The sequence below is a fragment of the Phacochoerus africanus genome, chromosome 13, assembly GCF_016906955.1.
Source record: "Phacochoerus africanus isolate WHEZ1 chromosome 13, ROS_Pafr_v1, whole genome shotgun sequence".
Classification (NCBI taxonomy): domain Eukaryota; kingdom Metazoa; phylum Chordata; class Mammalia; order Artiodactyla; family Suidae; genus Phacochoerus; species Phacochoerus africanus.
The window spans coordinates 24,189,591-24,261,679 of NC_062556.1; the positions used below are offsets into that span (position 1 = coordinate 24,189,591).

The following is a 72,089-nucleotide window of genomic DNA, read 5'->3' on the forward strand; positions in this document are numbered from 1 at the left end:
ACTCCTCTTCATTTCTGCTCCCGGAATAATGGGGCAGACTCCTGAGTTGTCTCCCTGATCCGTTCCTCTTCTCTGATTCATCCTGCTCAGTATTTATTTATTTATTGTAAGATTTTTATTTTTTCTATCCTAGTTGATTTACAATGTTCCATCAATTTCTACTGTACAGCAAAGTGACTCAGTCATACACACACACACACACACACACACACACACACACACACATTCTTTTTTCACATTATCCTCTGTCATGTTCCATCACATCCTTCTCAGTATTGAAAATGGGTCCTCCTGTAACCAGACAGGTCCCTATGGGGCTTTCCTGGGACAGACTCCCCATGTCCTATTCCTGCCTCTTGTCTGTAGAAAAACTTCAGCCTCTTAGGCCTTCCCCAAGTGCCAAAGAGGAAATTTATATCAGAGAAGTGAGAAAACAGAAACGAAATAAAGCAGTCAAGCCAGACAAAGTAATAATAACAGTTTAGCCATTAAACAAGTCATGAACCTTTAGTTCCTTCTCAAAGGGATCTAGATCATATTCTGAGCCACATCCTTTGAGCTGTTTTGCAGATACTGAAGCCCCCACTGGGTAGAAGTTAACTGTATGCTGCCCATGAGCATGTGGACCCCAGAGCAGCTGGAACCAAAAGGTTGGTGATGCTGACTTGCTATTACTTCACCACCCACAGAAGAGTGTCCACAAGCTGATCACACACCCCACAACCCACCTCTCTCACCCTGTCTTTAAAAATCCTTGCCCGGAGGTCATCTGGGAGTTTGGGTCTTGTGAACATTAGCCACCTAGACTCCTTGTTTGGCACCTGCCATAAACGCACTTTTTCCTTCACCACAGCCTTGTGCCAGTAAATTAACTTGTTGAGCTTGGGCTAGCAGACTGAAGTTCAGTTCAATAGCATTCCTAACATATTCTCAGGCCAAGATCCTACTAAAAACATCTCAGTGATTCCCCATTGTCTTACTAAAGTTTATTAAGGTTTCTCTACAACTGGGATGTAATATCTTCCTAGACTTATTTCCCCCTACTTGTATATATGTATTCTGCACTTCAGCCACCTAATTGCTTATAATCATTAACCAATATTATTTCCACTAGCTCTCAGGTACTGAAAATATGAGAATATATAAATAAATAGCATAAGAACTATCTAATATGGCCCATCTCACCATGAGCTACTTAATCATAAAATTATAATTTTGAAGTATTATATAAAATATTTTTTAAAAAATTCTTTACTCATTTCAATTATGTGGGTTACCTTAAGAATTATGCTCAATTATAAAATGACTTCTTTGTGTATGCCTATGATATGGTGATTTATAATAAAAAATGTATATTTGGTCTTCAGCTTTTTTTCTGGCACAGAGCTCCTAAAACCCATTGGAATTTCCTATGATCAGAGCAATAAAAGTGTCTTTTTTATTTTGAAATTTTATTTTTATTTTTTTTTACAGAATAAAATACATATATTTAAACACAATTACATTCACACAGATTATTATATCATGGATCTTAAGAAAGAGATTAAGTGACTCCCTCTGGAGAAGTGGAATGGAAAATATGCTGAGACAAATAGGAAATTTATTCTATACTTTATCCCATTTTGTATGGCTTGCGTCTTTGCTATTTAGTATTATCTATTACATTTCAATTTTTCTTTAAACATTAGCACTGTATTAAAATTGTGTATATCATGCAACTAAAATTTATAAGGAAGAAAGCCTTATATACCATTAAATATTTTATATAGCATAATAAAAAGAATAAATTAACTGGTAAGAATAACAAAAATAATGCACCCTCTGAAAATAAGTAAAATATAAAATGCATAAATTGGTTAAAAAGCAGTGTAACTACATAAATATGTCCTCAGAATTTGTTACATCTTATTGATTCTTCAATATAGGCATTACACCATTCTAGGGGATGTGATAAACAAGACACATTATGGACCTTATGTTGTACCACAGAGAGAAATGGTTATTAGTGATACAGTTGTAGAACTGTATTATTTAATTGTACCGTTGCCTTATTTAATTATAATTATCATAAATTCTTTGATGGGGAGGAAATCAGAATCAGATGTAAGAAGACTTCAGCATTCCAAGAATGATGTCAAATGACCCCCTTCATGGTGGATTATGCACGTATTTACTATGAGATATAGTTCTTCTCCAGAGATTCCTTGTTTGTGTATCAATTGTAGATTTTTGGTTTGCAGTTATTCTGAAGTTTTGATGTGAGAGTCTATATGTACATGAGATTGTTTTAAGTTGTTGTTCTCTTAATTGCAAGTTCATCTCCAGTGTCCTGCATTTGTAGCCACCTCTTCTCACGATTTCTGATTTTGGTGGTATAATTGTGCATGGATGATTTCGTATCTTTACTGTGTTTATACCTTTACTGGGGAGCCTTGTCATTTGTGGCATTTTTTTTGTTTGCTGTTGCTGTCTTGTCTTTTCTGCCTAGAGAAGTTCCTTTAGTATCTGTTGTAAGGCTGGCTCAGTGTTGCCGAATTCTCTCAACTTTTGCTTATCTGTGAAGGTTTTGCTTTCCCCTTCAAATCTGAATGAGAACCTTGGTGGGTAAAGCAATCTTGGTTGGAGGTTTTTTCCTTTCATCACGTTAAGTATATCATGCATGCCACTCCCTTCTGGCCTGCAGAGTTTCTGCTGAAAAATCTGCCAATACCCTTATTGGGGTTCCCTTGTATGCTACTTGTTTCTTTTCCCCAGCCGCTTTCAAGATTTTCTCTTTGTCTTTAATTTTGGTTAGTTTGATTAGTATGTGTCTCAGTGTATTCCTCCTTGGGGTTTATTTTATATGGTACGGGTTGTGCTTCCTGGATTTGAGTGAGTGGTTCCTTTCCCATGTTAGGGAAGTTTTTGGCTATTATCTCTTGGAATATTTTTTCTGTCTCCTTCTCTCTCTCTTCTCCTTCTGGCACCCCTATAATACGGATGTTGGTGCGTTTCACGTTGTCCCAGAGTTCTCTGAGACTCCCTTCATTTGTTTTCAATCTTTTTTCTGTTTTCTGTTCTGCATCCGTAATTTCCACCTCGCTTATTTGTTCTTCTGCATCCTGTATTCTGCTGTTAGCTGCTTCTAGGGAATTTTTTATTTCAGTTATTGTATTTTGCATCTCTTCTTGTTTAAGTTTGATATCTTGTATCTCTTTGGTCAGTGTTTTCCTGTAAGTTATCCATCTTTGCCTCCAGTTTATTTCCAGTGTCTTGCATCATCTTCAGCATCAACAGTCTAAAGTCATTTTCCTGGAGGCTAAGAATCTCCTCCTCGCTTAGCTGATTTTCTGGGGTTTCTCCTTTCTCCCTCATCGGAGTTATAGTTCTCTGTCTTTTCATTTTTGTAGGTTTTTGGTGTTGGTGGCCTTTTACAGATACTAGAGTTGTAGCCTCTCTTACTTCTGGTATCTGTCTGCCCCCCTTGTGGCTGAAGTCAGTATGGGGGCTTGCTGTAGGCTTCCTGATGGGAGGGGCTGATGCCTGCCCACTGGTAGGTGGAGCCGATTCTGATCCCTCTGGTGGGTGGGCTTAGTCTCTGGGTGGGATTAGAGGCAGCTGTGTGCTTGAGGGGTCTTTAGGTAGCCTGTTTCCTGAGGGGCGGGGCTGTGATCCCAGCTGGGTTGTTGTTTGCCCTGGGGCTTCTCAGCAGCTGACTGACAGGTGGGGCCAGATTGTCCCAAAATGGCCACCTCTAGAGAAGCCACACTGCTGAATATTCCTGAGAGTTTTGCTTTCAATGTCCCTCCCTCACACCAAGCCACATTCACCCCTCTTTTCCCAGGATGTCCTCCAAGAACTGCAGTCAGGTTTGACCTAGATTCCTATGGAGACCTCACTCTGCCCTGGGACCCAGTGCACGTGAAGGTCTGTGTGTGCCTTTTAAGAATGGGGTCTCCGTTTCCCCCAGTCCTGTGGAGCTCCTGAGCACAAGCCCCACTGGCCTTCAATGCCAGATTCTCCAAGGGCTCTTTCTCCCAGTGCCAGATCCCCGCACGTGAGGGTTTGATGTGGGATTCAGAACTCTCATTCCTGTAGGTGAGTCTCTGTGAACCAGTTAGTTTTCAGTCTGTGGAGCTTCCCACCCGGGAGGTATGGGGTTGTTTATATCGTGAAATTGCCCCTCCTACCTCTTGATGTGGCCTCCTCTTTTTCTTCTGGAATAAAGGTGTCTTTGGTTATGTTAATTAGGTGATTTTTGGAAAGTCCCTAAGGAGCCTTTAGGGCCAACTTTGTGATTAGAGGGTTGGAACTTTCAGTTCCATGTGCCTGTGGTCCAGAGAGGGCAGGGAGAGGGGCTGAGTTCTATCACCGAAGGCCAGTGATTTAATCAGTCATGCCTACTTAATGAAACCTCTATAAAACCCCCAAAGGACAGGATTCAGAGAGCTGTCAGGTTGGTGAACACGTGGAGATTCAGGAGCAGAGGCGCTGGGAGAGGACATGGAAGCTCCCAAGCCCTTCTTGTATGCCTCACCCTATGCTTCTCTTCCATCAGGCTATTCCTGGATTATATCCTTTTATAATATACAGTCATCTAGTAAGTAAATATTATCCTGAGTTATGTGAGTTGCTCTAGCAAATTAATTGAACCCAGGGAAGGGTTCGTGGACACCTCTGATTTATAGCCAGTTCGTCAGGAGCACAGGTAGCCAACCTGGATGCTTTGCAGTTGGCATCTAAAGTGGGCACAATCTTGTAGGACTGAGTCCTTAACCTATGGAATTGGATGCTAACTCCAGGTAGATAGTGTCAGAATGGAGTTGAATTCCTGGGACACTCAGCTGGTATCTGAGCACTGCTTGATGTGGGGAAAAATCCTACACATTGGAACTAAGAGCAGAACCAGAATACCTTTCTTTTTTTATTTATTTTTTTTAAAATTTTTTGTAGAAAAGAGCCTGGGAGCTTGAACATTAATACCTGACTTTCTCTCCCAAAGTGAAAGGTCATTTAACTTATGTAAATTATGCATATGTTTTTTGATTTTAATTAACTCCTTATTTGGCTTCATGTGTTTCTTCTTAATACTTCCATCATTTCTGGTCATAACCAATTTGACATACTTCTTGGCTTTTTCAGCTCCCAAACCCTTCACTTAGGAAATGGAGCCCCATTTTACACCTAGTCCCTGACTTTTACACATAATCTGATTGATCAGCAGCCCCTCCCTCCTCCTCAGCCCCTCCTTTCCATCCAATCTTAGATATGCCTCAAACAGACCCCCTGACTTTCAGGACCTTAACCTCTGGTCTTTTCTTATTTACATAAATACACAATGCAACGCATACTATAATATTTTACTGAATTTAAATAAGGAATATGTTTACAATGGTGTGATTTTTCTTTCCCTATACAAAGCTGGGTTTCTGAATCAGCACTGTCTATGATGTCTTGTCAAGACGTTTAGATCATTCTTCTAAAGTCATTGGATTGTTTTTAAAGCAGGAAATTTCTTTCTCTAGAACCTTCTGTTTATAAACAGGCACTCATTTCCCCTCAGGTCTGTGCCGCTCTGTGAGCCAGGAGGATGCTTGGGAACTCATACCGTATAGCCTCTCAGAGTCTGGCTTGCTTACAGCTAGGTAATTGCCTCTCCCCTACACCTAAGCTGTGATTTTCAAAGCAACAGGGATTTCCCCTACTTCTGACCTGATGCAGTCCATTGTGTAACTGGCACAGTATGAAAGCCCTAATGTATAGAAAAATGAGGGACAATTCTCTGGAGGCAGACAAGGGATTGATTTCTAACATAGGGATTGATTACATTTCAGGCAACAGACTATAATTTAGGAGGAAAAGCAGAGTCAATGAAGCTAATATAATGGTTTCCTCTACAAGCACTGATGCAATTAGCAATTCATTTTAATTGAGAAGGTGCAAGAACTCTTGGACAGGTTCCTATAGCCTTTGTCACAAAATAGGAAATGGAAGGGAAAACCAAGTCAGGATTCATTTTGGTGGAAATGTAGTGTATATAGAGTAATAAAAGTCTAGGAAAAATAAATCATTTTAGTCGATTAAAGTACTATTATAACATGCCATTGGTTTGACTTGGTTTTGAGTAAGAATAATAAGCCGTTTATTTGCATGGTTATGGGAGGTTACTAAAGGGATACTTTCCCTGTCCCAAAAGTCTCCCTCATTTTGGAATCTACCCCTAAATTTTTGCTGAATTTGCCAAACAAATCCAGTTTATTAAAGTTAAAGCATTATCACTACTGAAGTAGCTCCTTATATGCAAAGGGCTATTATACTTTAGTAATCTTCTGTATCCACTGGGATGCTGTTGTTTAGATTTTGATTCTCTGGGTCCAAATAAGTTCCAAAAATTTGTGTTTTCCTTAAGCATCATCAGTGAATCTGGTATATGGATTGTACTTGGATTACTACTGCTTCAGATGTATAGATTATGTATGAACTAGATATTAGTGATTAAGTCTCTAGGCTTATCTTAAATCATTTTTTTCCTAAACAGCATGTTGGAGGATTGGAACACAAAATAGCCAAGTTTGTTATGGAACCAAATTTGGGTCTGCTCACCCATGTGCAATAAAGTTAATCTGCTGGCAAGGGGCTGTGGTGAAGGCAAGTGCAGTGTTGCATTGCAGGACTCCAAGCAAGGAGTCCAGGCACCTGGTGCTTAAAAGACCTGAACTCTCTGATGGCTTTTGGGGAAAGGTTTTTAAACGGCGAGGGAGGGCAGTTGTGGAGCAAATACTCCTCTGATTGCTTGGTGGTGAGGTAATCAGGAGTCAACATAATCAGCTTTCAGGTTCTGACTGGTCTGAGGTCTACATGCTTGTGGGCAGCATAACTTTTTCCACCTGGTGGGAGTTTCAGTATCTGCAAAATATCTCAAAGGATATGCCTCAAGGGCTACTATCTATAGCCCTTGAGGAAGAACTAAAGGTCTTTGACTTTGTTTAATGGCTAAACTATTATTATTTTGTCTTGCTTGACTGTTTTGTTTCTGTGGTTTTCTCACTTCTCTGATTAAATTTCCTCTTTGACACTTGGGGAAGGCCTAGGAGGCTTTTCTACAGATAAGAGGCAGACAGAGGGCATGGTGTTGGTGGGGTCTGTCCCAGGAAGGCCCCATAGGCTCCTTCTCAGTTTCAACTTCAAGGGTGGGTCATGGCAGGAAGAAAGTGTGCAGCATGGGACAGTTTTCCGAGAAGGTAGGCTTAGTCTGGTGTCTAGGCAAGGAGCCCTGATTGGGTGATCAGAAGTCATCATAAAGGTGTTTGCTGCATGTGACAGACGGCAGGGACAAGACGAAAGTACAGCAGTGAGGTGTCTAGGGAGAGACTATATGAGATTCACACTCGGGGTCATCCAAGAACCAATATTTCCTTCAATTTTGCATTCCAGGCACCTCACTCAACTCACCCTAGTCCTGGCTTTGGTAGACAGCTTCTTAAGTGACTCCCAATGATTCCCTGCCCCCTTCTGGTACACATGCCCTTGTGTAATCCCCAACACTTCGAGTGTGGGCTAGTGACTTGCTTCTGAATGGTAGAACATAGCAAAGATGTTGGGATGTCACTTCCAGGGTCAGGTTATAAATGACCTTGAATTTCACCTTACACACCCCCTCTCTCTTTTGTTTTCTCAGATGAAACTGTGACTCACTGAAATATATTGATATTTCTACCCTACTGAGGGGCCTGTGTGGCAGGAAACTTAGGGTGGCCTCCAGACAAACCCCTTGTAAGTAATTGAAGAACTGAGTCTAATTGTACCCAAGGAATTAGGTTCTGTCAGCAAACACAAGAGTGAGCTTAGAAGTAGATCCTCCCCAGTTGAATCTTCAGATGAGACCATAGATAGCCTCAGCTGCCACCTTGATTGCAGCTATTAGAGACCCTGAGCTAGAAGCCCTAGCTAAGTCATTCCCAAATTTCTGACCACACAAGCTGTGTGATAGTGAATATTAATAAGTCACTAAGTTTTGGAGTAATGTTTTGTGCAACAATAGGCAACTAATATAGTGCCTGAAGATTTTGGTGGTGGTGGTGGGTATTGATTGCTGAACCCAAAGGGCATTGCAAACAAGGAAAAATGAGAAGTTACTAAGGATACACTGACCTACATCATAGCTTTGCCCAGGGGTGGTCCTTTCTGCAGGGATTTCTTTCTCTTCTTCCTTATCTCTTCCAAACTTTTCCTCCCCTAACAATAAGCTGGAGAGTTGCCTTATCAGGGTTGACAGCTCAATTCTGAAACCTCTTCTATTAAATCTTCATGATTATTATCTTCATAATCCTCATGTCTGTCATGAAATTTCCTTCCCTGAAATTTGCCATGGTTCCCAGTAAGACTGTGACTGTAACTGATAGTGACAGTATCTTCCACTCATCTAAGTTCTCTGCCCAGCAGCCACAGTCACAAAATACAAAAATTAAATTGTCTGACCTCACAAGGATGTAGAGCACATAGAACTCATATACCCCTGGTGGGAATGCAAAATGGCGCCACCACTTTGGAAAGTGCTATGGCGGTATCTTACAAAGTAAAACCCAAATCTCCCACATGACCCCGTAATTATATGCCTTAGTAACTACTCAAGAGAAATAAAAACTTATGTGCACATAAATGCTTGCATTAAGCTGTTTATGGCAGCTTTATTTGTAACAGTTCAAAGCTTGAAACCATCCAAGTGTTCATCAGCTAGCGAATGGCTAGACAAATAATGGTGTGTTTCTTCAGTGGAATGCTATTTGCCAGTGAAAAAGAACAAACTACTGATACACACAAAACAATGAACCTCAAGAGCATCATACTTAGTGATAGAAGCAAGGTATAAAAGGCCGTATACTCTGATTCCAATTATGTAAAATTCTAGAAAAGGCAAAACTATAGTGATAGAAAGCAGATCAGTGATTATTATGGGCCAGAGTTTAGGGAAGGAATGTTTACAAAAGGACAGAAGGAAAGCTTTGGAGTGCTGGAAATGCTGTATATCATGGTTGTAGTGGTGCTTATGTGACTATATGCCTTTGTCAAGAATCATTGAACTTTAATTGAGTGCATTTACTACATATAAATTGTACCTCCATAAAATTGCTCAAAACAAGAAAAATGCTAAGTGGCCACATAAAGAATGAAAGTAATTCAAGTTCTTGTTCTTGTCTTTATGAGCACAGTGTAATCACTGTTCATTCAAAACCTATTGTTTAAATGCAAGGGTACATAGTTCCCCAGTGGTTGGAATGTGAGCTGATACGGTTTCAGAGTTCTCTGTATTACTTTCCATGCAGAATAAAATGATTATTAAAGGAAAAGCAATAAAAAATGTGCTACATTGAAGCTTGCATATATATTATTAAAACTGAGTCGTAACCTCAACAATTGTTTATTTCATCACTCATATTGTTTCGAATTGCTGACTTACGGTGATGATAGAGAGCAGATCAACTATTAGTCAGCTTTATTATTGTTTTAAAGTCCTTTAGAGGGAGTGCACCCCTAATGCTGGCACCTGGTTAGACTGCTTCTAGCCACTGTTCTTAATAAACTACTGCTGCTCCTCACTAGGAGCCTGCAGCTTCCTGGGACCCTAGAATAATATCACAGATTCATAGGCCAGTCTGCTTTGCAAAAGATTTCAACACTTCATTATTATTCAGCAAATATTATTGATTACCTAGCACAGCCCAGGTGTTCTAGGTACCAGTAGTTTCAGGTGAAGTGGTTATCTTGAGGACTTTAAATTCTGACGGTGTTCATTGACATTGCAAAAGAAAGCAATATAGTCACCAACAGGTCAAAGTAGTAGCAGGCTTTCCTAAAATTACAGTTTTCCCTTTTTTCCCCTTTAATCGTCTTTCTCAGCATCCTCCGAGCTGAGCACCTTTCTCCCAGCACCTTAACCAATCATATTTCCTCATAAGCTTTGGATGTGTGGGGCTCAAGAGGTAGGGCATTATCTTCTCAGAAGGGGGGTCCAACAAGTGGGACCTTCTGCACCACCTTCCATCTATTTGTCCTTCTTATGAGCCTGTAACATTCACCTGTTAGCTTTTAAAATCCTCTAGTGAAAACAAGGTGCTTCGAAATTTTTGATGTAGGGATGTAGCTTAGAATTATAAGTGGCCTCTTTGATGTTCTGCATCACTAGCTAAGGTTTACGCAGCAAATATCTATGCCTATCAAAAAAAAAAAAACTAAGATAAAAGTTCATGTAAGAAGTTCAAAGGGATAAAATTAAGCCCCATTGTGGAAACAATGGGAAGGTTAATACAGGCCAAGCTGAGTCAACAACAAACCTCTGTTCCTTAAGGGGACTACCCTAGAGCTCCCTGTAGTTTCATTTGATTTTTTTTTCTTCTTTTAAGCCTACCTAACAATTCTTAGAACCATAAAGCAACTTAGAGTACATAAATCAGGGCCCAGATTTACAGAAATTAAGAAACTTCTTTATGATTGAGTGAACAAACCCAGCAAGGGGAGCACTGGCCTTCCTAAGCTTTGCTGCTGCCAACCATGTCTCTTAAACTTCCCAAAGAAGAGTAGTCAGATCGCAGAACCAGTACAGGGAGTTTTCAGAATCTCATAATAACTTTTATTTCTTCTGTGCTAATAGTTGCAAAAACAAGATAATAATCATCAATAAGTTTGTTTTCTTCTGGTAATATTGCAGCATCTTCCTTTCAGATAGGCGTTAGCATATTTCTTACCAAGCAAGTTAATACTTCATCTCAACCAACTCCTTTTATAGGCTTGGCAAAGTCATTGACCAACCTGAACAAGGGAAGGGATTGACCATTTCGAAATTAGATGGAGAAAAGGCATTTAAAAATTTTGACTTCCTGTGAACACTGGTGACTTATTTTTAACACACAAAAAAATCACTAATATATATAACTGGAGTTTTTTTTTTTTTGGTTTTTTTTTTAGAGCTGTACCTGTGACATATGGAAGTTCCCAGGCCAGGGGTTGAATCAGAGCTGCAGCTGCCAGCCTACACCAGAGCCACAGCCATGCAGGATCTGAACCATGTCTGTGACCTACAGCACAGCTCATGGCAATGCTGGATCCTTAACCCACTGAGTGAGGCCAGGATCAAACCCGTGTCCTCATGGATACTAGTCAGGTTCATAACCTGATGAGCCACAACAGATAACTGTTAAATAAAATGAACATAATACTCTACCATTTGTGTGATGATCTGACTCTCTGTTATCTGGTTTTGTTTTTTTTTTTTTGCATATTTGTGTAGTCTGTGTGCTTTGCTTAAAATCATTAAGTCCATGGAGAGGTTAGACTCAAAATCTGTTCTTTGGGGCTATTTCTTGTTCTGCTGAGAATGTATCTTCAGCTGCCAGGGGAAGATGTGTACATGAATCCTCTTACCTGTGTCAAAGTCATTTACAGCTGTGTAGAATGAACCCAACTGTAGTAGGTTGATAAATCCAGGTTTCAAGAGGACACGAAGTGACTGTTTAGCAAGAACCAGAAGGTGTGGGGTCAGGTTGAATGCTCATGTTTGATGGGGAAGATGAGAGGAAGGAGGTCATGGAAAGGCAGAGTCCAGTAGCTGCTTAGGTGACATGATCCAGAAGCCCTGCCTTGCTCAGTGTTCCCGCTGTGTTGGTTTCTGTATTTTCAGTATGCAAAGAATGCTCACCCAGTGACAGAGGACTTGAACCCTCTGGTCACTTGTCCCCTTCCACCATTCTTGGGATTTCTCTGGGATGTTCTAATACAAAGGAAGCTTTTACCTTGAAAACTTCAAAAGTAATTTTATTCTATAGATTATGTGAAACGAAAGACTTGCTTACTCTTAGCGCCATTGCTCTTAAGCCTCGCTCTTTCACCTTGTTCTTGCTGGTGAAGTGTATGTGAATGGGAGAGATCATTTCTAGGAGTGGGGTTTGCATTGGAAGTTATTCTTTCATTCATTCATAGTCAGCAAATATGCACTAAGTACCCACTAGATGCCAGGGGAATATGGGCAAACCATTCACAGCTTGTGCAAAGTCTTGGTCTTGAGGGATCGGAGCCGCATGCTTTGGGCCCTGGGTGCAACAGCAACAGCAGACACGGGTAGTGCTGTGGGCCGTGTTCTTGTCATGCCCGAGGCCCTCTGGGGGATGGTTCTTTGAGGAGCTGCCTTGGCTGCAGCTCTCTTGGTTGAATCTCTAAGTACAGCAGCATAAGCCAAGGCTTCCTGTTGAGTGATATAGCCTGGAGGGAAGAAATGAGAGAATCTTCAAAGTCAATGCTTTTACAAAACAAATAAGCAAACAATTCTGCAAATAGTTACATAGGCACACAATTTCTTCTACTTTGCAGGGTAGAAACAATGATGTTTAGCACACTCAGGTCGCCTACTTTTTCAGAATATGAAGTATATTTTTCTTCCTTTGCATTTCTCATTTTATGAGTTAATAAATAGTTATTAATGATCATGACAAATTATTTGGAGAGGGACTTGACCCATAAGGTGTCTTCATATGAATTGCTTATCTTTATTTTACTTTTCTTTCTTTCTTTTTTTTTTTTTTTGTCTTTTTAGAGTTATACCCAAGGCATGGAGGTCCCCAGGCTAGGGGTCAAATTGGAGTTGTAGCTGCCAGCCTACACCACAGCCACAGCAACATGGGATCTGAGCCACTTTTGTGACCTGCACTACAGGTCACAGATCCTTAACCCACTGAGCGAGGCCTAGGATCGAACCCGCATCTACATGGCTACTAGTCGGGCTCCTTTAAACTGAGCCTCAGTGGGAACTCCCATGAATTGCTTATCTTTAGCATAAAAACTTTCTTCAGATAGAAACAGATATATTCAGTCTCTCTCGGCGTCTTTAAAATGTAGTCTGTAGACCATGCACTACAGGGTCATTTGGCTGAGGCCACATTAATAATGCTTTTCAAAAATGCAGATTTCTGGGAGTTTCTGTTTTGGCGCAGTGAAAATGAATCCAACTGGTATTTATGAGGATGCAGGTTCCATCGCTGGCCTCACTCAGTGGGTTAAGGATCTGGTGTTGCCATGAGCTGAGGTGTAGTTCTTGGACATAGCTCAGATCCCACATTGCTGTGGCTGTGGTATAGGCTGGCAGCTACAGCTCTCATTCGGCCCCTAGCATGAGGACTTCCATATGCCACCTGTGTGGCCCTAAAAAAAAAAAAGAAAAGAAAAAGAAAAAGAATGCAGATTTCTGAGTCTTTCCAAAGTACTGCTGAATCAGAAATGCAGAGAGTAAGCTTGGACATCTGTATTTTAAGAACCTAGACAGGTGGGTTTTATATGTACTACATTGCATACCTCTGTTTCTGGTTTCATTGGCCTCTATGCAATTTTACTCTATAAACAAAGTACCAGATGATGCTTCTCTAGCCTCTCAGACAGTCATGGGGACCAGGCTAAATCCTGGTTCTGACATTTAGTGGTTGCATGAGCCTGGCTGAGTGGTTTAACTTACTCGTGTCTCAATATTCTCTTCTGTAAAATATGGGTTATAAAAGCACCATGTAGAGGTGTTTGAGCTGTAAATAAGACAATACATGTGAAGCGCTTAGAGCAATGCCTGGCACATAGGAAGCCCTGATAAAACATTGCTATTGTTGTTCTTGTTCTTGACATTAAATCATTTGCAAAAACCAACTTTTCCTTTAGTGCACATACAGGAACAACCATAATAAGATAGATGTGCCATTGCCAAGTGAGTGGTTCTCAAAGGAAAGGCTCTTTTGGAGCCAGAAGAAGGGTGTAGTAAGAGGGAGCCAAGACTGAACACATCTCCTGGAAGAAAAGGGATTTGATAACAGTGTCGCCTTTCACGAGGTTGTTGCTTACAATCCTTCCAATAGGTTGTCTCTTATCATCTATGAAGGTTTTTCACAGTCATTCTTTCATCTGAGCTTTGTAAAATTCCAGAGGTTGGTAGAAGAAGAGAGGTGACACAGTGTGGGGGTAAAGATGAATGATCTCTGGGGGTGATGATCCCCGACCTTTACTACCTATGTGATCTGGGTCAAGTTCTAGAACCTCTCTGAGCTGCAGTTTCCCACACCTGTAAAGTGGGGAGAAAATGAGATATTCTATCAAACTGGTGGCACAATGCCCAAAATATGGCAAATACTCAAGAAACATAGCTATTATTGCTGTGAGGCAGACAAACCCTTGAGTTTGCACAACCAACAAGGGGCTGAGCTTTGGTTTGAGCCGGGACCATGTGCTTAAGTCCATTACCATTTCTACTAGATCAAGTTCTTATAAATCTCGGAGAATTGTTGACATTTTAAAACAATCCATACTCTGGTTTCTTTAAGCTCTCTTCATTTCCCCATAAAACCTTGCTTTTTCTTATTAGAGATAACCATTTTAAAATTGACCTGCCAACCATGTGGATAAAATAGCAGGCTGGCAGAGGCTCTTCTACTTGAATTATTTATCTGGAAACTTGACTTCCAGCTGCAGCATACGAGTCCCTTCCTGGGGTGCCTGATTCAGGTCAGGTAGTTAAGCTCACCCAGCAGCTGCTGTTGCAGAAGGCGGTGAATATAGCGGGTCTGCAGGGCCTCCCACTGGGGCCGGGGGCTGTAAATCCTCATGATGCTGTAAAAGTAGCGCTGCTGCCCTTGGGTCAGGTCCTGTCAGAGCAGAGCAGGTGATTCTGATGAGTCAGTGGCGTTCGATAGGATGAGAGTGGGATGTATTCAGAGCTGACTTCCACAGAAATAGGATGCTTCCCCCGCCCCCGCTCTAGATAGATAGATAGATAGATAGATAGATAGATAGATAGATAGATAGATAGATAGATGTAGCTATTTATCTACATATAGAGATATAAATGATAGATATATATGTAGATACCTAGATATCTAGGAGTTCCGTCGTGGCTCAGCGGAAATGAATCTGACTAGCATCCATGAGGACACAGGTTCAATCCCTGGCCTTGCTCAGTGGGTTAAGGATCCAGCATTGCCGAGACCTGTGGTGTAGGTCGCAGATGCAGCTCGGATCCTGCGTTGCTGTGACTGTGGTGTAGGCTGGCAGCTGTAGCTCCGATTCAACCCATAGCCTGGGAACTTCCATGTGACACTGGTGCAGCCCTAAGAAGCACAATAAATAAATGGATAAATAAATAAATAAATAACCACTGGACTAGAAGAAGAAGAAAGGCCGATTAGAGGGAGAAAGTGATAGGAATTTTCTCATGGGGCACAAAATGTCTGAATGTATTGGGAACCAGACTTTTATTTATTTATTTATTTTTTACTTTAAACAGAATATAGAGTCTGAGCTGGAAAAGCTTCTAGAGTTAGGCAGGGAGAGACCTCTCATGGCAGCCTTTTATGCTGTGTTAAGAGTTTAAAGAGTACCTTTTATATGAGGAACCATTGGTTTATTTTTTGTGAGTTTTTATGGCTACACCTGCGGCATGCAGAAGTTCCCAGGCCAGGGATCGAACCCATGCCACTGCAATAACCAGAGCCACTGCAGTGACAACACCAGATCCTTAATCCGCTGAGCTACAAGGGAATGCCACCATTGGACTTTGTTTAAGGCAGTGGTTCTCAACAGGAGTGATTTTGACCCTGATGGGACATTTGGCAATGTCTGGAGAAATGATTGTCACAAATGGTGGGAGGAAGGATGGATGCCACTGGTACTCAGGGGCAGAGGCCAGGGGTGCTGCTGGGCATACTACAGAGCAGGAGACGGCCTCCCAGTGCCCTTCAATAAAGAATCACTCAGCTCCAAATGCCTTTCTTTAAGGTGACCAGATCTATGTTTTTTATTTTATTTTATTTTATTTTTGTTTTTCAGTCTTTTTAGGGCCATACCCACAGCATGTGGAAGTTCTCAGGCTAGGGATCAAACTGGAGCTGCAGCTTCCAGCCCACACCACAGCCACAGTAGCCAGATCTAAGCCACGCCAGCTCACAGCAACGCTGGATCCCCAACCCACTGAGCCAGACCAGAGATCAAACCTGCATCCTCATGGTCACTAGTCGGGTTCGTTACCGCTGAGCCACAACAGGAACTCCAAGATCTTCATTTTTAGAAGGATTGCTGTGACCTTGCTGTGGAGAACGGGCTTAAGGGAAGACAGACTACCGGTAGGGAGACTACTTAGAAAGCTGTCATCTAGTGCTCAGGAAGAGCAAGAAGGGCTGAACTACCATTACTTTTATATACCTGATATATATTAAGTGCTTACTACATACAGGTGGGGGAAATGAGATTAGAAAAATCAAAATAAAGTTCACCATATAATAAGGACCCACTGTATAGCACAGGGAAATATACTAAATATCTTATTTTTATTTATTTATTTATTTTTGTCTTTTCTAGCACTGCACCTGCGGCATGTGGAAGTTCCCAGGCTAGGAGTCAAATTGGAGCTGTAGCTGCCAGCCTACACCACAGCTCACAGCAACGCCGGATCTTTAGCCCACTGACTGGGGCCAGGGATCAAACCTGCATCCTCGTGGGTATTAGTTGGGTTCATTACCACTGAGCCATGACAGGAACTCCTATACTAAATATTTTGTAATAATCTATAGTGGAAAATAATCTTAAAAAGTGTACATATGTATATATGCATAATTGCATCACCTTGCTGTACACTTGGAACTAATATAACATAAATAAACTACACTTCAATTAAAAAAAAGAGGAAAAAAATGAGGGTAGCTTTAGAGAAAAATTACATTCCAGTGGATATTAAGTTCTGGTGTATTTAATGGTCTTTGAGGTTTTTGTGTTTACTGCCTAAGACTCACTTCTTGGATGGCTCCTTGTTGCTGAGTTATATTATTGTAAAGTTTAATTGAATTATTAAAAGAACATTCTAAAAAAAGTTCACCTTAGGCTAGAAAATTTAAAATAATGACAGAATTTTCAAAACTAGTCGATAACCATGTAATAAAGGCTAAACTTAGCATAATTACATATAGAAGTTAAATTAATTTTATCTCCTAAACATTTTGTGTGGAATTGAAATCTGTGAGTCAGATTTTTTCTAATATCTGGAGACCTTAAATCTGTGTGTATATATATATATATATATGTACATTCTTTTATATATATGTGCATACGTATGTGTGTGTGTGTGTGTGTGTGTGTGTGTGTGTGTATGACTGGGTCACTTTGCCATACAGCAGAAAATGACAGAACAATGTAAATCAGCTATAGTAAAAAAAAATAAAAACCTAAGAAAACACCCTATTTCTTGCCTATCAAAAGAAAGAGAGAAAAAAAAGAAAATACCTCCATAAAGCAGCTGAGCCAAGTAGTTCACACTTTGAGACATCATTTCAGCTTTACAGTTTATGAATTAGATGTTTTAAAAGATAATATATTTGAAGAAGAGAAGAGATTCCTAATTAAGCTTTTTCAAATGATTGAGAACAATATAACATGAAAATTGCAAGCCATTTCAAGCTCCAAAGTGCAATAGAAATTTCCATTATATAAGATAAAGTCTTGAATGTTAGTTTTATTTTACAAGGGAAAAAAATGCCTAGTTCTTTTCCTTAGTAGGACTCTCGACTTCTTGAGAGAAGTAACAGATAACATTTAAAAAAATTGATGGGTAGTTGATTTACAATACTTCAGGTGTATAGCAAAGTGTTTCATTTTATTCTTTTTCAGATTCTTTTCCATAGTATGCTATTAAAAAATATTGACTATAGGTCTCTATGCTACACTGTAGGTCTTCATTTATTTTATATAGAGTAGTTCATATCTGTTAATCCCAAACACCTAATTTATTCTGCCATTTCCCATTCGGTAACCATAAATTTGTGTTCTATGGCTATGACTCTGTTTCTGTTTTATAAATAAGTTCATTTGTATCATTTTTTAGACTCCACATATAAGTGATATCATATGATAATTGTCATTCTCTTTCTGAGTACGATATTATCTAGCTCCATCCATGTTGCTGCAAATGATTATTTCATTCTTTTTTATGACTGAGTAATAATCCTCTGTGTGTGTGTGTGTGTGTGTGTGTGTACCACAACAGATAGCATTTTTTATATTCTTACCCTGTTTCTTAGTCTTTCTTGAGGGAACGAAAGAGCTCTTGAAGTGGGACGGGTATAAAAATAGATCATCCGAGTGCTCTTGCATTCTCTCATAGATGCCCCTGACCTGCACTGAGGGCCTGCGTTGGGTCCAGTATTCTCCCTAATGCTGGTAAACAAAGACCCAAGAGGTCCTTAACCTTTGAAGAAGAGACAGAGAAGGCCCCTGCACCTGTGAATAATACACTGTACCTTCAGCAATGAAGTGCCAGAGGCAGAGGGAGGGACTCGAATGCAAGGAATCTGTGGAACATTCTGAAGCTTTTGTTGTCTTTTCCGTTTTTCTCCCATCTTTATCCTGTATCTCCAAGGAACAACAAGATACAGCATAAAAAAATTCATTTTGGGAGTTCCCGTCGTGGCGCAGTGGTTAACGAATCCAACTAGGAACCATGAGGTTGCGGGTTCGGTCCCTGCCCTTGCTCAGTGGGTTAACGATCCGGCGTTGCCGTGAGCTGTGGTGTAGGTCGCAGACGCGGCTCGGATCCCGCGTTGCTGTGGCTCTGGCGTAGGCCGGTGGCTGCAGCTCTGATTGGACCCATAGCCTGGGAACCTCCATATGCCGCGGGAGCGGCCCAAGAAATAGCAATAACAACAACAACAACAACAACAAAAGACAAAAAAAAAAAATCATTTTGTTCAACCAATTTGGGGGAATGTATCTAAGTGAGTAAACAAATAAATCAACAAAGAGATAAAGATTATTTATTTCAAGGGATAAGACATTTTCTCACATTTCCAAGGTTTGGACCTCATCAGTCTGCTTAGCTCTCCACTTTTCCCTACTCTCATCCCTGAAATTAAAGAAATAATTCAGAGCCTGTTGTCTTTCTTCTTCACTCTGTGTTTGGAATGGATGGATTACAGAATCACACCAAGTCACAATAGTTATTTCTTGATAATTTTAATAGTAGTTATTATCTTATCTGACTCTAATTTTGGAAAAATTTAGAAATTAAAATAAGACCATCTACAATCTAACTTTCTATAACTATTGTTGGCATTTGATTGATTTGCTTTTATTTGTTTCTTTTCTGTGTGTAATTTACAAAAAAAAGAGATCATACTCCATGTGTTATGCACTTTCTGGCTCATTAAATAGCCTTTGAAGATAAGATTTTTTAGTGTCAGTGTATTATACCTTTACATAATTCTCCATTTCTTGCACATTTAGATTTGCAATGTTCTAGCCTTGTGCTATACAAGAAACTATTATACCAAGCCATGTTTCCAACCTGACAGAGATACAAAATGAAAGAGCCACCCCTGTCCAAGTCTCCTTTCCTTTCCCTAATTTAAGGTTTAGAATCTGAGGCATGTAGAAGAATTGAAACACTAACAATCAAAGAATAGGTATCTTGGAATAAGGTTGCCAAGGCAGAGTGGAAACCCCAAGCATTTTTTCCTCTGCTCACTTCTTTGCCTTTGTCAGCAATGCCTAGCCTACCTCCTGGGATTCTTGGATTAACTGAGATTGAATACAGAATGCTCTCACATTAGGCTACTTCTTTTTCTCTCTCTCCTCTACCCTATTTTATGCTTATGCACACATGCACACACAAGCACCACACATACTTGCACTTAAGAAGGATTCTCATGTGTGAGAAAACTGGTTCTCACTTCACAGAGCTCAGGCTCAGATCTTCTCTAAATAAGAGAAATTTATTAGCAAAAACATCAGTTAACATTTTTGTGTGTCTTGTTTCCATTGTATAAACTTATAAATTAAACCATAAATATTTTATTTAATACTGCTTTCCTCCAAAATGGCCTCCAGAAACCATACCTATCAAGATAGACTCTTTTAATATTCTCCATGATAGAAGGCTACACTCGATCCTGTACTCAAATCATCTCAATATTCCTCCTCCCATTTTCCAGATCTGTAGAGCAGAACATAAATATTCTTCAAAGCTGGGAAGATTTCTTCTCTCCGCAAATAGCATAAGAAATTGACTGACGAGCTTTCTTGGGACAACAATTCATGTGTGCTTTTCTTGGGCTATTTCTGAGGAAACCCATCTCAGAAACCTATTCAAGTGGGCTATACTTGATAAGGTTTGATTCAGATGCTTAAAGAATTCAGGGAGGAAAAAAATCTAAAAAATAATTTCTATCTGAAACAAAAAGATTTGCTTAAAAGAAACTTACCCTGAATTGTAATCTCCTCTTTTTAAAAAGCTAGTATTCATATTCACTGTAGTTTTCTTGCAAGGTCTCTTTTTTCATGTGGTGGTGGTGGTGGTAAAATGCAGTTTGTTGATAAACTGATCTCCAAGCAACAACATGTGATGAAACAGATACTGGGGGAAATTTGGCTGCATGCCTCTCCCTGCTTCTGGACAACATTCAGCTGCACAGTTTAATATTTTTTCTTCCAAATTTTGTATTTAATCAAATGTCAACTTCTAAATCTACTATATTTGCATTACATGCAGACACAGGAGAGGAAAGTGCACAGAGACAGAGGCCGAATATTAAAGGACAAGAAACCATCAGGGCAACAGGCCACTATCTGCGTATTTCTCATATTTATAGTCAATAACCTGTATCCCTGTTGCTTGAAACGATGGGGGAATAATTCCTAAGTAGAGAGTTAGGAGCATAAATGTGACTGTGATAACCTATGGAATTGTTCTCATATGTTAAGACAAGGTTTCTTTCTTAATTTTTGGAGGAGTATGATATTCTCTATATTTGTTCTCAGAGAGAGGCTGTGTGAAAATGAACTTACAGCACAGACTTCTTGTCCACCCTGACATCATCAGCATAAGCCTCGCATTTTAACCTGACTCATGAGAGCAATCTTATTCCTTCCTCTGGTTAGTATTATTACTACAGACTGCCTTTCTTTCTTGAGACTCTTCTCTCTGAAGGCCAGACTAGCTGCAAAAATGAAGAGTTCCTGGAGAAAATGGAAGAAGAAAAAAGAACGAAAATCACAAATTCAAAATTCTTGGGAGGCTTAGATGGAGAAAAATAGAGATAAAAGTGCTAAATTGTATAGCTTAAAAAAGAAAGAAGAGATTCAACACATACAAAAAGAATGCATTTTTTTTCTCAATAATGTAAATTCAGACCTTCTGGAGGAATAAACATGGCACAGCAAGAGTTTGTACGTGCCAGTGGATACCACAAAGCCTCTCACTGGATCTGAGAGGTTGGTGATTCTCTACTGAGAGATAAAGAACAGTTGTCTGCAGAGTTCATGGCATCAGCTGAGTCTCCCCTGAGTGTTTTTCCAGGATGTGATGAAGTGCCTTCTAGGGCACACCGCATCTGCTGACTTCCACACATGCTGATTCAGACCAGCATGCATCAGTTCCTGCCCAGCCGGGAAAACAGAAACAGATGTAGGCGTTTGACAGAGAGGAACCTGAATGTAAGGAATACAAACGTTTTGAAATGGGCTGCAGGAGCAAAACAGGAAAAGTTAGCTTATCCAAAGATCGGCAGTTACATTCAACTACCACCACACCTAGAGCCGGGGGGACGAAAAGGAAAGTGACTTCCCCCAGAGTCCATGAACACTGTGCCATTGAGACTGCCTCTCTTGTGACACTGCTACCTGAGCAGCACCTCAGGAGCCGGTACTTCTCTGCTCCTCTTGTTTCTGAGTTCTTTCCAAAACTCCATATTGCTGTTGGGATCACCACTGTCACTGCCCTTGCTTCCTCTGTTGCTGATGTGGTTGCTGATGCCGCCATTGTTATAGATGCAGGTAAAACCCATGGCTATGGCCCCTCCTTTCTCCCAGCCTTCCCACTGGATGATAGTTGGCCAGTGAGGGATTCTGCAAAATGTCTTTTTCAGTCTTCCCATTACTGTGGTAAAGAGAAGGGTATGTATGAAGCTGAGAGATAATGGACACCTCAACACATGGAAATGCCATTAACAGAATTCCCAGAGGTACCTCCGGGATCTATAAAGTCTGGCAGAAGGCTGAAGGACTTAAACGTACAGCCAGTGTTTGCCTAGTACCACTAAAGTCTGGAATTTTGTAAGAAAAGACAGAAGATAATTAACTAGCTCTATAAATGGTGTCAAAGAATGAATTATCAATTTTTGGACAATAAATTAGACTTTAGAATGAGGAAAAATATGTATCATGCATTTTGAACAAAGCAATTGTTTTCTGGATGACTAGCTAGACTTTTCAAAGAGAATTAAAACTGACAACAACAACAAAAAAGAATAGAAATGCCCATCATCTAATAACTGCAGAAAATAATCGTTTTGACTATTGGTAAAAATGCATATCATTTCACAGATAAAACATTGGTATAATACGGGACACAATGCTTGGGACTTCGGTACATCTGTACTCATTGCTCAGAACATGAGTGATAGAGCACATTTATAGAATAGTGGGGTAAATATGACCTCATGGGCATTACCAAGTGAGGCAAAGGAACTCTTGATTGGAATCCAAGATGAGATGATACCCTAATACAAAGAATCCTGCCTGCTAGAACAAGAGGCGGAATATCACTGTGTGTCTAAGTACTTCCCAGGAAAACCATGAACCCAAGAGGAAATTATCTGCTCCTATCCTCTGCTCCTGCTGCTTCTCCAGGATCCTCTTAGCTGCAGGGCTCTCCATGGAGATGACTCTCTCAGGCACAGCCATCCTTCTGCGGCTGCCCCAAGCCCTTGGGGCATCAGTGCACCACAGTGAAGTGAAGGAAGAGTCCTTTCCCCCACTCTGCGCTGCTGTTTGTCACTGGACTCCTGAGCGCTTCCACTCAGAGCTTTCAGGGTATGTGTTGGCACTCTCTCACCTAAAGCTGTATGGGCCACTGGGCTCAGTCTTTGTTTTGCGGGGTTGGGGGTTGGGGTTGGTTATTCCTCTATTATCTCATTTTTTACCTCCCATCTCTTTCTTGAAAACTGCAACTTCTCCAAGATCCTAAAACAAAAAGTCTTTACATAGACCAACCCCTTTAAGGGTCACTGGTCTCAAGAGTGAGAAAACTAAGGATCCCAGTTTGAGCTCTAAGAGCCACTTTGAGCGAGTGAAGACTACTTAGGATGCTTAGAGGCAGTGCTTAGCAGCAAAGAAAAAGTTGGGTGTGGTCATATATGTGCTAAGGATTTGGGGAAAACAGATTCAAAAAGTTGAGAAAGAAATCTAAAATGGTATATGACGCAAGAAGGAAATGTCCAGAGATTTAATTTTGGCTCAGTAATCCCACATAAACTCAATGAAGGAAAGAAGTAGGATTATCAGAAAGAACTAGAGTAGGTACCCTGAGTACTTGCAGACAATTCTACACTCAAAGCCAGGTTACTTTTTAAAATTGGAAGAATTTTCTGAAAAAGTAAATTGCTAGGGATTAGCACTGTTCCTCTGAAAACAGATCCTATGGCATAGCTGTTAAATAGCAGAGCCAGGACTCAAACCCATGGTTACCTGAAGTCTATGATCTCTCCCCTTGGATTCAGGAACCAAAGGGGAATTCAAGCAATAAATGTGCTGCTGTATTAAAAATTCCCTCCTACCCAGCTATTACCCACAGACAGAATTTATGCATCTTGATTTCTTTCTGTCCTTGGGGTGTGTTTCATTTCCATCTAGAATACTGCTTGGTTGAACAAAGGGAGGCTTTAGTTTCACAAAAACTATGGTCATAGTTCTGGAGCAGGTTATTAGTCTTATACCAACTCATTGACCTTCTAATAAGGCTCTTGGGAAGGCTTCATGCAAATAGGTACATAGCAGGCCAGCCCCATCAGCCTTCAATCCTGCCCAGGTATTTCCCAGTTCACAGAAGATAGGGGTCTGAAGTGGGCTCATTAAAAATACCATCTACCACTTGACAGCAGGTTAGTAGAACAACTTTTGAAAATTGAGGTTTAGGGAGTTCCTGTCGTGGCTCAGTGGTTAATGAATCCGACTAGGAACCATGAGGTTGAGGGTTCGATCCCTGGCCTTGCTCAGTAGGTTAAGGATCCGGTGTTGCCGTGAGCTGTGGTGTAGCTTGCAGACGTGGCTCGGATCCTGAGTTGCTGTGGCCCTGGTGTAGGCCAGTAGCTACAGTTCCAATTGGACCCCTAGCCTGGGAACCTCCATATGCCCTGGGAGCGGCCCCGGAAAAGACAAAAAAACAAACAAACAAAAAAAAGAATTTGAGGTTTAGTTGACATATTAGTTTCAGGTATATGAAATGATTTTGTATTTGTATGTATTGCAAAATATTATTTCAGTCTAGTTAATATCCATCTTTATAAACATTTAAAAGATCCATTCTAACAGATGTGTTTTGAAACAAAGTCATTTCTTTTTGTTGTTGCTGTTTATAGAGATATGGTCCTGGGACTTATAGATGTTGTAGATGTGATATTTCTGCAGTTGACAAAGTGCCATGTGAAATCCTCATGGACAGATAAATACAATTTGAAACTTGTTAAAAATTAATACTAAAGGTGCCAATTAAAGGATCAGTGACAACCTAGATAGCATTTTGGTGTCATGCCCTGATCTGTTCCAAAGTTTCACCAAGGTCTTGAATGAAGACATTGTAGGCAAGCTTATAAAGTTTTCAGGTGACTTTGAAGATCTGTTTCCAAATGACCGAAATCTAGGTGAGATAGAAAACACAGTGGATGACAGAATATGAAAAGACCTTGACAAGGTAAAGTGATGGACTGCATCTAGTAGGATGCAATGTAATAACAATTAAAATGGTGTTCTGCATCAGAGTTTCATTTCTAATTGGAAAAATGCACATGGGGTTTGGAGTTTAGCAGTAGTTTAGGCAAAGAGGAAGTAAAGCAGAACGAGGCTGCTAGAGGAATTCATGAGTGTGAAGGCTATATCAATAGAAGCATAGTTTCTAAAACAAGGGAGAAGCTAGGATTACCCTGGTGTGCTTTGTGCTACAGTGTTGTATTCGCATAAGGGACATAGATAGGCAAAGTGGAGGGTGTGGCTAAAATAGAGGTGCTGTGTCATAGGATGAACTGGCACCTGCATAAGAGCTATTGAATCTGGAAAAGACCTATGGCAGAAGGGAGTGGTGTGGACAGTCACGCCTCACAAAATATTGGAAGGGCTCACACCTTTTAAAAATCTTCAGGTTTTACAGAGATAGAATTGATATACATCACTGTATACATTGAAGGTGTACAGCATAATGGTTTGACTTACATATGTTGTGAAATGATTTTGCAACAAGTTTAGTTAGCATCCATCGTCTCAAATAAATACAATGAAAAGATAACGTAAAAAAAGGAAGCAATTTTTCTTGTGGTGAGAATTCTTAGGGTTTACTCTCTTAGCATCTTTCATGAACATCATACAGCATCGTGAACAGTAGCCATCACGCTGTGCTTTACATCCCTAGTACTCATTTACCTTGTAAACAGGAAGTTTGTACCTTTTGACCACCTTTCTCCAATCCCCTTACTCCCACCCCTCAGCTAGTAGTAACTCCAAATCTCTTTTCCCAGGAGTTTGGTTGGGATTTTTTTGTTGTATTTTTATTATGTTTTGTTTCCACATATAAGTGAGATTATACAGTATTTGTTTTTCTCTGACTTATTTCGCTTATCATAATACCCTCGAGGTCCATTCATGTTGTTGCAAATGGAAAGATTTCCTTGTTTATTTTGTTTTTTTTTTAATGGCTGAATAATATTCCATTGCCTATATCTCCACCATAACTTCTTTATCCATTCATCCATCCATGGACACTTAGGTAGTTTCCATGTCTTGACTCTTGTAAATAATGCTGCAATGAACTTGGAGGTGCAGATGTTTTTTTTGAGTTAATGTTTTCATTTCCTTTGGATGAATACCCGGAGTAGAATTACTGGGTCGTGTAGTAGGTCTGTTTTTAATTTTTTTGAGAATCCTACATACTGTTTTCCATGGTGGCTGGTAAGGAGACAGGCTCGTGAGAGCTCTTAAAAAAATGGCTGAATGAAAAAGTAACTTCTGCTACAATGGAATATTTCACTGTGGGGAGAGTAGGTGCCTGCTAAAAGTGAAGGCAGATTCTCTGTGGGAAATGAAGCTTTGTACCCATCAGGGTGGTTTTAGGGAACGTGCTTTCCTAGGGGGACATCCTAAATGCTTGGGCATCCAATTAATTAGCTGGGAATGCTGACTGCATGAGCCAGGAAATTCGCAAACAGCAACACAATATATAACACCTATTCACGAACCAGAAATAATCTAGGGAATTGTCAAATGTGTTAGTTTATGTTATAAAAACTAGAACTCTTAGAGTTAAGTATCACTTGGGATACATTCAGCTACAGGTGACAGAGATGCCCCACAAATCATGATGTAAACAAACAGGGATTTATTCTTGTCACTTTGCAAGAAGTGAAGCAAGATGGTTGGTAGTATTGGTTCAGGATTTCTGGGCTGGTGTTTGTGATTCTCTTGGCTTTCTCCTTGTGGGCATAAGCTGGCTACTTCAATCAAAAATCAAGATGTGGCACTGAGGGAGAAAATTTATCTCCATGCATCTTTTCATGTCTGAGAAGAAAACTATTTCTCAGAAGCTTCTCTGCTAATCTTGCCTAATATCACGTAAGGCAGCTATTATCAGTCAGCTGTTTTGATTACTGCTGAACAAACAAACACAGCATCCTCTCAGGGACACACAATAACACACACTTACTTCTTTCTCATCAGCCAGGGCAGCTGTACTGTGGCTCTCTCCTTCTCATGAGGAGGCCTGGGCTCTCCAGGGCCTACCTCCTTACGGCAGAAGCTCCTAAGACACAACCTTTGGCTTGGAATTGGCACATGCTTCCTCCTGCTGCATTTTAAGTTCAAAATCAATGGAGCAGGAAAGGATACTTTTCTTAAAGAGGTCACTGGAGGGAGTGAATATTTACCGAAAGGTAATACAGTCTGCCACAGAAGGTCTGGATTTAGGCCAACTCCTAACCAGGGGCTGGGTTGACCTTCCTGGCAGCCAAAAAATGTTTATTCAATCTTAAACAAATATGGAGGGTTGTTAGGCAGAAAGCAAAATGTAAATGACTTTAAGAGAGCTAAGGAACAGTGTCAGCTGTGTCTGCCACAAAAGGAGGATTTGATCCCCAAGGAATTTTTATAGTTCTATCCACATCTTAAACTATCAAAGCATTTATAGATAATGTGTTGAAACAGATAATTGTCTTTTTCTGCTTCACACCTCCAGGGACAGGGAAGAAGATGAAGAAGGAATCTATCATTTATTATGTGTCTAATATGTGCCAAAACCAGTGCTAGGGATTTAAGAGAGACTATTTTATTTATTTTTCATAATGCTTTGAGATAAATATTATTATTATAATAGTTTTGGGGAGGAAAAAAAATAAGGCTTTGAGAAGTAACTTGACAGTTTATATATATACCGCACAAGGTGGAGCCAGGATTTATGCCCAGGTTTGTCTGGCGCTGTGGCTATAAAACTTTCCTATTATATCATGTTGTCTTTCCTACATTTTGTTCACTTTGTGTAGAGCTATTTCTAGACTATTCTATATGGAGTCTCATAGAAGAAACTTAATTATCCTCAAACAAGATAGTTCTTTGTATGTGTGAAATCAATAATTCTGTCTCTCTAAGTCATTGCCTCTCCAGGTTAAAAAATAGTTCTTTCAATAATTCCTTTTATTGTATGTGTAAGCTCTGTAATAGTCCCATTTTTCAGAAGGCCCCTAGGTAGTCAGATGTTAAAAAATAACTCTTAACCAAAACAACCAGGAATCATGGCTGGCTGGCTAATCACAGAGAGACAGTTGAAATACAAAAAATGATACTTACATGTCTTAAACATGTATTCTTTTTTTGTGTGTGTCTTTTTAGGGCCACACCTAATGCATATGGAAGTTCCCAGGCTAGAGGTCAAATTGGAGCTGTAGCTGCCGACCTACACCACAGCTTATGGATCCTTAACCCACTGAATGAGGCCAGGGATTGAACCTGGGTCCTCATGGATACTAGTCAGGTTCACTTCCACTGAGCCACGACGGGAACTCCATAAACATATATTCTTAAATTTAAAGCATCTAAGTTCACTTTCTAACATATAGGTATGAGGTAGGGCCAAGGCCTTTTATTTTAATACAAGCAGTAGTTCTTGGCAGGGACACTAAAACTCTCTTTGTTTGTTATGAGGAGCCTTTAGAACTGAACAGCTCTTCAGTTGTCAAAAGGACTGGGGGCCACAGTAGCATTTAGTGGGTGTGGATAGTGAATATCTCAATGCTGTGCAGTCCTGCAAAAGGAAACGTCTCACCTAAAATGTCAATAAGACTCCCACTGAGAAGGTTTGGGTCATTTAGCTAACGGAATTTCAGGTTAACTCAAATAAAACAAGCTCCTAATGAATTATCTATGATGCCCAATCTTGTTTCTTTAAAATTAAGGGAGCTCTTAGAAGATACTTGTGAAGTAAATGGGACACAGAATCCTCATAGCTTTTAATTGTTTTTTCTTCTTACCTTTTGCAACTATCTTACTCATAGCTAACCTCCCAGCACATTTTTTTTCATGACTCATTCGTTAATTCTTTCTAAATGTTCAACTTAGTTTTTTAGAAACTATTCTTGTAACCAGTCTATGTAATATTTAATAAAAACACTTCAGTTACAATTAACAGGTTTGGGAAGTATACAGTAGAATGGAGAGCACCATTTGTTCATCAGGAGATGCCACAAAAATAAAATTGGTTTAGAGAACTTATGTTAAAATATGTCTTCTGGGGAGTTCCCGCTGCACCACAGTGGGTTAAAGATCTGGCATTGCCATAGCACCCTCAGGATTTAATTCCTGGCCTGGGGAACTTACATATGTCATGGGTGCAGCTGAAAAAGAGTTAAAAAAGATGTTTCCTGGAATTGCTCATAAAAGCCTAAGGAAAGTCCATCATAGCCCGAATCCACAGATGTAGTGGATCGGAATCTATTTTGTGGTTAAAAGCCCCATCAGGCCTAATGCTTATTTTCCTTCTTTCTCACTTTTACAGGGTCTTCTGCTTTTGTGTTCTTTGATCTTTTAACCCTTTATCACTTATGCGATATGCAACCCAAAGAAGAGTAGCTTAATGAGACACAGCTTTATTATTATTGTTATTATTTTCTTGGAGGTAATGAGAAGGAGCTTTTCATCCTTGCTTACCCTGCTCGTATTACTGCATGTGGGTCTAGTGATCCATTTCCACCGAAACAGCTCACCTTGGAGAAGCTGACCTGGAAATCCTTGATGACGTTGCCTTTTGTGTTTGTCCATCCATCTTCTTCCCTTCACTCTGTTCCTTAACCACTGGCTCAGTCGTCAAAACTGTGGCCTCCCAGCTCCATCTAATGTTGGAGATTTGACCAACTGCACATCATCTTCAGCCCTTCCAAACCCATGGGTAATATTACCTTCTCTAGTTTGGTGGTTTGTCCACAGTTGTGATCTGAGCTCCCTAGTTAGTTTAAGATCCAGTTAGAAACAGTCAAGCCCAGAGGTTAAAATCTCTGATGCTTGAATCAGAAAAACCTGTGTTTGCAGAACGGTTCCACAATATTCTATTTGTGTAACTTTGGGCAGGTTCCCTAACCTTTCAAAGTTGCGGCTTCTTCATTTGTAAGCAGGTTATTTCAATAGATTCCATCTACTAGTGTTGTTCTGAGCATTAAATGAGACAATGAAGCTTGAATGTCCAGTCTATGACCAACTTGCATAGTGTCATCTTTCAAGCATGAGTCTAGTTCCAAAAAAGATTTAACAGCTCAAAGTTATATGGCTAGTAAGTGGTCTTCCCAGGATTTCAACCCAGATTGGCTGGTTCCAGAGTTTACACCACTGACCACTCCGCTATGCTGACTCTTCATGGGTATTTCTGCCTTTGGGAGTTACTGCCCCAAACCTGTGTAACCTTGAGGGAACGTGGGAAAAAGACTGAGGCTCCCATGTTTGCATGAGGTCATTCTTCCTCCTTTCTTTCACCACCTACTGGTGCTCCCTTTTCACCTTTCCCATGCAAAAGATAAACTTGAAGCCTCTTCTCTCTCCTTTGCCACTCACGCCCCACCCCTCTTTCATCTCCTCCTCACTAGGAACTTCTCCAGTCACTCCCTGCCTCTAATTTAGCGTTAGCATCTGACAGGCATAAAGTGGCACATTTCGTGCTTGTGGCTAATTAGAGGCAGGCTCCACATGGGTTCTAAGTTCCTCCTAACTCTCGCTGCATTCTTCTGGACTATTTTGGTTGTCAGTGGCCATTCAAAACATTTCCCCCTGAATTAGACACCACGTGAATGACCAGAGCAGAATCTGACCAGCCTACTTATTCCCAATGATCCAGGTATAAGTATACTCCTCTCATATCTTCCTGGAGAGTGTTGGTTCCCTTAAAAGCCATGTCTGGATTAACCAAGTTGAATCATTACAAAATTTACAAGCAACTAAACTATTGAAGATAATTTTCCAAGGATGGTCACCTTCTTTCTGTAATGGTAAAATAGATATTTTGCTACTTTTAACCCTGCTAAATTTTCTTTCTTTCTTCCTTCCTTCCTTCCTTCCTTCCTTCCTTCCTTCCTTCCTTCCTTCCTTCCTTCCTTCCTTCTTTCTTTCTTTCTTTCTTTCTTTCTTTCTTTCTTTCTTTCTTTCTTTCTTTCTCTCTTTCTTTCTTTCTCTCTTTCTTTTTTTTTTCCTTTTTAGAATCATACCTGCGGCACATGGAGGTTCCTAGGCCAGGGGTTGAATCAGAGCTGCAGCTGCCAGCCTACACCACAGCTCACGGCAACACCAGATCGTTAACCTGCTGAGCGGGGCCAGGGATTGAACCTGCAACCTCATGGTTTCTAGTTGGATTTGTTTCCAGTGTGCCACAATGGGAACTCCTGCTACATTTTCTTATTAGTTTTACACTTGCAGTCAACCCTGTCAGAGTTATTGTGATTATGGATTATGTTAGCTTTTATATTAGGTACTTGCAAATGTTTGCATTATCTGACATTATCATGTGTGTGATATTGGTTCTTAGCAAAAATTTAGACTTTCACGGCAAACACCTAGTTCATGAGCATCTTGGAAAAGAAGATGGATGGAGAGGGTTAATAGGTTCAGACTTCTAGCTATAAATTAAGTCATGGATGTAATGTACAGCATGATAACTATCACTAATTGTATTGAATATTTAAAAGTTGGTAAATGAGTAGATCTTAAATGTTCTCATCACAAGAAAAAAATTTTTAATTATATGTGATGACAGATATTAACTAGACTTATTGTGGTAACCATTTAGCAATTTACACAATTATTGAATTAGTATGTTGTACACCTGAAACTAATATAATATCTCAGTTACACCTCAGTTTTTGAAAAAGTGGGTTTGGGCCATTATACATATTTAAGTTTGAGGACCTCTTCAGTCCTTTAGGTCACTCATTTTACCTTTGTAAATAAGAGTGCCCTCATCTATAAAATAATAACCATGTGAGAACTAAATTAGATAATATGTATAAAGTCCTGGCCACCTTGCCTGGACTATGTTAATTTCCCAATAAAAGGTGACTATATGGAGTTCCCTGGTGCCCTAGCAGTTAAGGATCTGGCATTGTTACTGCTATGGCTTGGGTTTGATCCCTGGCCTGGGAACTTCTGCATGCCATGGACACAACCAAAAAAAAAAAAAAGAGGGGGAAAAAAGGTAGCTCTGATTATTCTAAATTATGGCAAACATAAATATCAAAAGTGAACATCTAAGAATCTACCCCCCCAACTCACCCACCTCAGTCAGACTCTTAGGAGTTTGGACCAGCTAATTAAAAAAACATGGTGATCACTCAGAGCCAGCATGAGCCTACCGGGACCAGGTCATTCCATGCAGACCTTATTTCCTTTTCAGTAGGGTCATTACTCAGAGCGGAGCCATGCACAACTTGTGCTGTGATTTCCTCAGGGTCCTTGACAAAATCTCCGATTATGTTGCTGCGAATAAGAAGGTGAAGTGTGATCTTTAGGACAGTATGTCCCAGGGGAATTCATCGTTCAGTGGATGCTTGTATCCAAAACAAACAACTTTAGGTCAACCCGAGTGATGTCTCTAAAGGAAATGCTAACTCAGTACTGGGCCTTGTCTTGTTCAACCTTTGTATGAAGCATTTGCACCATACTCTGTGTGGATATTAAGTAGTCCATTCTTATTCCTATTTTAAAATTAGGATGCTTTGTTCATCTCTCCCATCTGCTCTTCAAGAGTACCGTTAGCCGTCCTGATGTTGATCAAATGTGCCTTTAGTACCTGGAACGCCAGTTAGCTGAGTCTGGAGATGTGAGCACACATAAGCGCGTGCTCTGAATTGCAATTCTTCCCTTTTTTTCTGAATGTTTCTGATTTTTTTTTTTTCTGAATTGCAATTCTCTCCTGTCCTATCCTTTCAAGTTACGATTTTCTTTTGCTTATTGGACAAGACAGAAGCAAAACAGGAGTTGAGTAATTTTGCTCTCTGTCATCTGTTAAATTGAACCCAACGTTCCCCAACCCTCTGAGCACTTATCTGATTCTTATTCTTATGGCCTTTCGCAGTTTAAAAATCCCTTTCTGTTGTTCTAACATTGTTTTCCCAGTTTTAGCTTATTCTGGAATTTTGCCTCTCCGACACCATTCTACAGGTCTGGACCATTTCTTTAACACCTGTAAGAAGCACACATTGTAATAGAGGAAGAAAGATAATAAATAGAATAACCAGGTGAATTATAAGTGTGGTGGAAAAATAAAAGAGAGCAGAGATTTGGAGTGCTGGGTAAGGAAGTGGGTTGCAGTTTTAAATAGAGTGGCGGAAAGACTCAGTGAACTAACACCCATTGAGCAAAGACTTGAAAGAGGTGAGTGGTGAGTTAACCTTTTGTGGTTTGTATTACTTCCACATCTCTTCTGCCCTTTTTTAGACATAGACTATTAAATTCTGAATCAGTTGCAGAAAAGAATATCAGATTTTACCCCTCCTATTTTCCATTAATATCTTCCCTTTTTCTTTTAGTCAGGGACTAAGATCTATAGACTGAAACTGTGTCTAGTTCTTAATTTCAGTGGTCAGACAATCCTTTCTTGCCACATAGTAGGCTCTTACCAAATATTTAATTGGTAACTGAATCAAGAAAGCAACAAAGGCCGCTACCTCCGAAGGTGGTAATTAGTAACTGGTTTTGAAGCCTCCAGGAATATAGTCTCTTGTATGGGATCCTTTGAAGAGGTACTTGCAGCCGAGACCTGCAAGCAGGGGAGGAACAAGAGGTAGTGGATTTTGTAGTTTGGGGCTGGTGCCCTCCCTCTGTGATGCCCCAAGAAATGCCTTTTGTTAGGTAGGCACAGAAATTCATTCCGTGAGCAGCCCCTGAACTTGGGAACTGTACGTTCAGACACTGATTCTGTGAGAATAGGAAGTGGGAAAATCACCCACGAGGTATTTTTCCATTTAGCTTTTTTTTAATCATCCAAGTGAGCTTAGCTGCCGTTCACCACAAAACAAACAGAGAGCAGTTTTTCCCAGGGTCCCACGTCTTGGGAGGGCCAAACGCAAAAGGCCCTTGCCAAGTGCCTGCAGTGAGTGTGCATTTCGTAAGGAAGGAAAACAGACACTCACAAACCATGGAATTCTGACGTACTGTGCAGGAAACCCATCTGGGACACGGCTTTTTTCTTTGGTTTGAAATATGCAAACTGTGGAAAGCAAATGCATTCTATATTCTGTGAACATGGATAATGAGCAAAAGAAACTTAGAAAATGGGTGATCATATAATTTATGGTACCAACTGGGAAAGTCTTAAGAGTGAAAAGGTCTCTCTTAATCATCACACTGGGAAAACAGGCACAAGCCAAGACTTTCTCAGACAAATCAGAATATATGGTGACCCTTTATGGGAAGAATAGTACTGTGAAAAAAAATGTACAGAGGAGTATCGGTTAAATTTAATATTTTCCCTCTACTGCCCATTTTACATACTTTTGATGAAGCTGTCTCAAATCATAGACTTTTAAGGCTCAAATTGGGCTTACAGATCATCTCTGCCCTTCTACTTAAAAGATGACCAAGGACCAGCAGCATCGGCATCATCTGCCACTGGTTAGAGATACAGACTCTCAGGCCTAAAACACAGAGCCTGTGTTTTAACAAGACCCCCGGGAAATTAACATGTGTATAAAACTTTAAGAAACACCAATTTAAGCCATTTAACAGATAGAGAAACTGAGGCTCAGGGAGATTAAAAAGTTTGCACAATTCCGCTTGTTATAATCCAGAGCATCCTCTTTTGTCTCCTGCCAGGCTAGTTTCCCGCCCCCACCGCCCCCCAACCACCTAGGATGCTTTGCTTCTCTTGTCTATGATGAGTGAAGAACCCCGAGGATGACAGAACAGACCTGAAATCCAGTCCTGCTTTCCCCTCAAATTCAGAGGAGTCACTGCATCCAGTTTCCTCATCAGTAAAATGAGGAAATTTGATGAAGTTGGCCACTAAATTGCTCTTCAAGTTCTAAAGTTCCACAATTCTGAGTTGCTGAGCATCTGAGAAACCTGAAGCTCCATGAAAAGAGTTGCAAAACATGGTATGGACAAGTGTTTTCCATGTATGCTTTTCAATAGGAAAGCATGCTGGGAGGTGCAATGGCAGAAACAACTGATGGGGTGGGAAGAGTACTTGGGGACGATGGAAAAATATGGGATGAGATGTTTTAAGACAAGGAAAAAGAATGTAAGGCAGCTTTAAACATATTCTGAGTAAATTTAGACCACGGCATACAAAATAGCTCCTAAGTTAACAAAAGTGTTCCTCAGTTGGAAGTGGCTTATATACTCACTGACTCTGAGACTTAGCCTTCTCAACCTGGGGCACCGATGGCTATCGTCAGTGTGATGGTTAATTTTAAGTGTCAACCTGGCTATGTTCTGGGGCTCAGTTGTTTGGTCAAACAGTAGTATAGATCATGCCATGAAAGTATTTTTCAAAAGTGATTAATATTTACAATCAGTTAACTTTTTTTTTTTTAGGGCCACACCCGATGCATATGGAGGTTCCCAGGCTAGGGGTCCAATCGGAGCTGCAGCTGCTGGCCTATACCACAGTGGTAGCAATGCCATATCCAAGCTGCATCTGTGACCTACATCACAGCTCACAGCAACACCGGATGCTTAACCCACTGATCAAGGCCAGGAATCGAACCTGCATCCTCATGGATCCTAGTTGGGTTTGTTAACTGCTGAGCCACAACGGGAACCCTGCAGTCAGTCAACTTTAAGGAAAGCACGTTATCCTCCATAATCTGGGTGGGTTCTTTCAATCAGGTGAAAGTCTTAAGAGCAAAGGCTGAGGTTTCTCAAAGAAGGGAGTTTGCCTCCAGTCTGCTAAATAGACACTCTTCCTGAATTCCAAGCTTGCTAGTCTGTCCTGTGGTCCCAACTGGGAAAGTCCTAAGAGTGAAAAGGTCTTTGAACCTTTTGAACTTTGAACTCAAGGATGCAACATCAACTCTTAGCTGAATTTCCACCCTGCTGAGCCTACCCTATCGATTTCAGAACTGCCAGTGCCCATAATTGTGTGAGCCTATTCCTTAAAATAGATCTGTCTGTATCTCTCTCTCTCTCTCTCTCTCTCTCTACACACACACACACACACACACACACACACACACACACATACACATACATACACCCTATCATCTTACTGGTTCTGTTTTTCTGGGGAACCCTGCCTAATACAAGCAGTGGTCATAGATTTCTCTCAGCTTTCATTTAACCAGAAGGTAATTAGAGTTTGGGTGATCTAATGATAAATGTGGGAAGTAGAAAAGTCTCTGTTCCCAAGTTCTACTTGAAGAAGACAGGGTTCATTTCTGACTCGCCCATTTATCCTCAATGCCTAAGACTGTGCCTGGCACAGAGAAAGGGGAGGAACTCAGTAAACGTTTGTGAATGAATTCACATGAGAGTAACACTTATCCGTGTCAAAAATCAGGTTTACATAATAAACAGTTTTCAACAACCTTGAGGAAAGTCATTTTCTGTAGATAGAGTCAAAGAGAAAAATCTAATGTATTCTTTTAGCAATTTGGGGATGTTTGAGGACTTGGGAGAGGGAAATGGACTACCCAAGTCCCCTCTCACTATCAATATACCACAGGGGTTAAGCATATAGGCTTTGGAGTTCCCCTTGTGGCTGGCAAGTTAGGAACCCAACATAGTGTCCACGAGGGTGCAGGTTTAATCCCTGGCCTCACTCAGAGGGTTAAGGATTCGGCATTGCTTCAAGCTGTGATGTAGGTTGTGGATATGACCTGGAGATGGTGTTGCAGTGGCTGTGGTATAAACCAGCTGCAGCTCCAATTTAGCCCGTGGCCTGGGAACTTCCACATTCTGTAGGTGCAGCTGTAAAAAGAAAAAAAATAAAAGAACATAGGCTTTGTTGCAAGAATGATTGGGGTTTAATCCCAGCTCTGCCATTTGGTATCTGTATGACCTTGGGAAAGTTGCTTAAACTCTCTTAACCTCAGTTTATACATATGAGAAATGGGCATAGAAAGATGCCTGCCTTAAAAGGTGTATGTGGATGTTAAGTGAATTAATTCTGATACTCAAAGTGGCACTGGTATCCAGTAAGCACAAAGGAAGAGTTAGTTAGCTGTGATCATTATAATTCTCTCCCAAGCAACTGTGCTAACTGCTGGATACAAAAATAAGAAAGACAAAATGGCAGCCTTTGAGGAGATCAATCAGACTAAATAATTAAACACAATATGAATATTCAAAAAAGGAATATGTAAATTGCTTGGGAACACAGAAGACAGCTAATTATCGAGACCAAGTAGCCCATGAGGGCTTTATGGGGGAAGTAAAATTTGAGCTAACCTTGAAAAACAAGTACAAAATGGTTGCAAACTATTGCTTTGGGAATGGATTAGCAATGAGATCCTGCTGTGTAGCACTGAGAACTCTGTCTAGCCACTTATGACGGCACATGATAATGAGAGAAAAAAGAATGTATACTTGTATGTGTAACTGGGTCACCATGCTGTATAGTAGAAAAGAAACTGTATTGAGGAAGTACCAATTTAAAAAAAGAGGAAAAAAAAGAATATCATATCTATCAAGCAGCTGTCATAAGCTATCACTTTGGAGACAGAATAAGAAAGACTTTGAAGGCAATGAAAAGCCGCCATACCAGAAATTATGGATTGGTTCCTGCAACCTAAAATCTGCAATGTTCCCTCCATGTTGGTTGGACCACTGGATAAAGACTTCTGTTTCTGCAGGAATATTCATTCTATTTCTTTAGAAATTAATTTGTATTAAAGTAACTTTGATAAACTCTTTACTTAGAAAAGAAAAAAAAATGAGTACATGTTCACAAGGCTTGGAGAAGTAGGAAGGGCATTTCTGGCGGAGGAGACAACATATGCAAAAGCCATCTGTTTAAAGTCATATAAAGTCATGGTTTAGGAAATGATGGATTCTGTCTTTAACCTAAGGCACATCTAAGAAGAAACACTCAGCAGGTAAATGGCAAGAGGGTCTGGAGTTCAGGAGAAGGAACAGCCTAGAGGAATAAATCTAGACGTCTTAGAGTCAGCAAACCTGTCACATCGGTTCTGGGCTCTGGGCAAGAAAAAGCATATGGATGAGAGAAATACAAAGGTCACTGAGGACCACGGTGTGTAAGGAAGGAGCTGGTGGTGGCCAGTGACATACTTGAAACCAAATCAGCCAGAGAGGTAGCCAGGAGCCCCAGAAGAGAATGCTGTCGCAGAAGCTGAGCAAGGAGGGCATTCCAAGAAGGAAGGCAGGCTCATCCTTTTTTTCTGCAACTATGAATTTGCCCTTCGTATAAATGGAATCATTGAAACATGTAGAGTTTTGTATCTGGCTTCTTTCACTTAGCATAATGTTTTCGAGGTTTATCTTTGTTGTAAGGGTGTATCAGTACTTCATTCTTTTTTTATCTCGAGGTGGGGTAATTTTCCATCGTGCGGATATTACCCGTTTTTTTATCCATTTGTCAGTTGATAGTCATTACCATTGTTTCCACTTTTGGGCTATTACGCACAATGCTGCTATGAATATTCATGTACACATTTTTCTGTGAACGTATGTTTTCAATTCTTTTGGGTCTAACAATTAGAGATTAGGAGATAATATAATCAAATAGTACATAACCATCAAAAAGAATGATATGGAGTTATATATGCTCATGCGGACAGAATTTAAATGAAAATACATGATATAGTACCATGTGTACTGAGCAAACACTTTTTGTAATTAAATCACTTACACTGATAAATATAAAAACAAAGAATGGGAGTTTCCATCATGGCTCAGCGGAAACGAACCTGACTAGGACCCATGGGGACGCAGGATTGATCCTTGGCCTTGCTCAGTGGGTTAAGGATCCTGCGTTGCTGTGGCTGTGGCATAGGCCAGCAGCTGTAGCTCCGATTGGACCCCTAGCCTGGGAACCTCCATATGCCGTGGGTTCGGCCCTAAAAAGACAAAAAAGACCAAAAACAAAAACAAAAACCGCACACACAAAGAAGGAAGGAATCCTAGGAGGAAAATAACTATTTCAAGTTCTTTCTTTCCCCCAAATATAAGCTCCAATGTACTGATGACTGTAGACATTCAAAAGAGGATATCCAAGTGCACATTTAAAAATAGCAAAAAAACATCCTCACCAATAACACGACTTAAACGTAATCTTATTTCACGTCTTTGGTGAGTTTTCCATGAATGTGTAATTAAGATAATTGTCAGTAACTATGTGAATTTAGTCAAAGTAGGAAGTAGACTGTTCTAGAACTTGTGTGGGCACAATTAAAAAAGTAAAAAAGGAAAACATCTGTGAATGCTCTTGAAGCGCTTCCAGTGCTTTAAGTCCTGGGATGCCACCCCCTAAAATTACCATAAATCTTAATTTTGTCCCTCTAGAGCCAGCTGTTTGCAGGGATGCTCTCTCATTTACCTGTTTTCCTTTTGTTTGGGGGAAATCTTTCCCAAATGATGCTCTAATCGATTACATTGATGGCCCCAAAGAGTCTTGTTTGCCACTGCTCACACCTTGGGGGTTCTCCCCGACTTGAACCTGGATTGGCCTGTCCCTCTCCATCACCAATACAGTGTGGCCACCGTGGAAGTGACACAATGCTGGTTTTGTGCCAAATTCTTAAGAAAACTTGACAGCATCTCCTTTTGTGGTCTTGAGATTCCTAAAACCACCATATAAGCAATATGGCCACCTTGCTGAACCCAGCCCAGTACTGAAACCTGAGCAAAAATGGGTTACTGTGTCTTTCTTTCTTGCTCTCTTTTTTCTCCCTTCCTTCCTTCCTTTCCTTTTTTCAGGTGAAATTCGTATGGTAGCTTTCTTCTTCTTCTTTAGTGTGTTTATGTTAATCCCACCCTCCCAATTTATCCCTTCCTGCTGCGGTTTCCCCTTTGATAACTGTAAGTTTGATTTTGAAATATGTGAGTTTGTTTCTGTTTTATAAATGAGTTCTTTTGTATCATTTTTATAAGACTCCACATATAAGTGATAGCATATGATATTTGTCCTTCTGACTTACTTCACTTAGTATGATAATCTCAAGGTCCATCCATGTTGCTGCAAAATGGCATTATTTTGTTTTTTTTATGGCTGAGTAATAGTCCATTGTACATATGTACTACATCTTCTTTACCTGATCCTCTGTTGAACGTTTAGATTGCCTCCATATCTTGGCTATTGTAAATAGTGCTGCAATGAACATTGGAGTGTGTGTATCTTTTTAAATTAGGGTTTTCTCCAGGTAGATGCTCACGAGTAGGATAGGTGGGTCAGGAGATCTAAATAGACTTTTCTCCAAAGAAGACAGACAGATGGCCGTGAAAAGATGCTCAACATCACTAATTATTAGAGAAATGAAAATCAAAACTACAGTGAGATAATCACCTCACACTGATCAGAATGGCCATCATCAAAAAGTCTACAAACAGGAGTTCCCGTTGTGGCTTAGTGGTTAACGAATCTGACTAGGAACCATGAGGTTGAGGGTTCGATCCCTGGCCTTGTTCAGTGGGTTAAGGAGCCGGTGTTGCCTTGAGCTGTGGTGTAGGTTGCAGATAAGGCTCAGATCCTGCATTGCTGTGGCTCTGGTGTAGGCCGGCGGCTACAGCTCCAATTAGACCCCTAACCTGGGAACTTCCACATGCTGAAGGTACAGCCCTAAAAAGGACAGAAAGACAAAATAAATAAACAAATGAATAAATAGGTACAACCACTATGGAAAACAGTATGGAGATTCCTAAAAAAACCCATAGTTTTTAACTATATTTAATATATCATGTATTATTAAAACATATAATAATATTAATATATTAAGTATATGTAAGTATGTAGTTAATATATTCAAACTACTCTATGACTGGTTACAGTGTTTTAAGCTGCAAAGTTTGGGGATGGTTTTCTCTGCAACAATAGAGAACCAAAACAGCTGATTGATTCCTTTTCCTGAGAGAGATGTAAGAAATCTCAATAGAATTTAAATAATCTTACCTCAAAAGTTAAGAACTAACTTCTTCATATTTCCATTTAGCCCTTTTATAATCAACTCTGAGACCATTAAAAGCCAAATGAGGCAATGAGCTTAAAGGAAATTTGTTTCCTTCAGTCCATGCATTTTAATCAAAGCAGTATCCCTTTCCATCAAAGCTGTAGATCTTTAAATTTTCTCTTCATCTGCTGTTTTCGTGTGTGTCCCTGCTGAGAAGTATACTCAAACACACGTTCCTTCCCTAGAAAATTCCTGTTCCTGTCTCTTCAGTTTTAATATTCTTGTAGAATCTTCTTCTCAGCATCTCCTCTCTCTTTTTACCGTCTGTGTCCCGTGAACCATCACAGTCCCCTCCAATACACTGCTTCTCAAAGTGTGGACCCTGGGCCAGCAGCAACAGCATCAACTGGGAATTTATTACAAATGCAAATTGCATCCTACACTTCAGACCTACTGAAGCTCAAGCTCTGGAGATGGGTTTTGCCGTCAGTTTTAACAAGCCCTCCAGGTGCTTTCTAAAGTTTGAAAACCACTGTCCCAGAATACAGGTCTACAAATTATTTCCATAAAGGGCCAGATAATAAATATTTTAGGCTTTGGGAGCCAAATGGTCTCTGTTGGAACTATTTAACTCTGCCATTGTAACATGAAAGCAGCCACAGACAATTGGTGAATGAATGAGTGTAGCTGAGTTCTAATAAAATATTACTAATATTTGAATGTCATATAATTCCAAGTATTACAAAATACTGTTATTCTTTTGATTTTTTTTTCCAGCTATTTAAGAACATGGAAATTATTCTTTTTTTTTTTTGTCTTTTTGCCTTTTCTTGGGCCGCTCCTGCGGCATATGGAGGTTCCCAGGCTAGGGGTCGAATCACAGCTATAGCCACTGGCCTACACCAGAGCCACAGCAGTGCAGGATCCGAGCCTCGTCTGTGAGCTACACCACAGCTCACGGCAACGCCGGATCGTTAACCCACTGAGCAAGGGCAGGGATCAAACCTGCAACCTCATGGTTCCCAGTCAGATTCGTTAACCACTGCGCCACCACGGGAACTCTTGGAAATTATTCTTATCTCAAGGGCTGCACAGAAGCGGGTGGTGGACTGAGTATGGTTCACAAGCTTTAGTTTGTAACCCCCTACCCTAGACAATCTCTGGTTTGCTCTTACTCAGGACAAAATGCTGTAACGTTTTGTTAAAGCATCCATCTGTAGTTCAGCAGTTTTTTGTTTTTCGTTTTTCCTGAGGCCCCCCACACATGGTCTTCCACACTCTCCCAGCCATTGACCTTCCCTGCAGCCACGTCTTAAGAAAATGGCTCAATTTGGGACATGAGGTCTCATTAAGAAGAGGTCAGCCTGTGGCCCTTTGGCCAGAGCTTTCCTTTGCCATCAGGAAGATGGGCCCAGCCTCAGGTCAGCCTTGATGGAAATGGATTCAAGCCACTCCACTCCACGACTGGCTGTCTAGTCTATGGTGAGCTGCGTGCCCCCACTCCCCCCCAATAAGCCAGAAGCGTGAAGTAGAGATCGCCTTTCCATGGTCCTCGTAAGCAGGGATGCTCCTGGACCAGGGTACATCCCTCCAGACACTCCCCTCTGGAGCCTTTTCCAGGGCTGGGTGCTCTCTGGGTCCCACTTCCGGGTGGTCCAGGGAAGGAGAAACGTGTATCTTGGCAGTGTTGGGAGAGAGGGAGAGAGAGTGAGCCCAGGGAATAGTGGGCTGGGAAGTTAGCAAGCGTTAGAGTCTTCTAATTTTGAAAGAAAAACTAACAAGGAACCTGGCTCCTCTCTGGAACGCCCACATCATTTCTCTCTTCCCTTCCCTTCCCCTCCCCTGGGAACGGAAGGCACAGATACCTTGGTGGCAGCCGATGTTTATTTTCTCATGCTGTACACAGCGCAAACCCTTGAAGCCATTAAGCAGCTTCCTCCATCTCTGCCACTGCTCTGAGAACTGCAGTGCTTCCAGGCTCTGGGGGTAAATGGCAAGCAGATGGAACTTTGCTTTGCTTTAGTACCGTTAAAAGAAGCAAAACATTCCAAGGCTTCTCGTTTCAGGCAAAGCTGAGGATTTTATTGTTCTCGCTGTTGTTGTGCCTGAAGTAAAGCAGAAAGGTGTTATATTGGTGAACTTCTTTTCATGCTTCAGAATCAGAACAGCATCTCTCTCCTGGAAAAGAGCAGCAGCAAAGTACATGTATCATTGTACTTAACCTTCTTCACATGGAACTTGGAAATCGCCCTTCGGCAGAGTTCAGGGGGCAGCGCAGCCCAGCAGAGGGTGGGTTCCTAACCAAGGGCTGAGTCACAGTGTGTGGGAAAAAACCAGGGATGGGCTGGTAGCATGGTTGGGACAGTTGTCATCATTAGCAGTTACCATGATCAGGGCCCTTGACACAAGAGATGATGCAATAGAGGAACCGAGAGATAAGTGACTTGCTCAAAGTCACCTAGTTAAGTGGCCAAAATTGATTGCAATTGGGGATGTATTTGGCTCCATGGTACCTCCCAGTACCGACCAGGAGGGCCCTTTTCCCAAGGCTAGCACTTCGAGGCGCTACCTGTCACGTATTATTCCAAGCACCTTCGTAATTAATCCTCATCATTATGTAGTCAACACCATTGTTATCCAAATTTATGTAAGAGGCAATTGAGATGCAGAAATCACTCCTCACACACAGGTAGCAAGTGGAGTTCCTGTGTCAGGTCCAGCTGCTCACCCCTAGAAAAGTCAATAGGAAAGAGACAGACAGACAGACACCTGGTTTAGGGTTAGTGACAGGACAAAGAGGCCTCCTGCAGAGAGCTCTTTCTTGCCGAAAGCTGTTTACCGTAGCTCAGGAATCAGAATCCAAACCCACTGGTTTTAGATCCTTGCTCTCAACTACCAACCAGGGCACCACAGGCTGTATGATCTTTGGCAAGTTAAGCCATATCTCTGAATCTCAGCTTTCTTATTTGTAACATGGAACTATTAGGGTTAGTAGTGACAAGGCCCCTAAAAGCTTACCTGCCTGGCAGGTAGCAGATGCTGTATTAAATGGAGGCTGCTATTTATGATTATAAATGTAGAGTCCATCCAGTCTAATGGGAGGGAAACATGGGCATTTTAATCTCTTTCAGTGATTTTTTTTTTCTTGCTAAAAAGATACATATAGAGTGCTGTCATGGCTCAGTGGTTAATGAACCCAACTAGTATCCATGAGGATGCAGGTTTGATCCCTGGCCTTGATCAGTGGGTTAAGTTTCTGGTGTTGCTGTGGCTATGGCGTAGGCTGGTAGCTGCAGCTCTGATTCAACCCTTAGCCTGGGAGCCTCCATATGCCATGGGTGCGGCCCTAAAAAGACCAAAAAAAAAAAAAAGATGCATGTGCATGACTTTATAAAATATTGCAGTATAAACCTGACAGTCTTGAAATTCCAGTAGTAAGAGATTAGCACTATTAACATTTTGATTGTCTCTTCTTTGCATCTTTTTTTCTATGCATGTGTATGCAATTCTTTTTTTAAAACTTGAGATTATATTATAGTGTATTATGCTACACTAAATTGTGTATTATAAACTTATTTCTACATCATTAAATATTTTTCTACAATGTCGTTTTAAAGAGTATATGTGTTTTTCCAAGCAGAGTTACACTGTAATTTTTAAAATTGCTTCTCTCTATTGTTGTGAATTCAGGTTGCTTTCAGTTTTTCACTCTTATGTAAGTAAAGCTTGAATAAAAATTCTTGTGTTAAGTGTCAGAACAGCCTTTCACATCATTTGAGATTTAAGGGTCACATTTGAGATTTACATTTGGTCCCTTTCTGGCCATGTACTTGTGTGACCTTGAACAAGTTACTCACCCTTTTTTGAGTTTCAGTTTTCTCATCAGTAAATGAGGATAACAGGAATAATAACTATCTCATGAAATGACTGAGAATTAAATTGAGAGATTTGGCATAGACCTTCCATCTGTCACTGCCAGGTCAAATGATATGCTTATTTTCAAGGCATAGGATAAAATTACTCTATTACCTTACAGAATGGTTGAGCTATTAATATCCTTGCCAGCCATGTAAGACAGGACCTATTTCCTTTGAAACTTGGCAGCATTAGGTATTAACATAAAACTTTGCAAACTTGATCAGCAAGAAGATATTTCAGTGTTGTTTTAATTTGCGTTTCTGATCATGTGGATTTTTAAATAAGTGGGTACCTATTGTGAGTCACGTGGTACCACTGACTGAGGAAAGAGGGAGCGGACAAGTGAACAGAAATACATGGAAGGGAGGAGGGCAAAGAGTTATGAGATATGCAGGCGATGGGGACAGACAGGATTTGGAGGAATAACACTCCATAAGCATATTAATTGTGCCTTCAGAGCCCCAATCTCAGACATGTAGGCAGCACTTTACATTGGGTCTTCTGGGAATTGAGGCAGCCCAATTTCCAAGCAAATCCAATGCTTGGAAACTAAGTCTCTTTAGGAGGATGGAGAGGAAAGATGAAACTTCTTCACAGACTTGTTTGCAATACACCTGCAAACACCTCTGAACCCTGTTCCTTACATGATGGGGAGATCACGCCTCTATGTCTGGCCCCCTCTGCTTCCCACTGACACAGTCACAGGTTGAAGGAGCTGTAGGACAAGACTGCTGTCAGCTGATGATGTGATTCCCCTGGAAGCCAGCCAACCTCTATGCATTAAGGAGCATTAGCTTCATCTGCGGGTTAGTCCTTGGCTCTTCTTTGTGGCTTTATTCCAGCTCAGAGGAAAATAAGTAAGCGAGATAAGGAATCGATGAATTCAGATTTCATGTTTCTATTTCACCAGACTTCTAGGGCAACTCACACACACCCACACATGAATAGTTGTAGAAGGAGTTTTCAATTTTGCCAAGTCCCTCTACTGATTTATTTCTCCCCTGAGGTCTTTTGTGATATACCTGTCGCCCCAACCTAAAACCAGGACTGCATTTATTCACACAGTCATGCTTGGCCCTATGCTTCGGTGGCTTCCCGTGTTGCTTTTAGGAGAATCACAATCTCTAACACAGCCTCTGTGACCCTAAGTCCTTGGGCTTCTCTTGAGCCGCATCTCACTCTTACTCCCCCTGGGCGTCTGCCACCTGGCCATGGTGCCTTTCGGTGTCGCAGAGCATCTCTGTGCCCTTCTGCTTCAGAGCCTCTGTATTTGCGTTTCCTGCAGTCTGGACCACGTTCCCCACCCACCATTGAATTCCTCTGACTTCTTCGGATCTCTACCCCAAAGCTACTTCCTCACAGGAGTCCCTGCTCACTTCCGTGACTAGCTCAGATCCTTTCCACGTTCAGCATTCTTCATGGAATCTGCCCTTCCTGGACTTTTTCACAATTCATAAATTAGTATGTACATAACTACTTAATTTAGTAGCCCATTAGACTCTAAGATACGGGAAGGAAGGGGCCATGGTTTTCTAACTATTATATTTCCTGCAGACATTCTGTATAGTAGATAATCAGTAATTTATTTATTAAAGTAATTTAATAAGACCAGTTAGCTTTAAGATGTTTCCACAGAAATGGAACATATCCCCTGTCTGTGTGCGTCTTCCTGGTTTTGTCATAGGATCAAGGAGGCCATTTATCTTCGGGGTTCCATGACAAGGAAGACCCTCCTCAGAGATTTCATCCTTTTATGCCAACTTCATAGGTTATCCTGGGCATAGTGTAGGGTAATATGGGAAATGTGCTTAATTAACTTATTTCTTCCCCAACCCCTCCTGCCCTTGGTCTACCATCAGCCCAAATGTATGCAGGATGCTTTCAGCATTACAGCAATGTGCCCTTCTTCTTGCTGTCTCCGGTCATTGGATCATTAAACAGAAGTCTCTTTCTTTGTCATGACATTGATGGTTTTCAGGAGAGCTGAATGCTCTTGAAGTTGTACTTACCTGATGTTTTCTTTCTTTCTTTTTTATTTTTAAATTTTACTGTATTTTTATTTATTTTTTTTTTAAAATCTTTTTTAGGGCCACACCCACAGCATATGGAGGTCCCAGGCTAGGGGTCGAATCAAAGCTGTAGCCACTGGCCTGCACCACAGCCACAGCAACTTGGGATCCGAGCTCCATCTGTGACCTACACTACAGCTCACGTAAATGCCAGATCCTTTAACCCACCCAGCGAGGCCGGAGATCGAACCTTCATCCTCATGGATGCTAGTCAGATTTGTTTCCACTGAGCCACCATGGGAACTCCTCTTTCTTTTTTAATTGAAATATATTTGGCAGATAACACTGTGTAAATTTAAGGTTAAAACATTAATTTGAGGAGTTCCCATGGTGGCTCAGTGGTTAACGAATCCGACTAGGAACCACGAGGTTTCAGGTTCAATCCCTGGCCTCGCTCAGTGGGCTAAGGATCCTGAGTTGCCGTGGCTCTGGCGTAGGCCGGCAGCTACAGCTCCAATTAAACCCCTAGCCTGGAACCTCCATATGCCACAGGGGCGACCCTAGAAATGGCAGAAAGACCAAAAATAAATAAATAAAAAACAAAACAAAACAAAAAAAACACATTAATTTGATACCTCTTATATGGCAATATGATTGCCATTATACCTTTAGCTAAAGAGCGTGTAGAAATTTCTGTACTATCTTTGCAACCCTTTAATAAATACAAAATTGCTACAATTTTTTTGAAAATGTGTTTCTTAAATATATACACTGGTAGGAACTGAATATACGTATGTGTAAGAACTGTGTGCTGTATTTCCTCTGTGCTTTGCATAGGATCCTTTTTTCCCATCCATCTATTCCTAATCTTGAAACTTAAATTTCTAGGTCCAGCTAAAGCTCCATGAGAATAAGTGTCCCCTTTATTGAGTAATTACTATGAAGCAAACACTGTGCTGAGCATATTATATAAGTTATTTAATTTCATCCTTAGTACATGATGGGATGGTATCATTTCCCCTATTTTATTTAGTTCAATTTACCCTATTTTTTTTTAAATGTGAGAATGGCAAAGTTTAGAGACTCTAAGTAACTCCATCAGTGGCATCTGGCTGGCTCTAAAGCTGCACAACTCCACCTCTCTGTGCTCTGTTGCCTGCATTTACCCAGGAAACATTTCTTGGTCATTTTCAGTCTCGCTGAGACTCTCTTTCTCCGAATTGCAAGATAGTTCTTTCTGGCTGTGACACTCAACCCCAGATTTTATTATTATGTTCTGTGCTAATTTGTTGGGGTTCCAGGCAGACTCTCCATGTCTCCTCAATTGTCATTGTGCAGCAGGAGAGTGATGGCTGCCATCTCTGAGCCCCCCAATACTGGGCTGAGGTTGGTCCACATCAGGCACTCTTTAGAATTGTGTCTACTCCCACTGTGGCCTGGAGTAGTGGGGAAAATGGAGCAGGAGTTCATTGCGGCTACAATCTACTTGAGAAGGAAGGTTGAGGAAACATCCTGGAACAAGTGAGGGGCCCAGTGAGACAACTAAGCCTTTGGAAGCGCTATGGTAGTTTTGCTCACATTTGCGCATGTCCCAAGCAGCCAAATAATCATAAAAGGAAGTACTGCATCCATGGAAAAGCATACACCTCTTTAAAAATAAAGAAAGTACATCTTATTAATGGGGTGGCATTCTGCACACTAGAAAAGCATATGCTGTCATGGTGGTGAGTGTTAAAATAACAAATCAGAGCCCAGGGCTAGCTCCCAAGCAGCTTGGTTTCTCCTTAATCACAAGTTGCTGTAGTTCTTTTGCTTTCTCTGTCGTGAACTTCTATCCTAATTGTCTCAGAAGCTCACAGCGAGGAGACTGTTCAGCCTGTGTTTACACGTAGTTACCAGACCCCGCCATATTGTCTTACGACCTGGTTCTCCTTCCACTTGCTTGTTGGGTTTTGTTTTATGTTGTGTTCTTAATTGCAGGTTCTACTGCTTAACTACTTTTTCTAGTCACAAAGTCTCCCTCTGCAAAGTCCTCTGGGTTGCTATAATCAGGTTAAGTTGCTCTGTCTTCCAGGCATTTTGAATGACACTCCCTCCTCCGAGTCCTTTTTCAGAAAAGTAGGTCAAAGTCATAAGGAATAGACTCCCCGTGTGGGGACTGTCTGACTCATCGTTAATCACTTCCTTGGGAACAATTGGGAGAATAAATTTCATGTGACTCCAGGCAGGTATCAAGCAGGATCCTCTGTTGAGTCCCATGAGGATATAGGTAATTTTACAGAACTGGAGAAAAAGTAAGTTTTCCATTTTTCGAAACTGAGACTTCCCCTTTCATTGTAAAATCTCAGTAGCATCCACCTTTATCATTTCAGTAAATCCTGGGAAATGATTCCAAAGAGTTTATTTGTATAGTTAGAGGTGAGTAAGAGGGCTTCGGTGTATTAGGGACATGAAGAGGTGTTCCCAGTCCAACATTGGCACAGACTTCTCAGACATAATTCCTCCCTGTGGGTTGGATTTATTAAACCAGAGGCCTACGGCTCAGGGAAAGGTAATGAGCCATGTGGACCTTTTAGTTCTAAACTGCTTTTACCTAATTGTGACCCAGCTTCGTAGGAGGAAAAATCATTTGGCTACAGCCCATAATAAAGAGATATTCACACTACCCAGAAAGTCTCCAGAGAATGACGCCAGACTTGACATGTATTTGTCACACATGGTGTTTGAGAGCTCTGGCAGAGATTTTGACTTGTAATCAGTCTAGAATCATCTTGGCAGACTGGCCAGTTGTCCTACATCTTTTAGGAGTCGTGAATTCAGAAACATACACTGCACTTGCCTTGGCACGTGGGATTTCAAACAGGGCTAAGCTGGATGTGCTGAAGTCCAGCTTCTCCAGGGCAGTATAGTTAGTAGCTGATGGAAATCAGCAGTCTAACTCTGCATATCTCCATCACAGACCAGGCCCCTAGACACTGAGCCACCCACAGGGACAGCTCCAAAGCAGCCAGCACAGCTACTGAACAAAAGAGGCTACGTGTGTTCTTGTGTGTGTTCTCATCGTGCAGAAATCTTGGTCTTTCCAGTCACCTCCTTGGAAAGACAACAGCATTCTCCAACTCTTCAAGAGTAAGCATGGGGTGCTGAATGCAGGAATGGGGCACCATAGACAAAACACTCCTATTTTATTGTACTTGAGAAGCCCGTTCCAAGAAGAAATTCTTAACAATTCAAATGTGATCCAAGCCAAAACCTAAGGATAACGGATGGGGGTGGGTGGGAAGAGGTGGGCCGATTCTTTCCCCAGCCTCTAATTTGGAAATGTTGCCTTACTTTCCATCTGTCCTTAGCTTCATTCATTTATTCATTCATACAGTCATTCAACAACCAAGACCCAGAGCCTGTGCTCAGTACTGGGGATAGGATGTGAACAAGTCATGAGATGCAGGCTGAAGAGGAGGTAGATCGATGTACCTTGTTATTGATTCAGCTTCCTCTTGAGAATTTCCTTTAAAATGACATGACTGAGGGTAGTTGCTGTTTGGGAAGAGTCTTATTTCTTTTCCTGTGGTTGATTTCTAGTTTCATGCCATTGTGGTCAGAGAAGATACTTGAAATAATTTCTATATTCTTAAATTTGTTGAGTTTAGTTTTGTGCCCCAGTATGAGGTCAATCCTTGAGGATGTTCCATGTGCACTTGAAAAGAACATATATTCTGATTTTTTTTTTTTTTTGGATGTAATGTCCTAAAAATGTCAACTAAGTCTGAGTTTTCTATTTTGTCATTTAGGATCTCTGTTGCCTTATTGATTTTCTGTCTAGAGGCTCTGTCCATTGATGTGAGTGGGATGTTAAAGTCTCCTACTATGATTGTATTCCCTTCAATTTCTCCTTTTATGTCTGTGAGTATTTGTTGTATGTATCTGGGAGCTCCTGTATTAGGGGCCTGTACACTGATGATTGTAATATTCTCTTCTTCTTCTTCTTTTTTTTTTCCTTTTTTTTCTGCTTTTTAGGGCCGCACCTGCAGCATATGGAAGTTCCCAGGGGTCAAATTGGAGCTACAGCTGCCAGCCTATACCACAGCCACAGCAATGCTAGATCCAAGCCACATCTGCCACCTATACTACAGCTCAAGCAATGCCAGATCCTTAACCCATTGAACAAGGCCAGGGATCAAACTTGCATCCTCATGGATCCTAGTCAGGTTTGTTAACTGCTGAGCCACGAAGGGAACTCCCATAATATCCTCTTCTTGAATGGGTCCTTTTATCATTAAATAGGGACCTTTCTTTGTCTTTCTTTACAGTCTTCATTTTAAAGTCTATTTTGTCTGATATGGGTATTGTAACTCCTGCTTTCCTGTCTTTTCCAAAGGGAAGAGTCTTGATAGAGATCTCTGTAGGGATAGTTCCCGGTATCAATGTGTGGAGGGGGTGTCATCTGATCATCTTTTCTTTTGGAAGGAATCCTGTGGGAATTCACAATAGCCCTCTGTGGCAGGTGATGGGTAAAGGGGTAGAAAGCAAGTTGGCAAGACTCTGGATGCTCTTTCAGATCAGACAATGAGATAACTTCCAGGTCAAAGGGGATTCATGTTGATGAAACGGGGGGAATGAAAAGGGTGACTATTTTATCTGTGTGCAGCCAAGATGAAGATGGCTGTGTTGGATGATGGATGCCCAGAGAGCTGGAGGAAAGCAAGGGTAGATGCTTGTGACTATAATCGAGTGTCTTAAAATTAGTATTCCATTAATAGTAATTGGTAATTTCATTATTTGGCTTGCTTGGTGAAGGTGATTTAACATAAGAAGAGACAGCCAGAAATGAGATTAAAGCCAAGGAATGACACTCTTGTGGCAAGTCCTCCTCAAAATGCCACACTGTGTGTCTACAAAGTCCCCACCCGAACTCATGGCAGAAGACAAGACTCCTGTTAACAATTTCTGCCCTAAGTGAGAGTGTGGGCTTGGGAAAATATGTACAATGATGTGGTTCTCTCCATTGTATTCTTTGGTTAAAATATTGACTTAAACTTTAACAGGAGCCACTGTTTGTTTTAGTGCGGTTGAGAAGGATGGAAAGTTACAGCCATTTCCTCTTACAAAAGGTTTCTGGAAGGTTACTGGTAATTGCTTACCTTTGTCTGGGGGGAATTTTTGAAGGGAGTCTGGGGAAGTGTAACCGAAGGAGCTGTGAGAGCTTTTTGCCTCCATGGGGGAGTTGTTCCATGTTCCTTTCCTACAACCCTTCACCCCATGACCATTCTAGGAACTATGGAATCCTCCCCCCACTTCCCTTCAAGAGTCACAGCCAGAGATACTGGCACCTTCTATGAGACAAGCTGATTTTGTGTGGTTTACAGATGCTGTAAGCAATTCTAGGATGTGATATGCTCTGAACCTCGTTTCTTTTCTTCATCTCTTACAAAAACACTTGACTGAGGTGAGATACCTGCCTGATCATGGTGACCTCCTTGGGCTCCTATCTCAGAGCTCACATCCAAACTTCACCACATGCAACTCACAGTTTCTGCCTTGACCACCCTCCCCCAGCAGGCCCACACAGAACCCACCACTACCCAGCCCCAGCTCTGAGGCAGCAGTCACCAGCGGCCATGTTTCTGGAGGTAAGCATCTTGGGACAGCTTTGACAGAGCTCTGGGCATCTTTCCTTTGGGAAATCCCTGGCTCTTCCTTCCCAGATGGGTGAGAATAGAGATTGAACAGGCTGAGAAAATGAACCTCATTCAGATTTTATTCTGGCCTCTGAAGGCTTTTTCTCTCCATAGGCTGAGTTTCTAGGACCAGCAAAAGCCACAAAGAGCAAAGCATGAGCAGCTCCTAGGGAGCAGTTTGGATGGAGCAACTGGGAACATCATGAAAAGCCTTTGCCTATCAAAAGAGCCAGGATGCTCTTCAGTTCCCAGTTTACATCATGCTGCATTAGCATCTTCCTCCAAGTCAGGCAAAATGGGATGTGACAGTGGAGTAGGCTGTCTTACTCCCCCCCTCCCCCACTCCACACTCAAGAAAATGTGATCCTTGCTGCATATATAAAGGGCAATTAGGTTCATAGGATTAGAAACTTTCAAGATGTAAGAGCCTTGGAGATGATTTACTCTGGTGGTTTTTTTCAAATGTTCTTTAGCTACGAACCCTTTATTCAGGGAAACCATCGTGGAAGCATGTTGCTAGAAACAGAAATGTGTTCTGGTGGAAGCAGGAATGGGGCAAATCCTGGACCCTATCCATTTAGACCTCAACACAAACTCTCTGGAGCTACATAAGCCAATATGGAAGCCACGCACCACATGGGACTATTTAAATTTAAATTAACATTAAATAAAATTTAAAATGCAGTTTCTCAGACATACTAGCCATATGTCAAGCACCCAGCAGCCTCTAGTGGCAAGTGGCTACGTACAGGACAGTGTGAATGTAGAACACTTCCTTTACAGCAGAAAGTTCTATTGAACCACACGACTCTAGGGTCTAGGAGATCCCTAAGGGGAGTCTGGAACTTCTAGGACTCTGGGAAACTCAGAGAAAACCTTGGTCTAAACTAACACCTGAGCAAGAAGAGTCCAAAGAGGTGGCGTGGTTTGCCAGCCACAGGGCTGGTTCTGGAACTAGAGCTCTGCTCCACACTCTGTGGCCACCCAAGGATTCATCACCACCTTGAGCCTTCCTCTGACATCTCTCCTGTTTAAAGAAAGGCAACCCAGGTCCTAGGCATCTCTGGCATTTGGAAAGGGACTTTATATTTCACACGTGTTCAGTCAACCTCAGGCACAGAAAGAGAGACATTTAAACTCACATCAGGCCCAAGCTGACGTGGAGGGAAATACTGTCAATTAGTGAGAGGCTAATTAATCTTTCTTTGCCATGGATCTAGAAAGTGTTGTTTTGTGTGGAGCTGTAGCTTGCTACGGAAACGATGCATGATTATCATGTTGATTTCTTGACTTTATTCAGAAGCTGGCCGTGGAGGGCAGATCTTGCCAGCTGCAGCTAAAAGAGAAAGGAATCAGAAAATAGAAAGATATTTTATTTAGTGAAGCATGGCATTTTGGATTCTCTACTTTTCATAGAATAGGTGTGTTTTATCCTGCATGGCGTTTTCCATTTCAGGTATTTCAAAGTGATTTTCTAATCACATCTTGTTATTTCTCAATCTAAATATTATTATTATTTTGATGATGGTGATGATGATTCTGCAATACACAGAGGCTCGGATGAGGGAACTGTTATTGGCGAGGCTCTTCAAGGGCAGAGCAAACTCCAGGACCTGGTAACTGGGTGTGGTTTTTCCAAGGTCTCAGAACTTGCTCAGTTCTGCTGCATGTCTGATAACTCCTTCCCTCCTGTTCAGATTACCCTGTGGCTGCCACTGAAATTCCCTAAAAGGGGCCAATCCAGAAATGTCATATCTGTATATCTATCCAGCCAGAAGTCTGGGTAGCCACCTGAGCAGCTCAAAGTTAAAGAATGTGAACTTAGAGTTACCGTCCTGGCTCAGTGGTTGGCAAATCCGACTAGGAACCATGAGGTTTCGGGTTCGACCCCTGGCCTTGCTCAGTGGGTTAAGGATCCAGTGTTACCGTGAGCTGTGCTGTAGGTTGCAGATGAGGCTCAGATCCCGCGTTGCTGTGGCTGTGGTGTAGGCTGGCAGCTACATCCCTGATTGGACCCCTAGCCTGGGAACCTCCATATGCTGCCGGTGCGGCCCTAGAAAAGACAAAAAGACAAAAAAAAATAATAATAATAATGTGAACCCAGTGTCAGGCACAATGCTAGGCACAAAGGTGGTTATATAAATGAAAAGCACAGTATCTAGTAATGGAAAGTAATGCTTAAGCTCACAGGTAGAGTATGGTATGACGTTTGTGGTAGAAACATTTGCAAGGAGTGATGGCAGCAGGGAGAAAATTAGCTCCCATCACTACATAAAAATTATTCTCTCTGAGTTATGCTGCTGAACTTCTGTATATGTTATTTATTTGGCTTCTTCACCTATCTAGATAAAATAATCTGGAGAATGAGTATAGAAAGAGGGAGAGAGGGGCTGAAACTTGGGGTCACACTAATGAGCAAAAAAGAGCAATAGCACTGAATTCTGGATTTTGGCAACGTGAAGATGAATGGTGACATGCCAAGAGTCATTTGAATGGAGTGAAGATAGATGCTTGATTGAAGTGGATTCAAAAGAAATTGGAAGTAACAAAATAGCAAAGGAAAATGTCAAAATGGAAAATTCACATGTACAATCCAATGTCTAGAAATATACACTACAGTTACACTTACATATGTGTAAAATAACTTGTACAGCAGTATCTCTTATAGCATCATTTACAACAACAAAGAGTAATAATCTAAATCTCCATTAACAAGAGGTTGGTTAAATCCATTGTGTTGCGTTTCTAAATGGAATAAAATGTGACTATTTTAAAAGAAGAACAAAGAGATTGGTAACTTTTTTAAAAAATTTATTTTGGAGAACAGTTTATCCATATCTAGTAAAGCTAAAAATGAAGGTGCTCTAGGAGTACCCTGATGGTGCAGCAGGTGAAGGGTCTGGTGTTATCTGTGCTGGGGTTTGGGTTGCTACTGTGGCTCGGGTTTGATCCTTGGGCTGAGAACTTACACATGCCATGGGCGTGGGCAAAAAAAAAAAAAAAATTGAAGGCACTCTCGATCCAGCAGCTACATGTCTTTCAAGGGCAAGGCTGAGGCTGTGGATGGTTTTGCACATTGCAGACAATGCCTTTCATTGGACATGCTGAAAGCTTGAGTTGTTGAAAAACAGTGGGACCTTGAGTGAGATGGATGGGAGGCTAGGCAATCATAAATGCTCTGAGGGCTCAGGGTTTGACGGGGGTGACTGAGGATACCATGTGAGCCGTGGTGAGGTTGGTGCTGCCACACCCTCAATGGAGGCAGAGAATCAGCTCTGGTTGTTCTAGTCCTTTGTCCGCTGTGTTAGGCCATGTGTGGTGAGCAGAGACCAACAAGGACAGGGAAGGCGAGGTCTCACCCCAAACATGCGATGTGCTGTGGTCCTCCTGCCGTCTTCCACAGCGATGCGAGTGAGGCCAGAGAAGAGCCAGCTTACCAGGAGGAAAGGACGCACTATCCAAGGCCCTGATTGTTGATCTGAGTATTCACACTCTTATCCTTCACGTAATGAGAGATTGGAAGGTTTTAAAAATGAGAATAGCCTATGTGCTGCTACATTTACAAGACGAAACCCCCAATCAGACTTAGGAAAGGATTGGCATTAAATGAACAGTTTCAAAAGAAAGGTGATTTTCATTTTGGTTTTTGTTTGTTGGGTGTTTTGTTTGTTTGTTTGTGTTACTGTTTTTATGATTATTGATCTGATTGACTCCTAAGACTCAGTCAAGGTGGTATTCTTCTTTAATGCATTAAGTACTAAACTCAGGGTGAGGGTACCAAATGCAAAATGCAGCCAAGACCCAAACTACCTAGAGAGCAACAAGGCGAGATTTGGTTTTCCACCCTCAGTAGTCATGGGGGCTTGCAGCTTAAAATACTCTCTGTAGAGCTAGATAATTGCCAATTCCTCCCACTGCATTTCTATTCTTGGAGTGGTCAGAATGAAAAAGATGGTATGCGGGAGTGAATGATGACCTTCAAAGATATCTGTATTCCGGTCCTCAAAAACTATGAATATTACCTTATATGGAAAAGGGGACTTTGCAGATGTAATTAAAGATACGGAGGCAGGGAGATTATCTTGGCTTATTAGGAGGGCCTCTAAATGCCATCACAAGTGTCCTTATGAGAACAAGGCAGGGATGATTGGATCTCAGAGGAGAAGGCAGTTCAACCACAGATGCTGAGATTGTAGGGATGCCGCACATGTTGGCAGACTCTAGAAGCTGGAAGCAAGGAGCAGATGTCCCCCGGAGCCTGCAGAAGGAACCAGCCCCGAGAGCACTTGGCTTTAGCTCCAGTAGACTCATTTTGGACATCTGGTCTCTAGGATGACAAGAGAATACATTTGTGATCTCCTAAGTCACTAAGATTTTGTGGCACTTCGCTACAGTAGCAGCAGGAAAGTAATATAGGAAGGTTTCAGACAGTATGATTTATGGGTTTTTTTATATAACTTGGAAAAATGAGAAAATGGAATAATTCTTTTGCAGTCAGCTCATTTTCTTAGAGGGAACAGAATCCCAATCCTTCTGAAGAGAAGAAAGTTGGCAAGTCCACGTGCTACAAGAGCATGGGCGTAGAATTCAGGGGCCTTGGGCTCAGATTCTTGCACATACACTTACACAGACTGTGGGAGCAAGTTTGCACCCTCTCTGAACCTCATTTCATCATATGCAGGATGGAGATGGTCACATGCCCACTGCACATTCATTAAATGTGAGCTGAAACTGTCCTCTCCTTCTGCCTCTCCCTTCATCCAAGTACCTAAATAAGCAGCAGATTATTCTTTTTCTTTTAAATAAAATCCAGAAAGGACTGACTTTTCCTTTTGTCACCCATTTCCTACCACCCACACACACAATCACAGGAAAGACCTGCAGTTCAAATGCATTCACCATTTGAGGAAGAACAAAGGAATGAGAAACAACAAAGACAGAAAAATCGATTCAAGAGACTCCTGGAAACAGAGGCGTCTGCAGCTCCATGGGCTCGTCTTTGGGTGTTACAGACCAAACGTTGAGTCATTTTTGGGTTTTGTTTGTATCCTCACAAGCCAGAAATTGATTACATATAGCTCTACCGGGTCTCCTTTTAATACTAAGTAAATTAAATTCATGACACTGGATTATGTATCATTTATATGTCAGCCTTCTGGTTACCAATGAGGAAAAATGGTCCTTAATCACCGTGGTTTCTTTGGTTTGCCCTTTTTGTCTTTACTCCTTGAAGCACAGAAAAGAACTTATCTGATTGTGTAATGCATGGAATGAACCACAGAGCCCTTCCCCCTCATTGCACCTTTGAACTGAGACCGGCTTTGTTCCTTCAGACGCAACTGACCTTTGTCTTCCGGGCCCCTGCCTCTTTGATGAACGTATCACATCTCTGAAATTTCAGTGAATTGAAGCTTGAACTTAAATCTTAATGAACTTGATATCTACTTTAGTATCTTCTGTTTTAGGCTCTGGTTGGGGATTATAGAGAAACACAATAAAACAGAGGAATGTTGGGAGTTCCCGTCGTGGCGCAGTGGTTAACGAATCCGACTAGGAACCATGAGGTTGAGGGTTCGATCCCTGGCCTTGCTCAGTGGGTTAAGGATCCGGCGTTGCCGTGAGCTGTGGTGTAGATCGCAGACAAGGCTCGGATCCCGCGTTGCTGTGACTCTGGCGTAGGCTGGCGGCTACAGCTCCAATTAGACCCCAGCCTGGGAACCTCCCATATGCCGCAGGAGCGGCCCAAGAAATGGCAGAAAGACAAAAAAAAACAAGACAAAAAAACGGAGGAATGTTTATTGCCCAAAGATAATTTATTGAAAATTTAAACTATAAATTAAATTATTTATGTATATTTGTGTGCTCAAAATATACTTATTATTTGTAAATCATTGTGTAGCTGCCAGTCATGTACACTTCTACAGAGAAAATTCACATATATAGAAATGTACATATTTCATGTTGCATAATTGACCTTACACAGCATGACAAACGTTCTGTTTTGGTTGTTGATTTCCATCTTTAGGTCTCTGGATTCTGAGAGACTGTTGAAAATAATCCCAGGTAATGGCCAGTGAATAAAAAGGGAACCGGGTTGTTAAGCCAGGCATAATTTTCATATTGAGTGGTCCAGTGATTATTGGAGAATTGATGACACTTAAGCCTTCTTGGGTTCCATGATGCAGTTACACATTTCCATCTAAGAGAAGATGCACATTTAGAGGAAGAGCCTTTCTGTCTCTCACATGATTAATTTAAGGTTTAAAGCACATGGGTCAATGTCTCACATCTAGTCAGGACACAATAAAGCAACCATTTTGCAAATCTGTATTTAGCGTCTACTGTGTGCCTACAGTGACCAAAGCAGGCAAGGGTCCTGCTTTCTGGGACTACAGTCTATAACGGAAACCAGGAAACATATGCTAAGTGATCTAATCACCTAGTAGTATATTTCGGGTACCTGCCATGTAGTAAGCACTGTGTTCAAGTGGGGGAAGGAAGCAGAGGGGATGGGCTATAAAAATGAATAAGATATAGTTCCTGCCCTTAGCAAACCTATAATCTATTTAGGAAGATGAATCCAGCACACAAGAAGCACTGTTTTTCTATCTGTAAAGAATTCAATTTGTGTACGTGATCTGTGGCCACCTCTGACTCTTAATTCTAATGACCAAGTAATAAAAGACGGTATCATTTTAAGAGTGCTGGAGTATGAGGTCTTGGTGCAGTAGAATTTTGGCAAAAGAGAAATGGTGAAGGCTGGAATAATGGGAAAATCCTATCCCGGGGGTAAGCTGGTTATGGATGCTGGGTGGGAATTGGCTTACCTGTAGGACCATCTTTCCATGTAGCTTTTCTCCTTTTTACATGATTATCAGATGCTTCTCCTCAGCTGGGTTAGATGTTCCAGGTATCCGCTGGTGAGTGTCAACAATACCATATGACAGTGGAGAGTAGGAATCCAATCAATAAAGGTAACTAAGTAGGGAGCCCTGTTGTCATTTTATGGTTTACTTTGGGGTCCTGTGTATAGAAGTTTGGGATGGGTCTCTTTTCATTCAGGTTGAAAAGAAAATATCTAGGACTCTAGAATGAGCAAGTCTAGATTTCTTTGACCAGCTCTATTGCCTTTTATCCATGGAACACGGACAAGTTCTTGGTCTTCTGCTTACTCACTAAAAAGTGGGAAAAACTGGGGGAGGCTGTGCATGGGTAGGGGCAGAGGGCACATGGAAAGTCTTTGTAATTCCCTCTCAGTTTTGTTGCAAGTCTAAAATGTCCCTAAAAAGATGTCTGAAAAATGGGGGAAATAACTACTGTGAAGCATTATTACAAAAATGAAATGAGATGAAGTTAAAGGACATATATTAGATACTTAAGAAGTTGAAGCCATTCATTTTGATTTTTATTACACTCTTTTCTCCTCCAGGGCAGGCCCAGATCTAGAGGTGAGTAAGCCCTTCCCCCTGGGAGGGTCTCCTCATCCTTAAATCAGTACATGGCATCATTCCTAGTTATAAGCTCTCAAGGCTAATCTTTGTATTTCCAGCTTACATTAATAATAATAATAATAATAATAATAATAATAATAATAAAATGAACCTTTCTTGGTTGCCTTCTTTCTAACAGGCCCTATGTGCTAGCCGTCTGCATAATCATACAACCAATAACCCTATAATATGGGCACATTTCTTAAAACATTTTTATTCACAATTATTTATGATTCCTTTATCATAGACAGCAAAACTGAAAAGTTAAATGACTTATTCTAAATCATCTCATAATCAAAACATATATGCAAGATTCTTTTATATGTCCCAGCCAAATGCTGGACATCATACAAAAGAAATTGATGAGATTTCTTGTCATTAAGAATTTACTGCTTAACGGAGGCAAATCAATGGCTTACATCACTGAAGTCAGGCCCATAATTATGAGCTATGACAGACAGAGTCAATCTTACAGACATTTATTTTAAGAAAAAGGAAAGAAAGAAAGAAAAAGGCAGAACACGTAAAACCTTCGTTATCAGGAATCTGACTAATTGTAGCAGTCAAATAATAAGGCTCTTTCCCCCTGCTTCTCCCTGCCTTTTGCTACTCTGTATTTTTAGGACTAAACTTCCTCTCAGGGATGTGGATGATGATGTTGATGTTGATTTGAATTCCAGGGATGTGCTGGTGGGTGGTTGTCTCAGGGGGATGGTGACTGACAGAAAGTTGCCAACAGACACAGGCAGGGAATACAAATTCCTTTTTTAAAAGGATACCAGCAAAACATTTAGCTGTAAGAAACCTGCCGCACAGAGCAGGAGAGCCTGTGGTGAGCTCGTGGCTGAAGATGCAGCTTCCTTACCCTGCGCACCCTGCCCTCCCATCGGCACCTGTAGTATTTCTATACCAGGACACACAACCAAGGACAGCACCACGTGGGGTTGATTGTGTGGTCCTGTCCTTCCAGACTACATGCGGGGGCCTTCCTAGGTTGGCGAGGGTAGTGGTAGTGGCGGCGGCGGCGGTGGGGTGTCTTTATTCTTCTGTGGCATTTCTTGACAGCTCTGAGAGCACAAAGTAGCAATGCTGTCCAGGGCCAATTATTATTCAGCTGTAACAACAGCAGGTTATTATTCAAGTGTATCAGGGTAGGAATGCATTTTGCCCTCGGGATGTTTACATCCCTTTCTCATCAGGTTGGGTGTGAGTATGAGCCAGTCTTGCACAATGCCGGGCGAAGGACGCAGATTGTATTGAAATGATCAATCCAGAAGTCTCTGAGATCTGACCATCCATCCCAAGTAGGTTCACACTTTTATTTTGCCTAAAGTCCAGTCCTCATTGTAAGGCTCAGCAACTGTTAGGACTGAACGATGCAGTTGCTCAGGTTATGCACTGCACACCTCTAAAGGACCCGCTGTTTTATGATGGCCCTGGATTCTGCTCAGTCTCCTATGCTTCTGCCTCCCTAGTGATCACTGTTCAATGATCACAGATATTCAGGATAACATTGCAGGAATTTGAAGTTCCTGTCGTGGCTCAGTGGTTAACGAACCTGACTAGCATCCATGAGGACATGGGTTTGATCCCTGGCCTCGCTTAGTGGGTTAAGGATCCAGCATTGCCATGAGCTGTGGTATAGGTCAAAGGCATGGCTTGGATCCCACATTGGTGTGTCTGTGGTATAGGCAGGCAGCTACAGCTCAGATTGGACCCCTAGCCTGGGAACTGCTATATGCAGCAGGTGCAGCCCTAAAAGAAAAGACAAAGAAAATATTGCAAGAATTCAATAATCAAAAAAGAATAAGATCTAGTGTGTATGTTATTCAGGTAGAAAATGGACAAACATAATAAATGGCATATTCTAAGATTTTAAAATAAGAGGTAAAAGAAAATGTATCTCTGCTAAACAAAAAATCTTGATCCCACACATTCTATTTATTATGGATTTTGCGATATAACAATTTATGTATCGTGTTGTAATTACAGCAAAAAAAAATGGACTCTATCTCTTGCCTGCCTTCTTAATTTATTACCCTTTCCACATGGGAAAATTGTTTTATGAGGATTTCATTTCAGTAAGAATTGACTTTTAATATCTAATATGTGAATCAAAAACCTATTAGCAGAAAGTGCCTAGTGGTGAGAGCAGTTAATTTGTAATCCATGCCTATCCCCAGATAATTCAGGAAGGTATGAATAAAGATTATACAAGGTACACACAGTATTAATACACCTCAAGGAGAAACGTAGATTGGATTGAATGAAGAGAGGCTCATCTGTGCCTGTCTGCAATTAGGACTGAGTATAACCCTCTCACTAGATTGCTGTTAGATTAGCTGAAGCAGCAGTGTCTTTGATTCCAAAATACAAATGGTAATTATCTCATACCCATTTATTTGAAAGCCTGCAGCGAAAACAGAGGTTAATGCCTTTTGCAGTTCATGAAAGACTAGTATTGAATGGGAATTACATTGTTTACTACGCTTTCTTATGAACGCCAAGATTTCCGCATGGGACGACAATTCTTTCAGAGTTCTTAAACTCACATTACACAGACTATTTCATATCACTATCTCTCACCATTTCTTCTTCCACTGAGAGTAGTCCTTCTAAATCAGCTCCTCATCTAAGCAAAGGAAAGATTTAAGGACTGAACACCTTGAGTGGGAGGAAATGACAATTGAACCAGTTAGCCATATCACACCCTCCCTCTAGTTTGAAGCCAGTGTTTTGTTCTAGCTGCTTTATGCTCAGAATTTTTTGTGCAAATGGTAATCATTATTCTATAATTACATTCAATGCCAACTTCTGTGATCTTTCTTGAACCCTGTAAAACTGCAAAGCAATTCACCTAGGTGGATGAACTTTCTAAATTAGACGCAATATACTGATTTAATGTGGATACAGCTATGGCCCGGTGGGGGCAGCTGATTACTTATAGTTATAAATGTTAACAAAATGAGCAAGGAAGGTTTTAGTAATTTTCTGTGTCTCCGTCTCTCTCACTCACAGGCACACGCACATGCACATACACACACTTCATTAGGTAAATTGCTGCTCAAGTATAATTTTCAAAGTGATAAAATCAGGGTTGCTTTGTGGTGCAGGGGGTTAAGGATCTGACATTGTCACTGCAGCAGCTTGGGTCACTGCTCTGGTGCTGATTTGATCCCAGTCCTGGGAACTTCCACATGCCACGGGCATGGCCAAAAAATAAAATAAAATAAAATAAAATAAGGGAATTTAAAGTAAATGTTGTTTCAAATAAATTACATGGAAAAAACATAGAAAAATAGCTTTATAGATGAGAAATAAGATCTAAATATCAAGCTACTTTTGGGACAGAAGGGCTGATAATCCCTGAACCTCACAGAACTAGAGGATGTTGGGGTCCCCGCTCTACTCTGGGTCCTCACTTTCTGAAATTTCTTTGCTGGCCATCTAACATCCTCTGTATCCTGATGGAGCCACTAATCCCTCAAACTGTTAATGCTTGGAAAGAACCAAATGTCCCCCAAAACAACTCATCCCATTTTCACTTCTATATTTTTTGTTGTTCATTTTATTAATTTCAAAAGGTGTGCTTATAAATTCATCCTTTGCTAAGGCTTTTTACACATAGCAATAGACCAGGGGTAAAGTCTATTTTATCCACCCCTGCATATTTTACATTGATTGAACATGGGCAGAGTGTGGCTCTGTGTCATTAGATACACGATATCTAATTGGTAGATTAAGAATGCTTATTAGTTAAAATTATATTGATGCCAGTAGGAATAAACAGCTTCTTGAAATTTATAGCTCATAGAAGTCAGATTCTGATTACTGTAATTATTTCTTTCAAAAATGTAAAGTATATGAATTATTCACATTAGCGAGAGAAAAAAAAAACAGAAAGGAAGCAGGGGGGAAAATGAATCTTATTTGTCATCTTGTTTTTGTCTTCAAGTCTTCAGCTAAATTGCTATTATTTCATTTCGTCAAGTTTAGCTCATTTCTGTCACTACTGCAGAGATGTGGATGGAATGAAAAAAGCTGCATTGCCACCTTCCAATTCAATCTGGAAATTTTGTGAAGAAACCTATTTATGTACACGTAGAGTTCTGAAGGAGCTGATACCTGGCCTCTTGTGTTTCTTAGGCATTTTGAATGTTTTATTCTGAATGCTTCTCCTTTAGTTTGCACACCCCCAGCCCACCCTCTACATAATAATCATTAAAAGCAACAAAGACCTGTAGCCTGCCCTTGTGTCACAGCATTCGTCATTCCATTACCTTGCTTTTGAAGAGGGATTTTCACTGGCATAGCACTTATCTACAAGATTCTCTCCTTTGAGCTTCACCATGGCCCTGCCTAGGAGTTAAGGCAAGTATTGCTAACTCCCTGTTGATGCGGAAACCAGGCCATTCAAGGACTGCAGAGGCCACATTTCTGGGAAATAGTAGAGCTAGATGGTCAGGCCTTGTTTTATTCTACACCCTATGCTCTTTTATTTACTTACTTGTTTTGTAAAACTGCAGCTCTGTCACTAGAGGTTGGCCTTGAAAGAGTTAAGTTATGAATACATATTTGTGATGGTTAACAGCATTCTCTAGCTTTGGTTTTTATGGTAACTTCCAGAGATCCATACTTTATAACTTTGTGCTCACCTTTAAACACAGTATATTGTAGGCCCCCCAACCTTAAGGAGGCTCACAAAAATGGAATGAATCCTGATAAAGAAGACATTCTGCCCCCCTCAGGATAAGTAAGACATTTATTGCCGCAGAAGAATGAAATGTGTTCCAAATTTAATTAATAAATGTAAATGAATATAGATGTCCTTCATCTCCTAAGAGAGGACTCATCTAAGCAAGACAGTGAAACAAGGGTTTGGTTTATTGGGTTTTTTTTTTTTTTCCTTTGTCTGTGAAGAAATGAACTGATTCAAAGACAGCAAAGATATAAAGTGGGACCAAAAAATGTGCGCTTACATTGCTCAGATAATAGAAATGTCAAATGTAGGACTGAGAAGAGAGGAAACCTTAGCATATTAGAAAACCAACACAATTTATTTCTCTTCTCAATCACATTTGTGTTAATAAGAAATGCTTACCATCAGCCATCAGACTGACAATCATGCCCAAATTGCTCTTGACTACTCAGCAGGGGCAAAGTGATGAAATTTTACAACACAGGATGGAAAGATCTCCATTAGGACAAAGAGTCAGGTTGCTAGGGCAACCCTCTCTTGTTGCTTTCACTTCTGAAAGTAAAAATCCTATTTCCCTGAAAGGTCTCTGGACAAACAACTGAATTATCTTCTGGGTGGTCCAGTCTTAAGAGGAGTTACTTGTGTCTCAAACCTAGATTCGACAGAGACTCTGGCTTTCAAAACTGCCTCCGTTAGTTTGGTCCTTTGCTCATATATGAAGCATCAGAACACATCGTCTGGCATACCATGATTAAATGAAAATACTGTTAAATGGTTATGTTTTAGTGTCAAAATTATGAATGCATATTTTAATTTTAATTTTGCCTATCTAACTCTATCCTTTTTCTCATCTTGAGGATACCATGTTTGTTTAGATTCTTACAGATGCAAAGAATAGAAATAGGCTGTTTAGGAAACCAAACAAAATGAAAAGACAATCTACGAAACGGGAGAAAATATTTGCAAACAATGCGACGAATAAGGGTTAATTTCCAAATATATACCTCAATATTTAAAAAAAATAAAAATAAAAAAATGGGCAGAGGAGTTCCCATCGTGGCTCAGCAGTAACAACCTGACTGGTATCCATGAGGATGCAGGTTCGATCCCTGGCCTTGCTCAGTGGGTTAAGGATCCAGTGTTACCATAAGCTGTAGTGTAGGTTGCAGACGCGGCTCAGATTTGGCATTGCAATGGCTGTGGCGTAGGCTGGCAGCTGCAGCTCCGTTTCTACCCCTAGCTTGGGAACTTCCATATGCCATGAGTGTGGCCTTACAAAAAAAAGTAAAAGAAAAAATGAGCAGGAGATCTAAATAGACATTTCTGTTGAGAAGGCATACAGATAGCCAATAGGCACATGAAAAAAAATTAATGTTGCTAATTATTAGAAAAATTCAAATCAAAACCATAGTGAGGTATCACCTCACTCCAGTCAGAATGGCCATCATCAAAAAGTCTACAAATAATAAATGCTGGAGAAGCTGTAGAGAGAAAGGAGCCCTTCTACACTGTTGGTGTGAATGCAAATTGGCACAGCCATGATGGAGAATGGTACAGTGGTTCCTTAAAAAACTAAAAATGAAGTTACCATATGATCCTGCAATCCCACCTCTGGGTGTATATTGGGAGAAAACCGTAATTCGAAAAAAATACATGCAACCCAGTGTTCATTAAAGCACTATTTACAACAGCCAAGACATGGAAGTGACCTCAATGTCCATTGACAGAGAAGTGAATAAAGAAGATGTGGCATATTTATTCACTGGAATATTACTCAGCCATAAAAAGGAATAAAATAATGCCATTTACCACAACATGCATGGACCTAGAGATACCATACTAAATGACAAAGGCAAATATCATGATATCATTTATATGTGGAACCTTAAAAAAAGATACAAATTAACTTATTTATAAAACAAAAATAGATCTATAGATATAAGAAACAAATTTATGGCTACCAAAGGGGAAAAGGAAGGTGGGATAAATTAGGGGGTTGAGGTTAATATATACACACTACTATATTTAAAACAGGTAATCAACAAGGACCTGCCATTATAGCATTGGGAACTATACTCAATATTTTGTAATAACCTATGATGGAAAAGATCTTTCAGATATATATGAATGTATGTATAACAGAATTGTACATATGTACTTTATATCTGAAACTAACAAGACAGCAACTATACTTGTTACAAACTTTTTAAGAAGAATTTATATTTAATATTTATTATACAATTATTAATATTTTAAAATTTAGTTTTGTAGATAAGGCAGTGTATTAGGGTTTTTTTAGATTTTTTTTTTCCCCTAACACCATCATGATAACATTTGCATTAAATAGAATCCAGACTGGCCACTTCAAAAAAAAAAAAAAAAAAAACAGCAATAGGCTTAGGTTATCCTTGTTAAAGAGATGCATGGAGGGAGGTATGAAAAAGTGAGGTCTGTCTCAAAAGCACACAGCCAGGGGTCACAGAGGGGTGGGAGGCACATGTGTGTAGCACCAGCTCTGATAGTAGTGTAGCACCAGCTCTGATAGTAGTGTAGCACCAGCTCTGATAGTAGCTTAAGCGCAAGGGTGGAAAGTTTGTTTCTGGGCCAAGTTTCCACCTTAGTCCCTGCATCTGCTTTTCCCTTCAACTGCTTCTTTTTGTTACTTTGATATCAATCTGTCCCTTCCCTTTCTTTTTCTCCTCTTCTTGTGCTCTACTAACTCATTCCTTCTGCTTGCTCCTTCCTGGCTTTGGTGAATCACAGCTCTTTCTCACTGCCTACATGTTCTGACTCTGCATGCGTGGACCAGTCTGTACTCTACTGACTGGCTAGATCTGTCATTCAGACTTCCCCAGAGTCTTTTGGAGGCTACTAGTCCTTGTGCTTATAGCAGGTCCTTGTTGTGTAGAACTCTTGTACTAGGTACCCTGAGGACTCTTGGCCAGCTCAAAGATGGCAGAGATCTATCCCTGGTCCAGTCTGCTGAGCCCAGAGTAACAGGGACATGCAGTACCAACATGGTGACCTATATGAAAGGAAACACTCAGGAGAGGATGGAGTGGTCCAGCGTGTGGATGTGTCAGAAGAGGTCAGTGAGATCTGAACGTACAGGATGTCTTCTTGAAAATTCTTCAATCCCCAAATCTATGACTCCAAAATTTTGCCAGAGATGAAGCTAAGCCCATTTGATGTGATACTTCAGATCCTTGGATCTGACTCTTCTCCAAAACTTGAACTAGACCCTGAGGAAAGAAAAGAGCTCATGGACATTGACTCCTTGCAGTAGAGATGTGAACACTGCAGGAGAAAATGCAGAGTTTTTGTTACTTTTCCATGTGCTTCAAGAGGAACTCAGTATTCAAGCACTCAGTTCAACCGGAAATTTATCAGATTGTCAGCAATCTGCAGCCCCCTTTAAGACAGCATGAGAGAGCAACAGAGTAGGGCCATCAGTCCCAAGGGTGCACCATAAAGGCCAAGGCATGAATTCATCTCAGACATATGCTTCTGAGAATCAGTTTGTACCTACACTCACATATATCAAGGATACCAGACAGTTTTAATAAAAATTAATTTATTAATAAAAATTGGTTGACCAAAAATGTACACATATGATATGGGACATTTACTAATTACTACAGTCATATCTGATATGTTACATTGAGTTGTGTACCTTTTTATTATTTCGAATTCCCCCAACTCATCCTTTGCTTCTAAATTAGGAAAATATATTTATCTTTTTAAAAATGTTTTATTATGCTTGATTTACAGTGTTCTGTCAATTTCTGTTGTACAGCAAGGTGACCCAGTCATACATACATACACATTCTTTTTCTCACATTATCCTTCATCATGTTCCATTACAAGTGATTAGCTATATAGTTCCCTATGCAGCAGGATCTCATTATATATATATTGAGCTATTAGATATATATAATGATATATGGCGCAGTGGTTAACGAATCCGACTAGGAACCATGAGGTTGCGGGTTCAGTCCCTGCCCTTGCTCAGTGGGTTAACGATCCGGCGTTGCCGTGAGCTGTGGTGTAGGTTGCAGACGTGGCTCGGATCCCACGTTGCTGTGGCTCTGGCGTAGGCTGGTGGCCACAGCTCCGATTCGACCCCTAGCCTGGGAACCTCCATATGCCGCAGGAGCGGCCCAAGAAATAGCAAAAAGACAAAATAAATAAATAAATAAATATATATATATAATGATATATATTGATATCATATATCTAATATATAGATATTAGATATTAATGATATATATTGATATAGTAGGTATATAATTCCTTGTGCAGCAGGATCTCATTATATATATATATATATATACACACAGATATATATAATATGTTGAGATATTATATATCTAATATATAGATATTAGATGTGCATATAATGATATATATTGATATATTAGATATATAATTCCCTGTGTAACAGGTTCTCATTGCCCATCCACTCCAAATGCAAGAGTTTCCATCTACTAACCCCAGACACCCCATCCATCCCACTCTCCCTCCCCCTTCCCCTGTGAACACAAGTCTGTTCTATGTGTCCATGATCTTTATTTATCTTTTAAAATGGTCACATCTTACAGAATCCACATTCTGCCTATTGTAGTCATTGATTCATAGATGACACTAAAAGTTTTTCCTACACAGGCCTTTAACATTGAAGTTGAAATAAAATATTAACCCGGCTTCTAAAAATTTGTAGTAGTGGTTTCTTTGCTGGAAAAAAAAAATTACCAAATAAGAGATATTGTTCCCTCTTGGGAAGTAAAACATCATGTCCAAGGCACTGATTTCCTTATTAAAAAAAAATGAAGAAAAATGTTTATTTCTGGTGACAGCATTCAGAATTGAATTATTCTGTCAAAATAGGGTGATTTCTTAGAGTGCTCAGAACACAATATACTGACTTTTCAAAAGGAAATCACCTCACTCTGTGTTTTTAGGCTCTTGGGTCAATGTTATTAAAAATAATTCTATTGAACATCAGAACTCTAAACAATTGGTTTAATATGTAAATACAACTTATATCCCCAAACATTTTTTACTACTTTCCCCAGGAATTTAAAATCAAATTATATTCTTAAATTCATGACCAAAAGTAAAAGTTTAAAAAGCCCTGGAAGATACTGGGATGATGAAAGTCAGACAAATGCTCTTTAAATCATGAGCTTATGAAAAGATGTTCAGCACTCCTGAGCACCTCCACATTGCCAGGCTGACAGAAATGGATGCTACATGGAAATCAGACCTACCGTCACCAACAGCAGTGGGTTGAATGGTGGTCTCTGAAAAGATATGTCCGTGTTCTCATCCCCTGAACCTGTAAATGTAACCTTTTTGGGGGAAAAATATTTTTGCAGAAGTAATTAAGTTCAGGATCTAGAGATGAGCTGATCATCTAGATTATCTGAGTGGCCCCTAAATCCAATGACAAGTGTCCTTGTAAGAGACCCACAGAGCAGAGACACAAAACAGGCAGGAGGAAGCATAATAGATTGGAGTGATGTGGCCGTAAGCCAAGAAATGCTGGCAGTCACCAGAGGCTGGGAGAAGCCGAAAAGGCTTCCTGCTGCCTTGATTCCTGGCTTCTAGCCTCTAGAACTGTGACAAAATACATTTCTGTTATATTAAGCCACCTAGTTGAAGGAGCAGGACGTACAAAGCTTGGAAACAGAAAGCTTAAAGGGAACAGGACTACTGCTTCGAAACTACTCTCCAGGGTCTCTTCAAGACTATTCCTCCCTAACTTCTTCATTTGGCCATCTCCTGCTTTTCCTTCCAAACTCTACTCAAATGCCACTTCCTCTAAAAAATGTTCCACACCCAAGCCTGGCTTCAGTGTCCTGCCGTGGACGTCTGTAACAATTTCTAACTGTTTACCATGTCGTATTATAATTACATTATGATTTACTTGTCTATCTGTATCACTAGACTCTACACCCTGTATGGGAGGCTCTATTCTCTATCATTAGCTTTGTATTTCCCCACCCAGCACTATTCCTGGGATAAAGTGACCACCCAGTAAAGGTTCTTTGATTAATGGAATGAATGAATTTGGAGGTGCACTACACTGAAAAGTTTCGCTCTTTATTTTTCATGGTAGTGTGCTTTCTGAAAGTAGGATTATGACCGAAGGGTGCATAAGGATATTCCAACACCAATAGGAACATCCTACAGGTGGCATATGTTGACCATCTTTTAAATGCACAATATGAAATGGTACATACCCATCATTGGAAGTGCCCTAAGTAGGCACTGACGTTAGAGATAGTATTAACGTGATTTTCTGCTTTGTTTCGATAGTGGTCTGAAGTATGCTCTGAGGATTATTCCTGCTCAAAGATGTTGTTCCTTCCCAGATCCCAGAATTCCTGGGAAAGAACTAGTGATGTTTAATTTTAGTGATCTGATTCCATAGAACTTAAAGGTTTGGACGACTAATGACAGTGTTTGCTACCACTAGAATGACCTAGGTAAGTAAGACCCAGTTCATCCTCGCAAGAATCTTACACTACCGTAAGCATGAAGGTGAAAATGTTGCTTATGACTCATATAACAAACATCAAATACTATGAGTATTCACAGGAGAAAAGGTCAGATCTGATAGAAGAGTATTGTAGAAGCAGGGGAAGTAGATGACTTTTGAAAAAGACTTTGAACAGTAGCTAGGATTTAAAAGACTGTACGAGCAAAATCTTTTCATAGCCTGGTGTTTCGTATTTTGTTGTTTCATATTTGCTAATTGTTTATTAACATCCAGCTTGTTTTTATAAACTTATTTTTGAGAGTTAACTCTACATGCTCCCCAGCTTTAGTCACTGTAATGTAATGACATTTCGCTTGTAAGTACCCCATCATTCATTGGCTATGAAGTGAGACAAAGAGCTAGAACTTCCAGCCAGAAAGAAATCTTCCCCCTAGAGTTCAAGTGGTCTATCATTAATTCTTGAAATTCCATGGTTATAGAGTCATTCTTTTAACTTTTTAACTATAGTGTGTGTCACTTTTTCTATTCCAATGGTTATACTTATTATTTGTGATCTCTCTGGGTTTTTTTTTTTTTTCTCGATCAGTCTTAGTGGAAACTGTCTATTGTGTTTTGTTTTGTTGATTTTTAAAATCAATTTCTGCTCCTATTTTAAAAATAACTTATCTGGAGTTCTTATAGTGGCACAGTGGAAATGAATCCAGCTAGCATGAGGTTGCGGGTTTGGATCCCTGGCCTCACTCAGCGGGTTTAGGATCCAGTGTTGCCATGAGCTGTGGTGTAGGTTGCAGTGTTGCCATGTGGCTGTGGCTGTGGCATATGCCAGCAGTTGTAGCTCCGATTCAACCCCTAAGACCGGAGGTATGGCCCTACAAAGCCAAAAAACACCCCAAAACAAACAAACCCCCCAAAACCCACCTGTTATCCTATTTTTTGTTTGTTTGTTTGTTTACTTTTTAGGGCTGCATGCGCGGCATATGGAAGTTCCCAGGCTAGGGGTCGAATTGGAGCTGCAACTGCTGGCCTATGCTGCAGGTGTGGCCCTAAAAAGCAAAAAAAAGAAAAGATTCTTCCCAAATAATGTATACATATTATTAGTACCAGCATTGCTTTAACTAAAAATTAAAAACTGGTAGAAAGAAATATAAATAATTACATATACCCATTCTGAAAACCACCC

General features: G+C 40.7%; 1 protein-coding gene across 2 annotated transcripts; it reads right to left on the reverse strand.

Annotated features, from left to right (window-relative positions):
* Window positions 1-11,223: 11,223 nt before the first annotated feature.
* Window positions 11,224-20,336, reverse strand: FAM216B (family with sequence similarity 216 member B). Of its 2 annotated transcripts, none has more exons than XM_047756039.1 (4): window positions 20,244-20,336; window positions 18,285-18,390; window positions 14,525-14,645; window positions 11,224-12,231 (listed from the first exon to the last, which is right to left on the reverse strand). In XM_047756039.1, exons 1-4 carry the CDS (start codon window positions 20,282-20,284, stop codon window positions 12,008-12,010), a joined length of 492 nt encoding a protein of 163 aa, XP_047611995.1. In that variant the 5' UTR covers window positions 20,285-20,336; the 3' UTR covers window positions 11,224-12,007. The 2 variants fall into 2 exon arrangements, with proteins under 2 accessions (XP_047611995.1, XP_047611994.1); XM_047756038.1 differs by having other exon boundaries at window positions 18,285-18,396.
* Window positions 20,337-72,089: the final 51,753 nt, after the last annotated feature.

Excerpts from the sequence above, each read along its gene's own strand:
- FAM216B (XM_047756038.1), bottom strand. The coding sequence starts at position 20,284 with ATGAATACTAGCTTTTTAAAAAGAGGAGATTACAATTCAGG. Across the intron at positions 14,646-18,284 it reads CTGGCACTTCATTGCTGAAG|GACCTGACCCAAGGGCAGCA; the intron begins GTACAGTGTATT and ends CTGCTCTGACAG. Across the intron at positions 12,232-14,524 it reads TCTGCAACAGCAGCTGCTGG|GCTATATCACTCAACAGGAA; the intron begins GTGAGCTTAACT and ends TCTTCCCTCCAG.